The following is a 61684-nucleotide window of genomic DNA, read 5'->3' as shown; positions in this document are numbered from 1 at the left end:
TCCAGCTACATCCATAATTCTATTACAACATCAAATGACTAACAAAACTAGAGAGACAAAACCTCATAGGGTTACAACATACTAATGGCACTATGGTGACTACATACAAACGGATCTAGTCTAGACATTCTTGGAGCTTTTGTCCAACTGCATCAACCATATATCAAGCTGCCTTGATCAGTGGGTATTCACTGTGATCGTATCAAGTACAATGAAATTAAAATATAAATCACTCAATAGACACAAAGAAGTGTGCGTTCACGCCGGATGTCTGCTTGTTGCCTTTGAATATCAAGTTGGTCGTTGTGGACTCCCAACTCCCTCTTTACAATCTCTGTTCTGTTTGAGTACATGACCACCAATTACACAATATCTGAACACAATTAAAACACAACATTACTTTGCAAAACTTTGAATATTAGCACAATTCTATATTACCAAAACTTTGCAAGTTACCAATCTACATGCACACGACAAAACAGTCACTCTCACAAGCAAAATAATAGAGACAATCAAGTAAGGCTTCTAGCCCCATATATGCATGCAACATCTATTCTACTTTTAAGTCCTCGATCCATTAATACTCCTTGATCTCGATCGTCTATAAATTACAGATAATTAATTTAATTGTCCCCAACTACAAGTAGTTTATAACCACTTCTAAAATTTTCAGACGTACAGCTAGCTAGCTAATCAGTGTATCTTAGCAACAAGAAATCATGAGATGGGTGCTGATGAGCAGGCCATTGATCAAACTCCTCATAGTCATATGTAAACACGAAGCAAGTTTTTGTCCACAAATTAGTTTGGTTGATAAAATGATCAACAAGTTGGATTTCAAATATCACATACATATATATTGTAAGCCTAGCTAACAAGCATTAAATTGGATCCTCAATCAACCTATAATTTATAATCTAGCTACAACAATTTTTCGTGTTTTGTTTTTCTTGGAATTAAGCGCCCCCTACCTCATTTGACTGGCAACTAGTTTGACATTAGATGCTTTCTTTGTGAGACAACAAATTCATTTAGTGAATAAGAAAAAGATGAATCAGTAGTACTGGATACCAGAATATTTCCTAACTTTTTTTTTTTTTTTGGTAGCTAGGGCATGTCTTTTCAAACACAAATCACCCTGTAATTACTATCTTCATCCTAATCATGATAGACCCTAAAGAAATAACATGTTTATAGATCGAGTTAATTAGTAATTTTCTAAATAGTGATGATCTGTATGAAATTAGTAATTTCCTGACATGAAAAGCATCCTCTATTGTACAAGAAGTACGCGTATATATATATATATATATATATATATATATATACATATATATATAATATTTGAGATGCTTAAAAGTCCAAAATCTATAAGTACTTGGTCCAGCTTTTCAACGTAATTAGTTGCATTATTCTGATCAATCTTCAAAAAGACAAAGGAGAGATTTGATTGTAGTCTGACTACCCAGCAAAAATCGCTACAATTGGAATAGCTCTTCATACAGTGCGCATACAAATTACAGTGCATACTTATCTGGTTCAGGGCATGGAGGATAGTAGTTCATCCTCATAGACTGAACTCCATCACTAAACAGCTCCCACATTTCCTCAGATCAAGCAAAAAATACGAAAAGCAAAGAGAGAGAAGCAGAGAGAGAGAGAGAGAGAGATACCTGTACGTTGAATTGCATCGACGGAGAAGAGGGATTTGTATGGATTAGGGCTCGGAACCGAAAATGGAATTTGATTAGGGTTAGGGTTTGGAACCAAAGAGGGAAGAGGACATCTGCTTAGGGTAGGGTTCATAACAATCTCAAAGAAAAAAATGGAATTTGACAGAGGAGAGACCGAGAATCGACAGTGCTGAAGGGAAGAGAAATAGAGAATGGAAAGAGAGAAAAGAGAGAGCCTTACCGTTTCGGCGAGAATGGAGGAGCCTTCAGGTTTCTGTGATGGGCGAGACAGCACGGAGAAGGTGTGGGATGGAGGAGAAGGTGTGGGATGGGCGAAACGGTGTGTTGCGTTTTTTTCCCTTTAGATTCAAATTCGATCCAAATTTCTTTCCCACCCCAAACGACTAAAATGAAACACACCGTTTCATTAAACAGTTCTTCTAGGTACAAGCAATCCGTGTACTGATTGCGCACCGTTCCGCTGACGTGGCTTTTCATATTATAAAAAAAAAAAAAAAACACGAAATACAGAGAATGAAGAAGGCATACACAAAATGCAGAGAAAGAAGACATCGTCTATCAAATCCCCTTCGTCTAGGTACAAGCAATCTCCCATTCGTTTGTCTCTTCTCCCCCAGATCTCACCCCAAATCTCGTCATCTAATCTTCAGTTGGTCTCTTCTGCGCGCGACCCACCTCCGTAAGAGAACTCCCCTGCATGCGACCCACCTCCGCCACTCAAGGGAACTCCTCTGCTTGCGACCCACCTTTGTCAAGGTCAGTCCTCTCCTATGCTCCGTGATGATTATCAGCCAAGGTGATTCAACTTTAAATGCTGAAATGGAACCCGTATGTTTACTATGAACCCGAAGGAATCACTGAACTGAAACTCTTCTCCTACGTTTACAATATTTTCTGTTAAAATATGATGGTAGGCTAAAAGTAGCACAGTTTTATTTGCTTTGTACATGGCTTTTGTACGGGAAAATTTGGGACAAATGGAAGTTTCTGTTTTCTTTTTGTTCAGAAGACCGTTTTAAGTGGTCTAAAAGGCATACTTTCTTGTAATTGTTGGGGTTTGCAATAAAGAACTAAGAACCCCATTTCTTACTGCACATGCCATAATGTCATTGAGTTCTGCTTCAAATCTTCTTGTATGTTCTCTTCATTTTCAATTTTCTTTTCCCGGTTCTAATTGAGAGGAAATGATGATATTTGTTGAGTCAAGTCTGCCCAACTGAGATGTTCATGATAAAAAAAAAATGTGTTACTTTGATTTCATCACCCATTGTGATGTGGCATGAAGTGGTTAGAATTGATCAAACAGAAATCCTGACCTTTTCACTCATTCTTAATAGTTACACTTTACCCACACTTCTTGAGTCCTGAGCATACATGGGGCCATCATGTTCATCTGCAGAAGCATTTATTTAAGGAAGATGATCATTGAAGTGCGAGGTCCACATCAATAAAATCAATTTGAATGAACACTTATTCTTTTGACTTGATAATGCAGGAGATGTACATGACAAGGGTAGAGATTGCAAGGGCACATGTTTATTAGCATGAGGTAGGAAAGCAATTTAGGCATATCCTCCTCCATAACTGGTCGAGCTTTAACTGATTGTACGAGCGTGAAAAGAGCTCTACCATATTAACATTTTTTTTTGTCATTTTCATTGTAATTAATTTTACCCATATCAATATTTCATAATTTGTTTTGTATTTCATCATGATCTTACCCATATATGTATTCCATAATTTTTTTTTTTCATTTTCATTGAAATTTGTTCAAGCCATGCATGCATTCCATGCAAACCAAGGTGCACAGCCTGTAGCAAAAACAGAGGAGTCCACCCAGTGCATCAGCATTTTTGCAAAAAGTTAATTTCATTGGAGAATGGTGAACTGTCAGCTCCTGCAGACAACAACCATATTTCAGTGGATATGAACTACTGCGATGTGGTGGATGTGCATTTGATCATTGAGGGTGAAAGCCTGCAGGACCATTGGACATTCTGCAGCCATGAAATCTTTGCAGAGAGTCTCATATGATACAACTTTTTTTTTTTTTTTTTTTGTATAAACTTGGTTTAGGCAAGTAATAGATGTAGCTGTTGTTGTAATATGTATATATTGTTGTTGTTCCTTGTTGAACATTTTCTTTCTGGTAAAGAGTGTTAAAGTTTTGTCCTCATGTGAATAACAGTCCCCTTGTTGAATTTAGCTTCACGATCTCCTTATGAATAACATATTCTAGGTTCCCCTATTGTCTGTCATAACCAATCTGGGTTTTATGGGTACAAGTTTTCAAGTTTTTTTTTTTTTTTTTTTCCAAACTGGGTAGTTCCAAACACAGTAACACTAACTAGGAGACGCACAACCAACCCGAAATTTATGTACAGTAAGACTTCCCAACAATATTTTTGTAGCAAATATCATTACTTGGATTATCTAGTACAAAAAGCAGAGTTCCATTAGCATACAACAAGTGTTCTTAATTAGTGCCAATAATGTGCTAAAGAGATAAGGATAACATAACAATTGGTCATGATCATTGTGCTTATTTTTAAAATAAATTTCCATTAGATTTCCACCAGCAAACAACACAACTTACATAACCTAACAATTTTTTTCGATAACCTTACCCATCCATTACATAACCTGTCCGGTTGGTAGAGTTTTATTTACAAAAGCAAACCAACATTGGGAATTCACTTAGATCCTATTAAATAACATGAAATAACTATGGCAAATCCCCAATACACATGAAGTAGTGTGCGTGAACACTACACTTCTACTTGTTTCATCAGAAGATCGATTTGATCATCGTGGATAGCCAACTCCCTCTTCTCAATCTCATCATTTCTCTTGTGAAGCACCATCTCCCTCTTCTTGATCTAATCCTCTCTTTCTCAGATTTGAATCAAACAAATCACAGATGCACTGTATCTGCAGCTTGTGACACCAACAACACAAGTTATTGAATTTTAAAAGATAAATAAACCTGAGAAAGAGTATAGTAATTGTTGCAGAACAAGTGGGTTTAGTAGATGGGCTTTTCAGCTTGTAATTAGCGATAGATGGTACAAAATGATTTTAAATCAAAAAAACTAACTGGAATAAGAAACAGATAAACTCTCAAACTAATAGTGTGCTAGGAAAACAAGTGCATCCAAAAATAAGTTATCAAACTAGAACGAATCTGAAGATATAAAATAGATGTTGAAAATCGAACTTGTGTTAGCCTACAAAGCAAGAAAACTTCTTAGACTGAGCACAAATGGACATGCATTACTTGACTGCATACAAAGTTTTTCTAGAGAAAAAAGGGCCTTGCGGTGGAGAAAAAAAAAAAAAAACTCAACTTTATGACTTCCAATTGAAGGATTGGAAGCAAACTCTGGAAACTAAGCTAAACTAAAACTACTAGAGCAATTTATCAGTGAACTAACTATTTTTTAGAAAATCTAGTCATGACTTATTTCTAATCATAAAACTAGAAAATCAAAAAAATACTCAACGCGTCTTTGAATCCAGATCAATGTGAGATCAGCAATCCCTCAAGCCTATTTTGAAAGCACAACGAAGATAATAGTAGAGAAATAATGTATGGCAAAAGGGCTGTATATTGGGAAATTTTTATTGAAAATCTCTAAACAAATCAACCTAAATTTACTGAAAATCACAGAGAGAGAGAGATTGAGATATATACCGGTGCTTGAGAAAATTAGCCTTGGCTTCGACGACAAATCAGGGAGACAACAGGGTTAGGGCTCGGAAGCTTTAATGGGGGTTAAACGTTTGGAATCATATGGGGGTTCCAAAGCTTTAATGGGCTTCTAAGCACGAGACGACGGGGAGAAGAAGAGAATGGAGGAGAGAATGTCATTGTCTGAGAATAGAGGAGAGAATGAGTTTCAAGTTGCAGAGAATAGAGCTAGAGAGAGAGACAAGGAAAACGGAGAGGAAAAGTCCTGAGTTTCATTTAATTAAAACTCACCGTTTTACTAACTGACGTGGAGATTGGTGCGCAATTGGTACACGAAATCAGCTTGCATTCAGACTTTTCCTTCATTAAATTCATTCCATGTCAGCACTTCGGTGCACATCGGTGCGCATAACCGCCTGCCTTAACATGTGCTGAGAAAGGACCACAACCCACAAACAAACAATTGTACCTTCGTAATAATGCATGTCAACTAAGAAGTTATTGAAATAATGAGGTAAGGTGGTACGAGTTTGAGTTGATTAAAATATTATTTTTTAATAAATAATATTATATATAATCTTTAAATAGAGATTATATTGTAAATTTAATTAATTTTATCTTTAATTTTTTTTAAAATTATAATAATATCCTTATTAAAATAGTATTTTTTTTTATTTAATGAAAGATTTGTATATATAATCTTTATTTAGAGACTGTAAATATAATTTTTTTAAATATTATTATTATTTTAAGATTTAAGAAAATTGAAATATTTATTTTATTTTATTTTATATAAAAATTTAAAAAAATTATAATAATAAGATAAAATGAAATATATTGAAGTCGAAGGTTTTTCTTTTAACCTTTTGGCATACTCTATTTCCTCCTCAATTGTTATTAATTGTCTTTGGGTTTTAGAGAGAGAGAGAGATATATAGATAGATAGATGGCTGCTGCGGACGAAGAGAGAATATTCCTCTTGGAAGATGATGCTCTTCAGCAGGTTCCAACCCATGATCTCCCCATCTCCTTTTATTCTGTTTATGCATCTCATAATTCTACTATGTGATCTCTTTAACTTCTTTTCCAAGCTTTATTTAGCGTGAGTGAGTGCGTTTGTTTCTTCCATTCTTTTATCGTCTGAGCTCCACCATCTTGAGCTCGATCGGGCCGTAAATCTCCAATTTGTGGCCTTGGATTCTTGCCTCTTCTTAAAAATCAAGGCTCTGTTGGGGGGTATCCCAGATTAGAAGACATGGCTCTACAAATTTTCCAAGCAACACAGATTCCTTTTTACTTTCCCGGGCAAATGGTACTTCTCGTTGAAAATATTAGCATTTCTCTGGATGTTCACCAATTACTGTTTGAACCCGTAGAACTCGCAAAAGAAAAGAGGAGGACAAAAACAAAAAAAAAAAGTCGCTGGAAGATGTGACTGACACGTGGCTAAAAGCTTGACGATAAAGGTTGACAGGGTACCAAATCTGCCTACCCTTCCATTTAGCCCCCTACATCATTCTTTTCATTGATTGGATTGGAACTACTTTTGACCGTTTGGTGATGACCGTATAACCAAAAAAATAGACGATATTTATGGTGGTTTTCTAATTTGAATATACTATTTAAAAATAATAATTTTGGTTCAAATAAATATATATTTATTTTAAGGAAAATGCTAGTATTGTCGCTGGATTTTTTATTTTATTTTATTTTTATTTTTTTACTTAATGATTAAATTTGTATTTTTTTAATGATGTTATAATTTTTTTTTAAAAAAATATTTGAAAATAATACAAATGAAATGCACCGAGAGTTTCGAGAGCTCAGTGGCGGTTGTAGATCCACCCATTTTTTAATTTTATTATTTTCCATTGAATTCAACACAATTTCACAGCCACACACTTATAAGGGTTGTTTGGATTCATAGTTGATGTCAACTCATCTCATCTAATCATTACAACTTTTCTAAACTTTCAAACAAAATATAATAAACAATTCAACGTTTTCAAATTTTAAAACAAAAATAATATTAAAAAATTATACTCTAACAATATTTTATATAATTTTTAACTTTCAACTCTCATCTCAACTTAACTCACTATCTAAACTTCCCTAATATAGTTTATTGAGTTTTGAGAAAAGAGAGAAGATAAATTTGAATAAAAATATTATAAAGTTAAAAGATTATTAAATTTTTTTTTAATATTATTATTGTTTTGAAATTTGAAAAAACTTATATCGTTTTTGTGTTTTGTTTAAAAATTTAGAAAAATTATAATGATTAAGTAATGATTAGATAAAAAAATTAAATATTTAAAATTGAAAAGTGTTTGTGATTGGGTGATGCTTGTGAATGAAATTTTGAGAAATTTTGAGATGAGATCATCTCACTTCCCAAACAACCCCTTATTTTATTAGGAAAATATTTTAGCCACAAAAAGATCTCACAAAAGTAAATCTACAAGCTGACGTAACTTGATGTGGTATGTTAAATTGTAATTAACGCTATTTTTATTGTAAAGTAAATTTAACATATCATGCAAAATCATGTTCAGTTAATGGTTTATTTTTATAGAATCTAGTTGTAATACTTCTCATTCAATTAATACTTTTCCATAACTTCGTTGAATCTAATTTTAAATAAACACACAAATTACATAAAATTGATAGAATTTAAGAATGGTCGAACTCGAATTATCAAAGAAGAGATTTTCTACCATAGGACAACAGGTGATTTAACAAAAATTTAGATTTTTTTTTCATAAATAATTTACAAAAGTACCTCCTCCGATTAGTTCTTCCAAAGATTTGATTCTTTACTAGGTGTAATGTTAGTATACTTATGTGTATTTGGGTTATGCCTATTTTAATATCAATAAAATATAAAAAAGACTTCTCGAAGTGATATGCGGAATCTACCTTGAGTGCACACATTTTTTTTTGAGTCGTTGACCGTTAGTTGCTTTTGCAACTTTTTTTTTTTCATTTTTCTATTCACATTTTTTTAATATATTTAAATATTTTTAAAAAATAAAAAAATATACCAATACACTTAAAATCATTTCTTTAATCACTAAGTAATACCCAAGCGGTCAAGTATAGCGGTACAACTTGGGAGGCGAAGTAGTTTTTTTCCTTTTTTTTTTTTAGGTTTTATAGCATATATGCTACTTATTATCGATTTATTATTTAATAATCAGTAAACTATTTCTCTTTCTAATCTAGATAATGTATACGAGAAATTATTGATCTACATAGATTTTAATATTTTATAAGAGTGAACTTATAAACTAAGGTCCATTAACGTGAGATGCATATAGAATTTAATAGTTTTTTTTTTTTTACAATCATCTCTTCTTCCATTTTTTTACCCCCATTTCTCTCATCTCTTTGCTCTTCCCATTTTTGACTCAAAATAAATAAGAAAAATCTAGCAGAGTAAAATTAATTAGGCATAAGGCAACGGTCATAGGTTCATTTTTTTCCTAAAAAGAAAAAAAAACTGAATCGCAAACCCCATTTTTAGTCGTTATAATGTCAAACTAAGTAATTATTAACCGACATCAGTTGAACAACAAAGCTGAAACTTTTTTAGAGAAGCCAAAATTAGTTAGCAAAACGATTATTTTTAAGCTCAATCTCTGTACTAGTGCTCTTGCTCCGGGTAGAGGGTGTTCTAGGAGCTGTAATCAGTTTAATTTTTATAAACTTTGAAACTACATTAAAGGGTTGGCCCCAAGCATGAGTTGACCAATGTTCATATATTTTTTTCTTTAAGAAAATTTGCATTAAAATTTAAATTGAAAATACAAGAGTAAGGGGGAGATTCCCAACAACAAAAACTCATTCCATAATAAACAAGGAAAAAAAAAAAAAAACATACAGAACTGGGTAGGAGATCCTTTACCTACATTTTCTTCACCCCCTCCCTTAGCTACATATGATGATTGATATTATTTGATATCTCTTCAGAATGATGAGGTCACTGGAGATGGCTCAGTTGACATTAAAGGGAGGCCTGTCCTGAAGAATAGTACTGGAAAGTGGAAAGCATGCCCCTTCATTCTAGGTAACGATTCTTCTCTATCCATTTTTGTGCTGTTATTATTTGCCATTAACAGTTGTAAAACACAGTACAGGCAGTGGAGGTTGTGAACGTTTGGCCTTCTATGGGATTTCCTCTAATCTTGTTACCTATCTTAAAAGCAAACTACATGAAGGAAATGTCTCTGCTGCTAGAAATGTTACCACTTGGCAAGGCACTTGTTATTTTATACCCCTTATTGGAGGCGTCTTAGCTGATGCTTACTGGGGAAGATATTGGACAATGGCAGTTTTCTTCACTTTTTACCTTATTGTAAGCAGATGCTTGAGTTACCATTAACTGTATACATTTTCTATGCAGAGAATTATTTCAATTTTAGGCACTTGATCAGCACATCGCCTCTTCAACATCCTACATGTTTCGAATCAGAAGAGCTATAGCCTTATGCTCTTGTTTTCCTTTTCATATAGTTAGTTAAACGACTATATGGCTCTCATTGCGTCATTTGGACTACAACATTCATTCTATTAGATTTGGAGGGAATTCTACTATATGGCTGGATATGTAGTTTTGTTGAGCTGTATTAGATTAGGTCAATGCATGTTAGAAAGGTTAAGGAAATTTCAATGAAGTAAACAGTGACTGTAAAAAAAGCTCTTAGGACGCCAATGCTGTCTGTCTGTCACAGTTGTTTCTTCTTTATAGTCACCATTGGTTGCCTCTATTTACATTTGGTTTGAATAGGTAACTCTAAGCTCTTGGTTCATTGTTTTTTGCACAGGGTTTGTGTACATTGACTCTCTGTGCATCAATTCCTGCATTACAGCCTGCTGAATGTGTGGGTACAGTATGTCCTTCAGCTACTACAGCTCAGTATGCAATATTCTTTATTGGACTCTACTTAGTTGCGCTTGGGACCGGTGGGATCAAACCGTGTATTTGGCCTCTTGGGGCAGATCAGTTTGATGATACTGATCCTAGGGAAAGAGGAAAAAAGGGATCCTTCTTCAACTGGTTTTACTTCTTCAATAACATTGGTGCTTTTCTATCAAGTAGTCTAGTGGTTTTGGTTCAAGAAGATATAGGGTGGGGTCTTGGATACGCCATTCCTACATTGGTTATGGTTATTGGCATTGTAATCTTTGTTGCAGGCACGCCCTTCTATAGATTACACAGACCAGGGGGAAGTCCTCTTACAAGAATTTCCCAGGTCTTGGTTGCATCGTTTCATAAGAGAAATTTGGTGGTCCCAGAGGACAGTAGTCTCCTTTATGAAACACAAGACTTGAGATCCACCAGTAAAGGAATTCGTAAGCTGGACCACAGCAATGAGCTCAAGTACTCGTTTTCGTCATTATAGTGAGCTCAAATAATATGGTTATCATCGATCATCATAAAACTTGTCCATTTGGACAGGAATAAAAACCCCGCACATTTACAAGTCACTGTTCCTGCTATTAGTATTTGGAATGCTGATGTGAATGACTATTACATTCCAGACAAGAATGTAATGAATGACTGCTGCTAGATTCAGTTTACTTCTACATAAACATGATAGCTATTTTCAATTTTGCAAAAAATAAAAAAAGGATGGGTATGATTTTTGCAGAAGAGATATGCTAGGAGTATGTTATGTACTTATTTTGTCCTGTATTGCAGCATCCTATCTATTGTTCGTCTTAGAGAGCTATGAATTGTATGTTATTATTTCCTGAACTAAAAGCTGAACGACTTGCATGGAAGTTAATATCTTGGTTTTTTGGACCTCCTAAACTGCAAAACAATTTCTGCTTTGTTAAAGCTTTCACTCCATCTTTTTTGTAGGTGCCTTGATAAGGCTGCTGTGGTCTCAGATTCTGTCTTCAAAAGTGGAGATTTCTCCAATCATTGGAGGCTTTGCACTGTGACACAGGTGGAGGAATTGAAGATTTTGATTCGTATGTTTCCAATCTGGGCGTCTGGAATTATCTTTTCCGCAGTCTATGCGCAAATGTCTTCATTATTTGTGGAACAAGGGAAGATGATGGATAGAACAGTAGTTTCTTTCACCATTCCTGCAGCCACTCTCTCGAGTTTTAACCTCATCAGTGTTATTATTTGGGTCCCAATCTATGATAGGATAATTGTTCCAATTGCAAGGAAATTTACAAGGAAGGAAAAGGGATTCTCAGAGTTGCAAAGAATGGGAATTGGCCTTTTTGTGTCAGTCGTTTGCATGTTGGTAGCTGCTTTGGTAGAGGTTAAGCGATTGCAGCTTGCTAAAGAGCTTGGTTTAATTGATGAAGATGTTGCAGTACCAATTAGCATATTCTGGCAAATTCCCCAATACTTCATGTTGGGTGCTGCAGAGGTATTTACATTCATTGGACAGCATGAGTTCTTCTATGAACAAGCACCAGATGCCATGCGTAGTTTATGCAGTGCATTGTCACTTCTGACAAACTCATTGGGGAATTACTTGAGCTCTTTGATTTTGACTATTGTAACTTACACCACAACCAAAGGTGGGAATGTTGGATGGATACCAGATAACTTGAATGAGGGCCATCTTGATTATTTCTTCCTGCTTTTGGCTGGTCTCAGCTTCTTGAATATGTTGTTGTATATTGTTTTTGCGAGAAAGTACAAAGAAAAGAAGGCTTCTTAAGGTTTCTTCAAGAAGCTACAGCTTTATGAAAACTCTTACCAAAAAAAGCGCTTGAAGGGTTGCAGAAGGAACATCTTGAATATGTTGGTGTATAAGAATCAAGTTGTTTCATGAGGTCCTTGGTTCAAGTCTTGTTGACACCTCCATTGCTGTGGTATCCCACAAGTCATAAAAGATTAAAATACCACTATCTTTTTACGCCAGCTGATGTGGAGGCTTCCTTATCTGGGGTATGTTTGGTGTCTCAATAAGCAGGCTTACAAATAGAATTTCTCAGATGCTAAATTTGCTACAAATTTTATAACATAAGTGTTACAAACTCAGTTGACAGTTCATATGACTATCGATAGATCATCAATAGAATAAATATTTGATTTGACTTGACTTTTGATCAACTTTGATTGCTAGCAAATCAATATGTGAAACTTATATATATATATAGCAAGTCTTTTAGTACTTCTAGCACCACTCAATGATAATTATGGGTTGCTTAGATTGGCATAGATCTAAGAGAAGGTCGTTGCTCCCTGGAAGCAACCCTAAAGTTTCTATGGATGCCATGCAGCTCTACTAAAGCCAAGACATGAAGGCGTCGCTCGTTGTCGAACTTAGCATATCTCAAGTCATAGGATCAATATATAAGTTGGGTTCGGGACTGTCCGATGTAGTCACCGTAGTAAATCCTTAACATTCAGATCTCTTTTTCTAATTTGTAGTTGGTATTAGCATAGAATTTACTGATTTACATTAGCTTTAGTATATTCTAGAATAAGTTTTACATTTTTGTTATTTTATTCTTTACTTCATTCTCTTGTAATTGAATTGATTCTCTTGTAAAGTGTATAAATACACACTGCCTCAATACAATGAATACAACTTAGAATTTAGGAAAATTGTCCCTCTAACATGGTATCAGAGCTGCTCGACTAGCAGTCTCCTTGATCCATGGCTATGCCTGTCTCCTCCTCTCTTCCACAGCCAACTTCTTCCAATATTTCTTCCTTCTCACACGTTGTTACCATCAAGCTAACAACAGAAAATTATCTACTATGAAAAGTTCAAATATCGGCATACCTTAGAGGACAAAATCTCTATTGCTATGTTGATGGAACCCTCCATTGTCCAGATCAATTTCTACCTCCCATCTCAGATGGCTTACCAAAAACCAACCCAGATTTTCTTTCCTAGATGCGCACAGATCAGCTGGTACTCAGTGTTCTATTTTCATCCCTTTCCGATTTTGTCATTAGCCATGTTCTCTCTGCTAACATTGCTAGAGAACTATGGCTTTCTCTTACCTCCATGTTTCCTTCACATTCTCAAGAAAAAGAATTCCAGATACGATTTCAACTTACCAGCCTTTCCCGAGGAGATCAATCTATCTCTGAATATTTTGGAAAAGTTTGGACTCATGCTGATACATTGGCTGCTATGGGTAACCCACTTCCATATAATGAATTCGTCACTTATTTGCTAACTGGTTTAGGTCTGGTTTATGAATCTTTTGTGACATCTGTCACTACAAGATCCGAAACTCTTTCATCTCATGAACTATATTAGTTATTGTTAATTCATGAAAGTAAACTTACTCACACTGCAAAAAATGTCTTTGAACCCTCAGTTAATTACGGTGCACATGGTTGTAAAGATCAATGTGGCAGAGGTTTCTTTCGTGTGGTCGACAAGGCATAGGCTGAGGTAGATTCAATGGCCGTGGTGGTCGATACTCTTCTTCTTCTTCAAGCAACTATCATCAAACACCTGGTGGACAACGTCCCACATGTCAAGTATGCAACAAACCAGGGCATGTTGCCCTCCAATGTCGGCACATATTTGATCATGCCTATCAAATAGAAGCACCTAGATCCTTCTCTGCAAATTACACCATGCCTAGCTCCCTTTTCAACACCACTTGGTACCCAGATTCGGCTGCTACCCACCATATTATCAATGATTTGAGCAATCTCAACCTACCCACTGAATAATACTCTGGTAATGAGACAATCAGAGTTGGTGATGGATCGTGCCTTCTGATTCAACACATTGGTGACTCCTTTCTTCCTTCAAGCTCTTCATCTTTCATTTTACATAACTTACTTCATGTTCCAAATATCACCAAAAACCTCATCTCAGTTCTTCAATTTTGTGTTCATAACTTTAGCTTTCGAATTTCAAGCTACTCATTTCTCCGTGAAGGACAATTGGACGGGGAAGTCCCTCCTCACTGGACCCACACGTAATGGACTGCATGTCTTCCCTTCAACAATAAATCAACCAACTGCTTCAGCTCATCTTGGTGAACGAACGTCTCTCCCTCAATGGCACTGATGGTTGGGTCACTCGTCCCTTGAACTTGTCTCTAAGATTTTGCAGACCAATTGTTTGCCCATTTCTCCCACTCCCTCTGCGTTCAAGTGTTTCGAATGTCCTCTAGCAAAAAGCCATCAGTTGGCTTACTCATCCAGTTGGGCCACATACACAAAGCCTTTAGAACTTGTTAGTGAGACCTTTGTGGCCCATCTCCTGTAGTTTCCAGAAATGGATTTAAATACTACATTTATTTTGTAGATCACTTTACTCTCTTTATTTGGTTTTTTCCATTGAAATTAAAGTCTAATGTTCAACAAGTATTCTCAACTTTCTTACCTTTTATTGAGCATTTGTTTAATACTAAATTAATTATGCTTCAAACCGATGGTGGTGGTGAATTCAAACCCCTCACCCCACTGTGTCACAAACTTGGCATCACACATCGTTTCTCATGCCCTCATATTCATCAACAAAATGAGTTAGTAGAACGCAAACATTGACATATTGTCAAAACTGGGCTTGCTCTATTAGCCCATGCCTCTCTTCCAACCAAATATTGGGTTGAAGCATTCGAAACTACTGTGTACTTAATCAATTTGCTCCCTTAAAAAATACTAAAAAATAATCCCCATATTCTCTTGTCTATAATAGGGATTCGGATTACAATTTTTTAAAGGTGTTTGGCTGTGAATGCTGGCCCAATTTACGTCCTATAACCAACACAAATTAAATTTTCGTTCCATATCTTGTGTTTTTTTGGACTATAGCACCACTCACAAAGGATATAAGTGCCTAGAACCCAAATCAAATAGACTTTACATATCAAGAGATGCAAGTTTCACAATGAGGTCTCCTTTCCTCTTTCTCGTTCGAAGCCCACTCCCCAACACTTATCCAATCCATCCAACACGGCCCAAACTCATACTTCACTCCCTTTCTTTACAACCTCCATCCTCAGTCTAGGCCCAAGCCTAGGTTCTCGTCTCCTTCCTTTATTCCTTCCGTAAGCCCTAATTCCTCCTTGAGCCCTAATTCCCCGTCCTCTATTCCTTCAATTTCTGAAAACCCTCCTGGTCTCGATTCTCCTTCTTCTTGTTCAACCACTCTCATTCCGTCCAGAAATGATTCATCTCCTTTCATTCCACTAAGATCTCCAATCATTAGTCGAAGTCATACCAACTCCTCGCGACCACGAGTTGTCACAGATGGCATGATCCCTTATCCACAATGGCACTGTCTCAGCACCATGGTAGCTGTTCTAGATGAACCCTCCAGTTTTTCAGCTACCTCCAAGTTCTCTGAATGGCGTGATGCTATGACTCAAGAGTACACTACCTTGCTTCAAAATCAAATATGGAGTTTGGTACCCCTTCTCCATTCTTTTAATATTCTTGGTTGCCGATGGGTGTATCACACCAAATTAAACTCTGATGGCTTTTTTGAATGTAGGAAGGCCAGATTGGTAGCCAACGACTATCATCAACAATAAGGATTAGATTATCATGAGACTTTTAGTCCAGTAGTGAAATTGACCACCATCTGTTTGATAATATCTTTTGTTGTTAGTCGGGGATGGCCCCTGCGCCAAATAGATATTCAAAATACTTTTTTACATGGTTCATTACTTGGCACAGTTTACATGTAGCGGCCTCAAGAGTTCATTGATCCGAATTACCCTAATTACATGTGGAAACTAACAAGACTATTTATGGCTTAAAGCAGGCTCCACGAGCCTGGTTTGCACAACTCAGCTCTTGGTTGGTTGGTTATGGTTTTTTTGCCTCTCGTGCAGACCCCTCTCTGTTTATTTTAAATCATGGTGGTCTACGCATTTTTGTTTTAATATATGTTGATGATATGGTTATCACCTCTTCACAACCGAATGCTATTGATTCTCTTATTCGTGATTTGGCTACTGTCTTTCCTGTTAAGGATCCTGGTTGACTATCATACTTTCTTGGGCTTGAGATTGAGTATTCTGCTTCTAGTTTATTTTTGTCTCAAGGAAAATATATCAAGGATTTGTTAATTAGGAGTAATATGCTTCATGCCAAATCCATGACTTTTCCTATGCCAACTTTCCTTAAGCTCTCTCAGTTTGATTCTCCTCAATTTGATGATTGTACTTTGTTCAGAAGTATTATAGGAGGATTACAATACTTATCTCTAACAAGGCCTGACATAGCCTTTGCTGTAAACAAAGTATGTCAATTTATGCACTGCCCTAAGTTGTCTCATTGGTCTACTGTTAAAAGGATACTTCGGTACCTTAAGGCCACAATTAGTCATGGTCTGTTTTCTAAATCATCTTCAAGTCTTACTCTTCAAGCCAACATAGATGCAGACTGGGCAAGCTGTCCAGATGATAGATGATGCACTGGTGGCTGGCTTCTGTGTATTTTTGGGGCAGCACCTTCTCTCGTGGAGTTCTAAGAAGCAAAAGACTGTTGCTAGATAAAGCATAGAAGCTAAGTACAAGTCTCTTGCATCTACTGATGTTGAGTTAATTTGGTTACAAACCATGCTTCGGGAACACGGCATCTCATTGTCTCAGCCTCCCACATTATGGTGTGACAACATCGGGGCTACTTACCTCTCTGCTAATCTAGTTTATCACTCCAGAACCAAACACATAGACATGACTATCATTTTGTACAAGATAGAGTTGTTGCAAAAAATTTGAAAGTCTCTTTTTGTAGTTCAAAAGATCAACTGGCTGATGTCTTCACCAAGTCTTTAGTCTTAGAAAAATTTCTTAATTTTCGCATGAGTCTCACTGTTGTTGACACCCCAATGGACTCGAAGGGGTGTATTAGCATACAATCCACTGATTTACATTAGCTCTAGTATATTCTAAAATAATTTCTGTTATTTTATTCTTTACTTTATTCTCTTCTAACTGAATTGATTCCCTTATAAAGTGTATAAATACACACTGCCTCAATACAATGAATACAACATGGAATTCAGGAAAACTGTGCCTCTAACAATATACTTGAGGTAATGTAAATCAATAGATTCTATGCTAATAGTTAGTATTATATATAAACCAATCACTGCATGCACATTCTTATACATTCATATGGTAATATTCAATAGAAGCACGAAAATATGTACATCACATAACAATCCTTCCATTTTGTCTTGAATTTTCAATCTTCCACACCTTTTCTAAGACACAAACTTTGGCTTCCTTTTCCTTTTTTGATGAAAATTAAGGCATAAGACAAAAATTTAAAATAAGACAGCTAGCTCAGTTTGGATTGAGAAACACTCTCAACCCATCTCATCTCATCTCATCATTACAATGTTTTTAAATTTTTACACAAAATATAATAAACAATTTAATTTTTTCAAATCTCAAAAAAATAATAATATTAAAAAAATAATATTCTAATAATATTTTATTCTCATCTCATCTCAACTCACTATCCAAACATAACCTAAAACATGACATCTTCTAATATAATTTATTTTTTGAAAGAATTGTAGGTTTTTTTCACTCATCAATGCATCGATTTACTATCATCATCATTATAATAAACTTATAACATTTATTCTATTTTGGACCTTATTACAGTTTTTTTTAAATATACTAAAATATTTATAACTTTTTTGGGGCCTTGAGCAACTGCCATTGAACCATCATCGGGAAAGTGTTACTTTGGCATGCTATATAAATTGCTCTTGATCTTTCTCTTAATGGAAAGACCATTAAATTTTGAAAATTAAGATAAGATGTGATAGTTTTAGATGAACTGAATAAAATATTATTAGAATATTATTTTTTAATATTATTATTGTTTTGAAATTTGAAAGAATTAAATTGTTTATTATATTTTGTGTGAAAATTTAAAAACATTGTAATGATGAGATGAGATGAGATGAGATGAGATGAGATGCATGGGTTGAGAGTGTTTCTCAATCCAAACAACTCCTAATGTTGATATCCTCTTAAAGAAGAGCTCGAGGCAGGGTAAAGTAATTAATATTTGATCACTTAAATAACTTTAACTAGTGATTAGCATGTCTGCATCTAGTATTTTTAAACACCAAGTAGCAATGAATTCATTATAAATCTAATAATAATCTCATGTAATATTTGAAATGGATCCATTAAAAAATGTGTATGATTTTGAAGAGACCAGAGTGATGAGAAGGAAGTTGACACGACATGAGTCCAAATGACCTAAATCAAATATAATGACTTGACACGAATTCGAATGATAGAGCTTGGCTTACAGGTTGATTATATAAGTCGAGTTAGGGTTAAAAGAGCCTTGTTTATTTTCGCAGATGAGATGAGACGAGATGAGGTAAGATTAAATTTAAAAAGTTGAATAAAATATTGTTAGAATATATTTTTTTAATTTTATTTTTGTTTTGAGATTTGAAAAAGTTGAATTGTTTATTTTATTTTGTATGAAAATTTGAAAAAATTTAATGATTAGATGAGATGAGATGAGATGAGTTGACAACTTTCCTGAAAACAAATGAGGCCTAAATAACCAAACTCAATTGACTGGATAAGAATTTGGATGACTTGAAACAAATGGCCACCTACTAAAACATGAGTGATTGTCTAAGCGCTGAGCATTTTTTTTTTTGAAAAAAAGTAGGGTTTACTATTAAAAATTAATTTTTCATGAATCCTATATTTATTTATTTTATTTTAAAAAGATGCGTAACGCTTGCACAATCTATAATTGCAAAGAGAAGTTCTTATTGCAGTCCCCATTTGGGGACTGCTTTGCAGGCTTAATGAGACGCGTGTTTCATTAAAAGTAATTTGAATCTAGCCCCCTCTCCCTCGAGCTTCATCACTATCCCTCCCCCTTTTGAGTTTTGAAATCCGAATCCCTCCCCTGAAGATCCGTCCCCTCCTCAGTCGAAGTGTCCCAAGTTTGTCTCCACCAATCTGCTGTCGTTGTCACTGTTGTCCTGTAGTCAGATTGAGTTTGGAGGCCGGCAAGTCTAACCTGTTGTCCCTAGAGTCCAACGGTTTCTTTTGCCCTAGGATTCATCCCCTGCTTGCTCGATTCCATCGTCCACTTCATCCCCTTCTTCAGCCTTAAGGTAAAACACCACTCTCACATTTTATGGTTTCTTTGTTAGCCTTGCTTGAGAAATGATTTTGGTTTCCTTATCTTCTCTATTTTTTGATTCATGAAAATAAAATAATTGAAAGACAAATGATGGTTTCCATAATTTAGTTGCTGGCTTAAAGTTTTAGAGACTCTAAAAGCTTCCTATCTAGGCCAATGGCATTGGAAGGTTCTGCCTTACTGGTCGGGAATTTGCAGTTTGTGAATAAGTTGCAGTACTCTTTCTGATTTTGAATCTCCCTTTATTTTTAATGATCATAATTCCATTTTATCTTTTGGCATTTTGTAATTCAGTATGCATATATATGTGTAATGTTACTATAGACATGCCATGAATTTGGAGCCATTGCAATTTTGAGTAAATACTTATCTTTTCCTGAAGTCTTTCACCTTGTATGCGCACAAAGTTATTGTTCTATAACTAACTATTAATTATGGCTTGTTTAACTTAAGTTTTAAATCCTAATAGGCCATATTTGTTTATCAAGTAAGAAATTCTTGTGATGTAGAAAGGTATAGAGAAACTGGTGAATGGGGGGCGTCAAGAAGAAATGAGTTTGCAGTTGTCCTATCATGGATGTCATGGTGAAAAGTTATAGGAAAGCAAGATTTGAACTTAAAAAAAAAGATGCGACAGGATTATTTATAATATATAGATGAAGTAGGTCTACATGGATTGAGTATGACCCAGTTTTCCCTTATTTAGGTGGGATTGTAGAAAAAGACATTTGGGGGTCTGGAAAGATTTTCTGAGCCATAGGAAACTGTATTTTGAAACATTCGATCCGTTAATTTATAGTGAAATTAAAGAATTTTCATTTAGATGACCAAACTTAGTGTTGGTGCTTGTGTGTGTGTATTGACACACACATTGAGACACACACACACACACACACACATATATATATATATATATATATATTCTACTATATATAGGCTGATATATTTTATTGTTAGTTCATATGAACTTGTTAGAACTGGAAATTATGTGAGTTGGAAGGGAGAACAAGTAATTCTCCTCATTGTCAGGGAATTTATGGATTCATTGCTTTTTTATTGTATGTTTAGTATCTTGTATTTGTTGTTAAAGCATGTGAAAAACGTCAAAAAAGAGAGAGCACATAAGTAAGCCAACCTACAAGTATTTGTTTTAGGCTCTTATCCTAACCAGTCTTCATTTGATCATGTCATATCTTGAGCAAATGGGCATCAAGGGTGATGCAGTCCCACTCTTAACTTGATTGTCTCTAGCCTGTCACCAAACACAGTTTGCCATAACATGACACAAAGCAGTACTGTCGAAATCTTTCCTTTTTTTCAATAGTCCAAATTACATCTATTTCATGAGAACTATCCTATAATATGTAGGATAAAAATACAATATGGTACTCTTTGGCTCACAAAACACATGCAAAAACTGTCTGCATAGATGAGAAGATGCCAAAATACAACCAAATGTATTACAACTACACAAAGGGAACAATGCCATATGCATGCACATGGTTAAGACAGATTGAGGTACCTTGACCAGACATGCATGCAATATGCATGATGCTACTTATAATCTACCCACACTATCTGCATTTATCTGGTTTGATAAATCTGGGTTCCATATGGTAATTCCAGTGTATGTATTTGAATACATTTGTGAACGAGTTATCAACATCACTAGTTTTTGGTTGCTTGGTATGAATTGCACCATGATTTGTCCTGTCCATATGGAACCCATTTGTGAATCAGTTAGCAACATCACTCTACTTGTTTGTAAAACATGTGTAAAAACTGTTTTTAATATTTAGTACAGGATGCATGCATTACTATTAAATTGTTTCTCAATATTATTTACTGTAGGCATAACACAGTTCCAGCATAACACAATGCTGAAAATTGTTTCTATTTTGAATATGCAATGTTTCATTACATTCTTCATTTTGTTTGGTTGATTGGAATCCAAAATGTTTATGCAGAGAGATGGCACGTCTAAAATTCTCGAACAAGGTGACCTTTTTATTCCTTTCCATTTTACAATAGAAAGGTAAACACTAATTACTCTTGTTTGTGCAACCTTTTTTCAGACATTAAACTTGGCATTGTAATTTTTCCAAATGATTTATACAAGTTATTTGCTGCAGGGAAGGCCATACTGTGAGTTCTTTTTATGGGCAGATATTGAAGTAGAAAATGGAAGAGAAGTTATCTACGAAAGAAAACGTCACCTTCAAAAGAGAAAGGAAGAACTCCAAAAGTGAGAGGAAGAACTCCAAAAATCAGAGGAGGATATCCAAAATGATCGGGATGAGCTTCATGGTCTAATGAAAGATATTAACTATGCACACATGCGACCCTGCGTGTATTGGAGACTTACAATTATAATATTTTGTTGTTGGATAGGATCAAGAACAATTATAGATTAAGTAAATGTGTATCAAATTATGTAATGTTGTTAAGTAGGTTGCAGTAATATATTGGTTTACCACCTTTATCAATATTGTACAAGGGACAAACCCATCAGTTGTGTATGAAACTCTTAGAATCTATGATATCTTTTGTTATATTATAACTATTTGTTGTTATGCTTTCAGACAATTTGGATTGCTATGTTTTCAATACTAAAAATATCAATGATAGCAAACTCAACATGATGAAAATTGCAATAACCAATTTAATCTCCACCAATCTCATTACAAAACAGAGTTATACAACAGATGAGAGTTTGAAGTTGTGAACATAGTTAACATGTACAATCTACAATGTCTTCAAATCTCATTAAATAATCAAAATGCAACGGTCTACAATTTCTTCTGCAGCAGTCTACAATGTCTTTCATCAATCATCGAGAGGGCCATGATATTCAAAGTTCACTTGCAAGTAGTTTGAAATATTTTGTAAAAATATGCAAACTACTTTGCATTGTTCAGAAGAATATAAACATATAGATGCAAAAGGGAATATTATTTAACGTAGACTTGAGAGACAACGCTTTGTTGTGTACCAGACAGTTGCGATACAATACTTTGTGGTGTACTTTGCAGTATTACTGAATCTCTGGGATTTAATACATCTTCTGTACGTGATGTTGCTTGCGCCTAAAAAATAAAATAACTTAGGCATAAATTCGTTAACATTATATCAAAATCACATTATTTAAATCTTCTCACATCTTTTCTCTATCACTTGCCACCACTCTTTTTGTTTTTGGTTTGTAACTTTTCTATTGTAGGTTGTCTCCTCTTTGATGGGGGCCTCCCTTTGCCTCTGACAACATGGGGACTCAACACTTTTTTCGAACTTCCAGTTTCGATATCAATAGAGGTATGAGTGCTTGCAACTGTGGCCTGTAGCTTTGATTTAGTGTAAATCAAATTCATTTCCTTGAGCTTCTGTGTCATGTCCAGGGAATTATTTTTGCTTTCACATGCATTTGTAGCTATTTCATAACATAATTTTATAAAACCAGAGTACCGACTAGCAGTTGGTTTACCACTTAAGTCATCGTAACTGCTTCGAATGAGAGCATATCTACATGTAATGTCCTTCCTCTACCTCTCCATAATGTATTTTTTCGGCAACACTCGGACATCCCTTGTAGCGAAAATAGAAAGAATGTGCCTACAAATGATTCCTCTCATCTCAAATAGTCCACACATGCATTTCACCTCACACTCATCTTCATTGAAGTACGTTTGCAAAGTTGACTTCTTGATGCCATTTTCAACTTCCCTTTGGTCATTAACTTGATACGTGGTAATTGTCCCTTCTGTTTTTATAGTAACACAGTGAGAATAGATAAGCCCCATTACTTCTGACTGGACTTCCTTAAATTTAGAAGTCGTGTACACTTCTTGAAATTTTTTCTTCACAAGTAAATGAGATATACAAGGAACTGTGCAATTGAATGAGTGGAAATCTACTTCCATCTCATTCTCTAATTTATTCCTCAGTGCATTGTCGAATTGATCGACGAATTCTTTCAATGTAGTTCCTGAATGTACATATCCATCAAAAAAGGCATTCATGCTCTCACTCCTTTGAGTTATGCTCATCCCAGCCCAAATCTATCTTTTAAGTATACAGGAACCCATAACATTCGCTCATTATAGAGACTCTGAAACCATGCATTTTCAAGCAAATTGTAAGTGTCAATAAACACCTCCCAAGACTTTTCAAACTCGTCAGAAGTATGAGAATCATAAACACATCTCTGCAGTGCACTTTTCAAACCATACTTAAATCCAGCATGTGTTCCCAACTTCTCTGGCATTTTTCTCATTATGTGCCACAAACAATATTTATGCCGAGTGTTTGGAAAGACTATTGCAAGAACATTTTTCATGGCTCTATCTTGATTAGTGATAATAGCTTTTGGCACGCTCCCATCCATACATTTCAACCAAGTGTCAAATAACCAAACAAATGTTTCAGTATTTTCACTTGATATCAAGCCTGCTCTCAAAAGTATTGACTGTCCATGGTGGTTAACACCAACAAATAGGGCAAATGGCATGCCATATCTATTTGTTAGGTATGTTGTATCGAATGTCACAACATCCCAAAAATACCCATATGCCGCTTTACTGTGTGCATCGGCCCAAAAGACATTTTTTAATCGACCATCATCATCCAAATCCATCAATGAGTAAAACCCATAATTCTTATACTGCATCCTCTCAAAATAACCACGAAGTGTATTAGTACCACATTTGCCAAGCCTAAGGTATCAAGCCTTGTCAATATAATTCCTTGCTTCTTTCTCAATAAATGGAAGTTTCTCAAAGCCACTAGCCTCGACAATCAATGCGTTAAAACTTTTGGTCATACCTATGCTTGCCTTGTCGTTTATATCTAACTGTCTCTTTATGGAATCATCAATTGCGCGATTACATCTAAAAAATCTTGCCTTTTGTGGACTTAACCTATGGTTGTGTGCATTATAGACAGTAGTTATGCTTAAGACACCATCAACCAAAATTGCATTAATCTTTGCCTTACAATCAGTCTTCGTTGTCGGGCAGGGTTTAGAAAGGTTGGTAATACGTTTCCTTGCCTTACCACCACGGGCACAACCATGCGTTACATATCTAATGCTCCCATCATCTTTCCTTTTACTTCTTTGAGTCATTATGTCGAATCCAGTCTATCTCCCATATTCCTTTTAGTAGTAAATTAGTTCTTGCTCAGTTTTAAAAAAGATCTCCGGTGTTGGCTCTGACACCCCATCATCATCATTTTCCGGTGTTGGCTCTCACCCTATCATCATCATTTTTCGATGTTGGCTCTGAAACCCCATCATCATCATTTCCCGGCGTTGGCTCTGAAACCACATCATCATCATTCCCCAGTACTACATCATGATCATTAGTTACTTCCTCATCATCTCTAACATTTGGAGTACTGCTTTTTGAAAAAAACAACGGTCACCTAGTAGTAGATGTGTTTTCTTCCCTTTTGTCCATCAAGAACAATATTGATATATTTAAGCACAACATGAAAGTAAAAAAAAAAAAAAAATTAAATAAATACTCATAATATATTTAAGCAGTTTGATATGCAAACCAGTTTACAAATTAAAAGATAAAAAAATTGTTCCAAGTGACTTTTTTTCCTTATGATAGTTATGTTTTCTCACTAACCAAATATGAGATAATCTCACTAACCAAAATATTTGAGCACAGCGCACAACATTTGAAAATACTTTTATGCGTAAGACACTAAAAATGGGAAAGAAAACAAATTGTCATAAGGAAAAAAAGGCAAAGGTAATACTAATTAAGGATCATGATATCCAATTTTATTTTATTTTTCGAAGAAAATCAGCAAAAATTAATGTGGAAATATATATTTATCCTGTAGGTGATCTTCATTGGAAGATTGTCTTTGGTTATAATCATCGAATGGGCGAGGTTAGTCTACTCATAAGAGTAACTCGTTGCTTTCTTTTGATAAGCTTTTCCACTCTGTTTATTTCAATAATAAGACATATTAATTTATAATGGGTTGATAGCAGATTAGCTAAAAATTACACCAAAGATGTGTAAGACACCAAACCTTCGGAAAGAAAACAACAATGCGTAAGACACCAAAGGTGCGAAAAAAAGACACTTTTATGCTTAAGACACCAAATATGTGTAAGACAACAACATCTTAACCAAAATATGTGTAAGGAAGGCGAAAAAAGGCACTTTTATGCTTAAAACACCCAAAATCGGAAAGAAAACAAATCTTGAGTATGTGACTCCGTCGATGGTGGAGGTGGTTGTTCCGTCGATGGTGGAAGAGATTGGGTTGTGGTGGTTGATGATGGTGGAGATTTGGTCGGGGGCGTGAGGCGTATTGCAGAAGAGATTCAAATGTTTTCTTGTTTTGCTTTAGGTTGAAAAGAAGGGTAATGTAGCCATTTCCTGCTGTAAAATGGGGACAATTTAGTCATTTTACACATTGGGACTGCAATACGGCTAGATTAAGGCTCAGTTTGGATTGAGAAACACCATCAACTTATCTTATCTCATCTCATTTCATCATTACAACTTTCACAATTTTCTATATAAAATACAATAAACAATTCAACTTTTTCAAATTTCAAAACAATAATAATATTAAAAAATAATATTATAACAATATATTATTCAATTTTCAACTTTTATCTCAACTCATCTCATTTCATTTCAACTCACTATTCAAATATAACCTAAAACATGACATCTTTTAATATAATTTATTTTTTGAAAGAATTGTAGGTTTTTTTCACTCATCAATGCATCGATTTACTATCATCATCATTATAATAAACTTATAACATTTATTCTATTTTGGACCTTATTATAGTTTTTTTAAATATACTAAAATATTTATAACTTTTTTGGGGCCTTGAGCAACTATCATCGGAGAAAGTGTTACTTTTGACATGCTATATAAATTGCTCTTGGTCTCTCTTTTAATAGAAAGACCATTAAATTTTGAAATTAAGATCAGATGTGATAGTTTTAGATGAGTTGAATAAAATATTATTAGAATATTATTTTTTAATATTATTATTGTTTTGAGATTTTAAAAAATTAAATTGTTTATTATATTTTGTGTGAAAATTTGAAAAAATTGTAATTATGAGATGAGATGCATGGATTGAGAGTGTTTCTCAATCCAAACGACTCCTAGTGTTGATACCCTCTTAAAGAAGAGCTTGAGGCAGGTTAAAGTAATTAATATTTTATCTTTCACTTAAATAACTTTAACTAGTGCTTAGCATGTTTGCATCTAGTATTTTTAAACACCAAGTAGCAAGGAATTCATTATAAATCTAATAATAATCTCATGTAATATTTGAAGTGGATCCATTAAAAAATGTGTATGATTTTGCAGAGACCGGAGTGATGAAAGGAAGTTGACCCGACATGAGTCCAAATGACCTAAATCGAATATAATAACTTGACATGAATTCGAATGAAAGAGATTGGCTTATAGATTGATTGTATGAGTCGAGTTAGGGTTAAAAGCCTCGTTTGTTTTCGCAGATGAGATGAGATGAGATGAATTAAGATTAAAGTTAAAAAAGTTGAATAAAATATTGTTAGAATATATTTTTTTAATATTATTTTTATTTTGAGATTTGAAAAAGTTGAATTGTTTATTTTATTTTGTATGAAAATTTGGAAAAGTTATAATAATTAGATGATATGAGATGAGATGAGTTAATAAGTTTCCTAAAAACAAACGAGGCCTAAATAACCAAACTCGATTGACTAGATAAGAATTTGAATGACTTGAAACAAATGGCCACTTACTAAAACATGAGTGATTGTCTAAGCAGTATGTAGTCTTTTTGAAAAAAAGTAGGATTTACTATTAAAAAATTAATTTTTTCATGAATATTATATTTATTCACTTTATTTAAAAAAAATACGTATTGCTTGCACAATCTATAATTGCAAATATCATTTACATACTAGTTGAGTTAACTGATTATTGAGATAAGGCTTGTGAGAGAGGCTAGGCTTGATTAATGAGCTATATGATAGTTAAAATTGTCAGTCCCATTTGCTACTTGGTTTTCTCCATACACTATGATTGTAGTAAGACAGGAAGAAGATTGTAGATCATATCTTTGTTTTTTCAAAATGTCTACTTGCACTTCAGCGTGGGAACCCCCCACATATCCGTCCCTGCACGTGAAAAAATTGAAACGGTACGTTTTGTGTTTAACCCAAACGACAGGTTCATCTTCTTCGTCTACCCACGAACAGAGCACCCCATCTTGTTGGACTGAACTTTGATCTTGCTTTGGGATGAGTCCTAGCTTTGAATTGGTTTGAATTTGTAGACGAATCTTCCAACTTGAGGACTAGACCATTTGCTAGAATAGCATGGAAATGAGCTCCACACGAAAAAGAAAAGGGCTGGGTCTTCTTCTCATCTTCTTTGTCTACCAACGAAGACGAATACATGTTAGGTTGTTCTCATCTTCTTCTTCTCATACTCGATGACTTTGGGTGATTTTGTTGTGTTATTTCTCAGCCTTTTTTTTTTTTTTTTTTTTAGGTAAGTTTGAATATATGAGTTTTTTTTTTTTTTCCTAAACGAGCATCCACTGGGCATAAGCTTGCAACTCGAGTGGAGAAGAAACATGAACAAGAACATGAACAATAACACATTCAAAATATTCAAACAAGAACAGGATTCCCAAAAAAAAAAATCACTCCTAAAAGAGCTACCCAAAAAATTATTTTCAAAACAATAATTTTTTTTTCCTCCTGGGATGGGTTTGATGTTCTTCTCAGACTAATTTTGGCGTTAGCTTTGGGATGAGTTTGATTTTCTGAAATCACTATTTTTTTTTATAATAATATTGGCTGATGTGGCTAATAAAAAAGGTACCCAACGCCGTGTAACTATAGCAGAGTTGTTTTTCTGTTCTTCCAGGTGTGTATATATATATATAATATATATATATATATATAATTCAAATGTATAAAGTATTATAAAAAATATTCTAAATTAATAAGTTGTTCTGAACAGGAGAATAAAATGTCGAATCATGGAAAGAGGAATATCCGAATAAATTAGGAGATCTGAAAGAGTCACTCAAAACAGATAATTCATGTCACTGTATTATATATATATATATATATATATATATATACGTGGAATACACCCAGATAGTGATAAAGAGTTTTCGATTGGCGGCCTTGGCCTCCCCCATTGGCCACGCTGGAGCTTCCGTATAGAAACAGAATTTTCATGTCTAGAAAAAAGCAGAGATAAAAGTAAACAGCGAAGAAGTTAGTCCGTTTCAAAAATGAGATGAGATGAATTTAAATAAAATATTATTATTATTTTAAAATTTTAAAAAATTAAATTTAAATTTTAAAAATTAAATTATTTATTATATTTTATATAAAAATCTAAAAAAATTATAATAATAAAATAAGACGATATAAAATAAGATAAGTTAATATGGTTTCTCAACCCAAACCGGGTATAAAACAGACCAACCATAAGGTATAAACAAAAGAAAACGAATTTTGCATACACACCAAACATTTCTAGAAGGGGATCGAGCACCAAGTGAACATCACATTAATGCTGACACGTACAATCATGCATGTACGTCTGTCTATACCATATATATTCATCTTCATCGTAAAACAGTTATTATAAGTTTAAAATGTTGTGTTAAAGTATGATATTCTAGATATATTATTTTTCTATTTAAAAGAAAACCCCTTATATATATCTCTTTGGAAATGGTAGGATACATTGAAAGTGAATATTGGAATTATGATTGTGAAAATGTTGAGGTCCAATTAAAGCATAAGATTTTTAATTTTTAATTTTTTGGAAAATAAAAAGCATTTAACAGTCGAGACATATTGTTCGTCTTGAAAGATGATGAAAATGGAAAAACTCTTTTTATTGACAAGCATATTCCTAAATAATATACTAGTGACATTCAATCAGTTTGGTATTTATACCATATACCATAGGCAAATGGCTTTCACCACCACCACCACCACCACCTTCGATCATGCCCTAGGCGCTCTACCTACAAAGTATCATAAAGATTGGAAAGCAATAATATTCCCTCAGATTAGGCTTATACACACACACATATGTTCCTAGACATATATTATATGCAACTCCCATTAGCTAGTACTCTCGGTATCTTATATTTAGTTATAAGAGTAACTGGGATTGCTTTGATCATCTCTTTTGTTTTTGCGTTGGAATATTGCCTGTATATATAGAGCTAGCTATAGATAGTGGAGATATAGTCCAAAGACAAACATATAATTCATGCAAGCTGTGAAATAGCTAGGCGCACAGAGAGAGAGAGAGAGAGAGAGATGGAATGGAGGAAATGTTATCTGGATATGGTGCTTGTGCCTTCAGGTGTGCTGATAAACATTGCCTATCACGCATGGCTTTGGTATAGAGTCCGTATGCATCCGCTCACCACCCTCATTGGAACATATTCAAAGGCACAGCGCTTCTGGGTCCCCGCGATGATGAAGGTACCATAAATTAATCATTTTTTTCCAGATTTTTCATGTAGTTCACACACTCATAGCACCTACTTATACTGTCATGCACCCACATAAGCACAATCGTAGTAAATTATGACCGGTCCTTGGTCCAATGTGGTCGATCTCGCTGCGTCAAATGGTCTTACAATATTTATTGAATAGTGAATATTTTTCAAGAAGTTTACGCGGATATGAATAAATATTGTAAGATACACTTCATGTATTTATCTTAATTTTCTCATTTAGAATTTCTAAATTCGGCAATAACTTCAAAAGTATTTTTTTCTGATCAGTTATTGTGCTTTAGGTATGATACAAACAGTAAAGTTAGCAACAAGATCAATTAAAAGAGAGAGTAAAAATAGATTCTAATCACTCTACTTTGGACTCATGATGCTAGTGTACTATAAGCCATGTATGCATTGAATCATTTGTGCCAATTTCTATTTGAAACAAAAAAAACCTTTGAATTGTTGGCAGGACATTGACAAAAGGAGCATCCTGGCAGTCCAAACCCTGAGGAACATGATCATGGGATCAACCTTAATGGCCACCACCTCCATCCTTCTATGCGCAGGCCTCGCAGCAATCATAAGTAGCACATACAGTGTTAAGAAGCCACTTAGTGACGCTGTTTATGGGGCTCAAGGGGAATTCATGCTATCTTTAAAATATGCCACCCTTCTAATTATCTTCCTATTCTCCTTTTTCAGTCTCTCCATGTCTATTACTTTTCTAAACAAAGTAAACATCCTTGTTAGCATCCTCGAGGACCCTATGTCCGTAACGACCCCACAGTATGTTTCTGATGTTTTAGAGAAGGGCTACCTTTTAAGCGTTGTGGGCAATAGGATTTTCTATGTGGCACTTCCTTTGCTACTTTGGATCTTCGGGCCAGTACTGGTTTTCTTGTGTTCTGTGACAATGGTGGCAGTTCTTTACAACCTTGATTTCCTGGACCAGTGTGGAAATGGGAAGGTGTTTCAGTGTGGAAATTTGGACTCAGCATAATTGTAGACTAATTTATCTATAGTATGAATTGGATTTCCTTTTCATTGATTTGTTTTGTATTTTTTATGGGAGGTGGCGTTCCAAGAGTTGTCACCGATTAAGCAATAAATGGAGTCATCTGCTATGGGAGGTGGCGTTCCAACAGGAAGGAAGTGAAGTGCTATAAACCAACAGCAAGAAGGAAAAAGAAGAAGAAGAGGAAGAAAATCACAGAACTCATAATTTATCAGGAAGGAGAGAGAGAGAGAGAGAGAGAGAGAGAGAGAGAGAGATGTATGAAGAACAAGATCCTGATATTTGGGGGAACGGGGTACATAGGGAAGTGTTGGAAATTTGGACCTCCAAAATTCACCCTCCAGGATCCACCATTTGTAGGAATATTAAGAAAAACAGAGAAATAATAACAACACAAGAATTTACGTGGAAAACTCTCAAAACATTCAAAAAATATCAGACCCAGAAAAGAAAATTCATTGTATGAAAAATTGTTACAATCACACAATTTTTCTCCTCATCCCAAGGACACCTACAAAGCTTCCCTACTAGCAAAACTTCAACTCTCACATCTTCTTATTTTACAAGAAAAAATGACAACAGATGAATTTTACTAGAGTCACAAGTTACTAACTAAGCTTATGACTTAGTGCACTTAAACAAGGAGGCTAAGCCTCTTTATATAGGCTATGAGCCTTGCCCCTCTTCTCTAATCCCATCGATGCGGGACTCCAAAAAGGAGCAAACTAAATAATTTCCACCTTACGACTTTGGCTAGTCCCACAACCATGCTCCACCTGGATGAAGATCTTCATAGCTTCCACTATCATGCTCCATCATAAAAGTATACCCACTCAGAATAAACCAATTCCAAGCATTTCAATTTCGGTCCATGTCGAAAATAACCTTGTTGAAAATTATGGTGCAACTTCTACGTTTGGCTTTCCTGGAAGTTCATTAGCCATCGATATAAATTTCCACCACACACCCTGCATCAATGCCAAACCAATGCCTGTGTGCAAACTTGTGGACCCTCTAACATTAACACATCCTCTATCATAGCAATTTTGAGATTTAGCAGCATGTCATAAGGATGCACATGTCCATCTTCAAAGGAAATCGTCTTCCATGGAGAGAGACAAAAAGTTTTCTTGACATGCCCATATTGTCCACACCCCTAGTAGACTGCTTTCTTCTTCATGAAGTTCTTCTTTTTCTCATTTTCAGCTGCTACCATTGCTAAGTTTTCGGGTGGACCATTTCTTCCACCACATAGTCTTCTCTCTTCAGAAAAGAGTTTACTAGTAACCTCTGAAAAAATTATTTTCTCATTCCCATGTATCAGAATAGGCTTCATATGCTCATAGGAAGGTGAAAGAGACTAGATGAGCCTCAAGGCTTAATCCTCATCATCAATTTTAACTTCAATAGATTTTAGCTTAGAGACAATGCCATTGAGACAACTTAAATGATCTGAAATAGTCGTACCTTTACTCATCCGAAGTGTATGAAACTGCTCATTCAGGTACACCCGATTCGAGACGCCCTTCGTCTGATACAACTCTTCGAGTTTTTTCCAGAGTTTCTTTGCCGTAGATATTCCATGCACATTTGCAAGAACATTCTTGGCCAGGCACAGACGTATCGCATTTGCTGCTCTCAAATCTAGATTCTCCTAATCTTCATTGCTCATTCCAGGTATGCTCTTTGTTTCACCAGTCACGCTGACTTCAAGGGTTGGTCTGCCCTTTAGCTCTTTGTGTAATCCTGATTGAATAAAAACATTCTTGACTTGAACTTGTCACAAGCCAAAATTGATTCTCCTATCAAATTTCACCACCTCAAATTTGATAGAATTTGAAGCCAAACTTTCTGACATCACCTCGATGAATTTTACCGTAGAAAAAATAGTACTTACTAAGTAAGTTTCTAGGAAAGATTCTCATTTTCTAGACAGAACTTCAAAGTATCCAGGAAAGATTGGAGGGTCACAATGGTCCCGCTTAAATTCCAATCTCTTAGACATAACCTCCTTATACTGTACGTATCCACACTATCATATCAAAATTCCACCGCCACCAAAAGGACCCCAGGCTCTGATACCATTTTTTGGAAATTTGGAGCTTCTAAATTCACCCCAGGATCTACCCTTTGCAGGAATATCAAGAAAAATAGAGAAATAAAAACAATACAAGAATTTAAGTGAAAAACTCCCAAAACATGCGAAAAATCACTAGACCCAGAGAAGAAAAAATTGTTACAATTGTACAATTTTTCTCCTCACCACAAGGACACTCACAAAGATTCCCCACTAGTAAAATTTTAACTATCACTTCTTCCCCTTTTACAAGAATATAAGACAACAAAGGAATTTTACTAGAGTCACAAGTTACTAGCAAAACTTATGACTTGATGCACTTAATCAAGGAGGCTAAGCCTCCTTATATAGGCCATGAGCCTTGTCCCTCTTCTCTAATCCCACCGATGTGGGACTCCAAAAAGGAGTAAACTCAACAAGAAGTACAACCAAAATTTCTTTCCACTTATAACATACCCCTGAGGTGTACATTGGTTGCAAGAATAATTCACTTCGAGGGTGAGAACCTCCTAAAAAAACACAGAGAGAAGGAATAAGAAAAAATAAATACTTTGTATTAGTTTTTTCTTGCCATTACAAGAGAGGCGTTTTCTACATATACTCACAGACCTCTTCTAACTCATAGGCCAAGGACCAACACGCTAAAACAAAAGGAAGACAACATAAGTCTAACATGTCTATATCAAAGTAAGAAGTGGGTCATGGCCTAATCAACAATAACATGGAAATGAAAGAAATGGCCACAAGCCGACACTTAACCCACGGGCTAAGCCCCTAACTATTAAGCTCTTATTACCCAACCTAAGCCCATTATGGCTTTGGCCCTGTCACTATGACTCCCACAAATTTCGTTGGAGACTTGATGAAACTTTGAAGTGTTGAGACATGCAACATAAGGTTACATACCCCTCGTTTATGACAGTTAAGGATGCAATGCATCTAACATGCATATAGTATTATGCAATAAACACTGCGGATACATTTTTTTCTTTGAGTAATACACAATATAGCAGATATACTATATCCCAAAACATAATCATGATGTCATAGTTTTCACATATTCCAAAAGTTATAACAACAAGTCTGTGTCAAAATAGGTACTGGAGACAGTGCTCAGTAATATAGACATGAAATATAAACTATTGAACTAAATCACTAAGCCGCTCACGTAGCTCGACTTTAATATCCGAAATTATATCTAGAAAATGAGTATTTTTGTTGTCAGAGTATTATTGCTATCAACTCCTCGTCATCGCTCCATGGTCTATTTGACTGCGTCTAGTTGGTGGTGCACGGATTCTCCAAGTCTTGGCACATCGTTTACCATTCCAATAGTTAGAAATACCACAATGAGATTATAAAATCTCAACAAGTAAGGCTCCTAAACTACTAACAACATGAATAGGCATGCATGACAGTAAATGACATGTATACTTCACGATATGAGCATGCACATGCATGATATGACTTGATAATTAGCATGACTATTACATGAACAAAATGTGACTTGATATAAATATGACCTGATTTGACATGAATATGACTTTCTTATAAATACATGTTTAATTAATGTGAAATCACAGATGCTCCACGACTACCAATAGTCGTGTGCTCCTGCTTGTATCGCATCACATCACAAATATTTACGTCAGCTGTGAGTATGTCATAATAATTAAACGAATAAACTGTTAAACTCGCATTTGGCACCACCGTCGTTGGGTGCCTGAATTTGCTCTGGTAACCAGTTACTTAAGTCTTATTTGAAGTCTGTTGACTGTACTTTGTCAACTTAGGAGATTTCACATCCAATTTAAATACTCTAGTGTGGACAGAAGAGTTTCACTAAGATAATTTATCATCCTAGCACTTGGGATTGTGATAAAATAAAAGACTCATGCATTACTTTGACGTAACTCATGTAACAAATGACATGTCATTCATGGCTTGTAACAGATATATATGTAACAGATGACATGACATTCATGATTTGTGATGGTGACATGACATTTATTGAATAGATAAACATATAGCAGATAATCGTGTAATAGTAGTAGATGACATAAAATTTTCGTGTAACAAATAAATATGTAACAGATAACTAATGACATGACATGATATATTATAAAATTTGCAATAAGCATGAAAAATATGAATAAAAACAATATAACTCTTACTACCACACATACATAAATAGACCGAGAGTAAGTTATAAGCTAACTTATAGTGATATAACATAATGTAAAGCAAACGTAAAAAAGTGAAAGAACCAAAATGAGATATTTTCTAGTGTTAGAAACTCCCACTAAATTTTTATAAACATAAAATTTATTAATTTAGTGCTAAATTTGCAAAGTTACCCTTCTACTTATGAAAAATTATAATTTTGACCATAAAATAAGGATTTTGCAAATAAATTCTAAAACTTACCAAAATTTACATGAGAAATTTAAATTTTTTCCTAAATCTAATTATGAACTTAGAAAAATTTAAAACTAATTACAACTATGAGAAACATACTTAAAAACATGATTTTGTTGCTACTTGACGATTCAACATAATAACATGGTTAAACCGATTTTAGCAACTCTAAAAAATCATATCCTAAGTTCTAAAATCATGATAAGACACCAATTTATACATTTCATGAAAACTTAAACTTGTTACACCATAGAAAATGCCAAAACATCAAGATAAGGCTAAATAGAAAAAAAAAACTCATGATGTTCTTGGTCTAACACTTTCAACTCAACTCCAAGGACTCCAAAAGTCCATAAATACTCTCTTAACATGTTCATCATTCAAACCTAAGTGATAGCATGCTTGAACGAATAACCAAAATCACAAAATACAACTTAGAACAATCAGTTTGCATAAAAACCATGAAGCCGAGTATAAAATGCTTTGGACTTGAAACAGAGTAACTAGATCCATGATTTTTATGCAATAAATCTTCAAATAACATAACCATATACCTCAATTCAAATTCTAACTTGATCTAAGTATTAAATCTTGCATGTCATGGAACATTTCATCAAAACATATGATCAATCCTGAGAGCCTCTAGATTGAGTTTTAAACAAACTCTATCTAGACCATAACTCTTCAAAATAAACTCTTAACACAGATTAACGGTTCAAGAACAATATATATGAAAATTAAAGCCATAGGATCAAGTTCATAGAACTAAAATCACAACCTAAGCCAAAATATAAACTATTCTGAGCCAATTGGTTTCTAAAACTTTGTATTCATGCAAAACTCTTTATAAAAATACTAATATGCTTTGAATCAACTCATAACTTGCATATAAACATGTTAGCACTTCACCATATCAGATATACCCACTTTTATGATAAATAATATCACCAAAATTTCAAAGTTTCACACAAACATCAACACTGTCAACATCGAAACCTTTCCATTATCAAACCTAACTTTCATCCATCAAGACTCCAAGAAAAATTCACCAATATACACCTATGTAAACTATACTCAATAATAAAAAAAAATAATAGAGAATTGAGCCAATACAATAACTTACCAATGATTGAAATGCTAGAACACAAGCTGCCAAAAAAACTCTCTCAACTCTCTCTCGGTTTCTCTCTTGGAAGACAAGTGAAAAAAAATACAAAGTGTGGGAAGCAAATGGGGTGGACTTGGGTCATAGGTTAAGGGCAGACATGGTGGATGTTTGAATGACCCTTGGATGGGAGGGTGGCTGCTAAAATAGAGGAGGAAAAAGGGCTGCATAGCAGCTGAGTTTCTATTGTTGTTCTGGCCGAATGGGTGGGGGTTGATGTGAGGTGGTTTGACTTGCCATATAGCCACTATTTAAGACCAATCATGAGGTGGCATGACAGCCATGGTATGGTCTTATAAGGAGGAGAAAACTTGCTCAAGAAGCTTGGGCCAAAAGGTGGTTTTGGTTGAGCCAAAAATGGGCTTAACTGAATGGACTCGATTTGGGATTTCAATGGGGGTTTAGTTAGGGTTTCGGCTAGGGTTAAGTCTAAATGCAATTTTTTCTTCATAAAATGTAATTAAAAAGATGTAAGAGAGTGATTAAGGGTGTAAGAGTGTGAAATTAGTTATGTGTGAAAGTGATTCAACCAAGAGAGAAATCACTTAATCAAAATGAGTGATTTAGGGTTTGGAACTCGAATTAGGGTTTTGGTTTCCTCAAAGGATTTAGGATTTTGGTTGGTTTCCAATGATTTGGGGTTTTATTGGGGTTAAAACCCTCTTTTGGTTAACCAAATAGTGTTTAGAGTAAGAGACATGATCACATGACTTGATTTACACTCTGACACTTGCACATTTGTCCTCCACTTGACATGTGTCCTAGGGTTTCCAAGTAGATGGTTAGGATTGTGTTATATTTCCAACTAGAAAGTATTCCTATTGATCCTAAGTGGTGATTTGACAACTATTTGACAGCTATTTGAATCAGTTGCCGTGTGGCGCTCTTTTGAACAGTTATTATTCATTCAAGAAACTCGAAACTTTTTATTACACCATAAAATCCTAAATATTCTTATGAGTCTAATGGTACAATTCGTCTTGTAAAATATTGCTCCTAAGTACCTTGATTAAAAAGAAAGGCACTCTCATCCACTATTCATAAAAAAAAAACTCAAAACTTTTTATTGCATCGTAATATCCTAAATATTCATCCAAGTCCACTGGTGGAATTAGTTTCGTAAACTTATACTCCTAAATGCCTTAATTAAATAGAAAGGCAACTCCGTCAGCATAATGGATTGGGATCCAACTACACTGATGGACAAAAACCCGAAATCCTTTTAGGAGTTCATTACGTTTCTAGGGTATAAAGAAATTCACCTATCAAATTTATTTTAGGTCGTTACAGTCACTGTTACAGAAGTGTGACAAACCCTCCCCATTCAAGGACCTTTCCCACAAGACGTTGTTATACTTAACTTGCTTTGTAGCTAAGACAAGTTTCTTGCTTTCATTTCTTGAACTGACCAACAACATTATCATTGATGGCATCACACTTGTTGATCAAATTCTTGTAGATAACCTTGAAGACTTTGTCTTCCTATAACATTTCCTAGAGATTTTCAAGGGAAGGTCCGCACAATTCACAATACCCTTGACATAATTTCAAGTAGCCACACTGGCTTTAGCATTTGGAGGTGTCAAACTTGAACAAAAAGATAAAGAGAAATTATTAACTTCAAGCTCATTATCAGTGATCCAGTCAAAATTTCCATCCTCTACACCATTTATTGCAAAGCCCATAATCATAGGATTGAAGGAGACAACATATTGGGAGAACATTTGGTCAAAAACCTCTTTTGTAGACTCATCCTAGCCAGCTTTCTCAAACCCCAACAAAAGGGTGGTGTATGTACATACATCAGACTTAACCCCTTTATGAAAGGATGAAGTCATTTTACTACTCAACCTCTTATTTTTTTCTTGCACGAGCAATTGTCTCCTCGAGAGTACTTGTCAAAGACAACTGAAAATGTGGGTATACTAGATTCAAGCACTGGTTCACAAGATGAACTTGAGAGGCAAAGATGATATCCTCCCTATATTGCTCTAAAATCCCTTGCTCCTCAAAGTGGCTTAGAGTTCTCCATATATTAGAAAAGAAAATCCGGTCCCTTTGTCCAAAAACAACATAAGACCAAGCAATATTCTCAAGCTAATTCCTATTAATATTGAGCATAGAAGATCATAAAACTTGACCGGAGTTAAGATTCTTACCGCTTCCTTCAATACCATATACAGTTCTTTTACTCAAGTAGTCTTTAGATTGGCTAGAGTCCTTGAAGACGCTATCCAGAGACTCAAGCAAAAGGTCAACATGCTCCTCATTAGTGATCTCATAGATTTTGTCAAACCAGTTGTAGTGTTTTGGCTTCTTCGGACCTCTACATTAGCTCGATCTACCATACCTTCACTTTTGCTTGCTTTCTTCATCCAGTAATTATTCGCAGCTTCTACTACTTCACTCCCACCTAGACCCAAACAAAGACTAGCAGTTGCCTTTTTATCTAGAAAATCATCAAGAGACAATAATAAGCCTTCTCAAATGTATCCATCCTTAAATCAAAAGCACCCTCAGAAACATGACGATGAATATCATTCCCGGTAAAATACTCATTATTGAATTTTTCCAGCCACTTCTCGTCTTCAGAATCGATGTTGTAATTTGGAGTGCTCTGTCATTACTCTAGAGACCTCATCATCCTTTATAGAGATGTATGACCCAGGTCTGCAAAAAGTAAGATTGTTATCTCCATAGTCTAATACTTCAAGAATCTCTATCACCATGACGTTCTTCACATTAGAAGCCAGAATATTTTGGTTTGAACATTTCTTGTAAAAATCCTTAAAAAGTGAACCAGTCCATTTTATTGGGAAACTCTAGCTTCCAACCATTACCCAAATTCCACAGCATAGCATTTGTTAGTATGTTGCAAGAACACAAACTCATAATTTTTTGCGCTGTTAGAGAAAATTCTAGCCCAAAAGCAACAAAATGAAAGACAACACCAAATTGTGCAAAGTGTTCTTCCGCTTTCCATTTCGCTAATGAGTTTGAAGCCCTCACAAAATCGCAATTTCAAGCTTCAAGTTGCCTATAGTACTTTCCAATAGTATCTAAGCTTGGATCTCCAACGTAACAATCATGTAAATCTAGAGACTTCAACGATCTACGCTTCTGATCTATAGATATTAAACCCATATTTGACACATTATGGCACCAACCAAAGCTCAACTTCTCAAGCATTTCATCAACATCTTCCTCGTTTAGCTTACATGAATTCCAAGACTCAGCCAATTTTGCTAGAGAGGTATCCTGTGCCTTTAGACCTTCACCTCTATCTGTAGAGAAGTCGTGTACACCTGTGGTCTTTCACAAAATTTCATTGCGTGTAGAACGTAGTGGAGCTCAAATGGGGTGCTGTAAGAGTCAAAATGAACCAGTTGCATATCCTCATTCATTCCTCCTTTGAAGTACTTCTTGGAAGCAGTAGATGCATCATGAGGGCCCAATGAACCTTTTGTCTGCTCGGTACAGCTCTTACTAGGCATTTCCACCAATACTTCCGAAGCATCACAACTATATGTTTTAGACAACGAAACATGAACAATCCAAAGTTTATGGGTTTTCTCTTCACCATCCTGGTTTTTTTGAAGCTCATTTGCAGCCAACTCATCCGAATGATCAATTTATGAGAACTAGTTTTATTGCTTGGTGTGCAAAGGAACAACTATCCTCCTCATCTTCATTTCTTGCCGAATTTCTGTGAAAATGACAACAGACCCTTCGTATCACTGTTATTTAGCTTCTCTTTGGATATACTTGGAAGCAACTTGTGCTTCTCGCAATTAATGTACTCTCCCGCCACGTACACCTTGAAAATCACCCAGCCGTGGTTTACGAACTCTTGCAGCATGATTGGTGTTTTCAGCCTCTTCAACATGTTCAGATTTAACACCAAGCACATCTCGTGAGAATTCAAGCTGCCGTCCTCAGGCACCTGCCTCACTATCACCGAAAACCTTCTGCTGTATGTATGTTTGAAGCTACCAAAATATAAGAACTCTGGCAAGATATCCGATGGAAATGCACCGAAAACCCCCACCACGAATGCTTCAACCACCGGAGGAGTCAAGAAGCCCCAAAGATTTGGGACGGACTTTCATGGAGGATGCCATACAAGACGTGGCCCTTTGTTTGGGATTCCTTCCATGGGGGAGGTTTTCTCAGTAGCAGTCGACACCTAAGTGAGATTAATACCTAATGGTGTGTTGATTTCAATGCGATCGTGTTACTATACACTCACGGAAGAGTATGTAGTGACGAGATCCTTCCCGATTGTTGGGCCCTTAGCTTTTATAGTCATTGTATGATTGTTTCTAGGTACGTCCGATGAAATGGACAGAAACGGAAGAAGGAGAGGGCGATCTGATAGTTGAACAAAACTGGCTCCTTTGTTTCATTTTGGCTTGCAACTATAACCGTGGTAGACGACGTAAAACTCGTTTCAACCTCGGTTGATTCTTGAATAATATTTTTGATTGCCGTAGAAATCTCATCCATAGCTACATCCATGGTTGCACTGGTTTCTTTTTTCATGGAAGCAATCTTATCTCCAAACCTTTACAGTTGTTGCCGATACACTTCATAGTTTTATTTCATTTGAAGAATTAAATCTATGGTTAATGATAATACAAAGACCGATATCTCTCTAATATCAATTTATAACACACCCCTAGTAGTTGCACGAATAATCACACTTAGAGGGTGAGAACCTTCTAGAAAAATACAGAGAGAAGGAAGAAGAAAGATAAAAATACTTGGTATTAGTTTTTGTTTGCCATTTCAAGAGAGGCGTTCTTTACATATACTAACAGGCCTCTTCTAGGCAAAGACCAACTCACTACAACTAAAGGAAGATAACATAAGTTTAAAATGTCTATGGAAGTAAGAAGTGGGCCATGAACAATAACATGCAAAAGAAAGAGATGGTCATAGGCCAACACTTAACCCACATGTTGAGCCCAACTATTAAACTCTTATTGCCCAACCTAAACCCACGGCTTTTCCTCTACTGTCACTCACTGTTATAGAAGTGTGACACCTCAACAAAGGTAATTTTTAACCCAGCTAGACCAAATGGATTGTGCGTACAGTTTCGAATTCTAAATTTCACATATAGTACCACTGGTGTGCGATAAGAATCGGGTTAATTAAAAAAATTGCCAAAAAGGATACAAGTTAATAGCTATGAAATGAAAAGATAATAAGCCTTTTTCCCATATGGTACAACAACTTCTGAATTAATTTGAGTTTCTACCAACACAAAATCTACAGAAGTTGCGTGATTTCTTATCAGAAGTGACCATAACAAGAACCCAGCTTGAGAAATACCAGCAAGCGTAAAGCTGCAATAAGGGGAATAAACCAATTTGGTCACTCCTGCAAGACATTGATCACTTTAGCTTCAAAGTAATTTCTTGTTCCTTCATGAAAATGAAATTAAGACCTTAATAACAATGCGGCAGCAAGCTCGACGCATTCGATCCTGTGTACGTAGTCAATAGATCTTCAGTTCACAAAAGGCACCCCAGAAGGAACTCCTTGGGAATATTCCACATACTGGGACCCAAAGAATTGCCTCAAGAAATACTCTTCATATGGAATTCTTTGCGCAAAGAAGCGCCAAACAACAATTGCAAATGCAATTGTTGATATGGGATTACAAAGCATTATCTGAGTACCAACAGACCAGATGAAGAATCCACAGTATCCAGGATGTCGGATAAACCTATAGATTCCATGAGTAATCAGTTTGTGATGCTCCTCATGATAAACCTTGATAAGATGTGTGAATGCCTGACCAGCTGTAATGATCGCTGCTTTCCGTATGACTTCGCCAATTATAACTATTCCCAGGCCCAAGTTGCTTAGCCACCAGTGTTCTTTCAACCCAGGAAATAATACAATTTCAATTAAGTACTCCAGCAATGAAACTGACATTGCCAAAAGGTAGGCTTTGCTGATCAGAAGAGACTTAAGGGTGATGTTTGATCTCCCATGCATGGCAACTGCTAAAATGTATTCAGAACTGTGAAAGAAGAGTATTGCAAGGAACATCTGAGATAACTGTCTGTAAGCCGTGTAACTGAAGATTTCTGTCATTTTTTTGGAAATCAAATGGAATTAATTTGTTTCAGATCCAATGTAGTGAGACCTCTAGCATTTAGCTATCTCAGCAACAGGCTAGATCATGAAAATTTCCTGGGATTCACTTCAGACATGATAAAGATGCTGAATGACAAAACATTGGTACTGAAAAATGAATCTCCAAATCATCCAGATGCTTTAATTAGGAGATCGCCTGCAAACTGGAACTAAGATCACAACAAGAGTTTAGAGACCTGTGTATAAACTGTACAGATGCAGTACTTCAAAATTGCCTATTACCATCCTTCAACATGGCATCTGCAAGAAAGCACAACACTTTCAAGGTAAAATGGAAAAAAGGTAAGCTAGCGTAGCCATGAAGACATCTGATGGAATGAGGAGGGGCCCTTACATAATTCATACCACTCACCATAAAAAATAATAGAATTGAACTGATATGAAACCATGAACAAACTGCTCAGAACCTTATCAAAGGCAAGAGGGGGACTACTACACTAAGAGTGAAAGAATCATAGACACAACCTCAGAAGTAGTTTTGGGAATGGATCTATATGATTGAGATGTACTTCGGGTAAAACATAAGAGTTGAAAACATGGGATTAGTAGACATTGATCTCCTTGTGGAACCTAAAAGCACAATGATTTTGCTATCTTGGATCATCTATCAGTAATATTAGAAAGGAAATGTTTCTCACTGAATGGGAAAAAAAGTAGATTTTTCTGACAGTTTGTAAAAGGCTAAAGATATATATTTACTTATATTCCAAGAAAATAACAAAAGAGAAACAAGAGGACCTCAGTTATTTACGAATAATTCTGGTTTAAAAAGAAAAAAAATTTAAAAAATGAAATCATGCAACAATTGACTCCATAGAAAGATCCTAGATTCTTTCTATGTGCCTTCTCCATAATATCTACGATTGTGTACATGAAGGTGGTGAATGGTAACCCACATTGCTTGGGAGGGAGAAGTTCAAGCCTTTTATAATGATTCCAAGAAATTTCATATATAACCTTGACTAGTCATTTTGGAGTATGGGCCTAGATGTGGCTTGGGCTTTCCTAGGGTCATTACAAATGATGGTAGAGCCAAATCTAACAAGAATTGTGGGACTTGAGCGGTGCCACCAATGATGGAATGGACCGGCGAGGACGTTGGACATTTAAGGGTGTAAGATTGTAATACCTCGAACTATGTCCAAGAAGATGCTAGATGAGATCCCACATTGCTTGGGAGGGAGATGTTTAAGCCCTTTATAATGATTCTAAGGGGCTCATTATAACCTTGACTAGTCCTTTTGGAGAATTAGCCCAAATGTAACTTGAGCTTTCCTTGGGTCGTTACAGTCTCCATATTTCTTTTATGGGAAACCAAAACAGCATAAAACATAAAAAGTCAGTTTTAGTTTCTTGAACGCCATAAAATAGACACATCAAGGCCTTTTCCATTATTTACAGTCAAAGGCAATTTTATAAAACTCAACTGCAGGAAACTCGAATAGCAAATTTTATTTTTTTTGAAAAGTAAAATCGAATAGCAAATTAGATGAGGAAGATTATTCTTAATAGTTTTCATTTAGAGATGTCAGTGAAGGTGTAAGTGAATTTTACCCGTTAGTCTTAGCTTTCACCCATTAATAAAATAAATCATCCCGAACCATTCACTGATCTTTCTGGAAGCTGATCCCTATCTATCATCAAAGAACCTAGTCTTGAGGACAAATTATGGTTCTCGGTTATCCAGTCAGTTAATGGCTATTCTACTTAGGTCCATTTTCTATGAAATCCAAACAGTTTTGGAGGCTTCCATTTATGCCATGCACACTTCTAGATCTTCATGACACCTCCACCACCACGGCATGAGCTGGGGGCAGCTCTGAATTGAGGCCTACTTAAAACTTCACTTTCAACCTTGTCAACAACACTGAATTTTTTTTTTTTGGGATGTAAAGTTTGGTTACCCAATTATCTGATTAGTGGTTGAAATTAGGTCCCTTCACTCAACAATGCTCTTGGAAACCACAACCGAGGCTCCCTTAGCATCCAAGCAAGTAGTGAGGTAAAAAACCTAGATAACAAATTCCTAGAGAGCTTATCATCGCACATGACCATTCTAATACTAGAGTAGCATGTTTAGAATTTCTAGTGATCTTTTAGTCACATATGAACACAGTACACATCCCCACATGCTTATTCTAATACCAGAGTACGTTCCTAAAATTCCCAGTGATTTTATTGTCATATATGAAGACACCATGCCATACCTGAGCTCTAAGGACTTAATATGTTATATTTTTCTTTCATTATGCTTGATTTTTCTTAAAATTTTGATATTAATATTGTGTTAGTACGGATTGATTGTGTTTAATGCTGATAGGCACCAATAGGCATCATGTTAATTTCAGTTTTATTGTGTTTTATATGCGGATTTGTATTTAGGTGTCAGTTAATATAGTATTAAATGCCGACAGATTTCATTTATGGTAAAAAAAATTGCTATAGAAGGCTTAGTATTAAAAAATTGCCAAATTGGGACAATATATAGACCTGTACAGAGCAGGAAGGGCTGCCTGGAAGCACATATAACGCTTTAGGTTGAATTTATGGGTTCAAAAAGAATGCCTTGACTGAAATCAAGGGAAAGAGCTTCTAGAATCCAAAAATCAAAAAATTTGACCTACAGCTTTCTATCCAATTCCAGGCAGCTCCTCCTGCTCTATACAAGTCTAAATATAGTCCCACTTTGGAAAGTTTTTTATATTTGCCTTCTCTAGCAGATTTGAGACCATAAACGAAATCTGTCAGTATTTAACACTACACTAACTAAAACTTAAATACATATCGGGTTAAGATCCCCTCAAGTTATTGCCGGAACGTAAGGTTCTGAAGTGGAAGAGTGTATAGACGCATAAAGCGAGTCCTCAAGAAATTATTGAGCATTTACTGCTGTCCAAAAAATCCTCTCAGGCAGCAATAAATGTCATCCTACTTAATCTGTCTCTTTCCCTCCCACTGAGGCCTTCATTCGGAATAGGATTTTCTCCATTTCACTTGAAATGGATGGTATCTATTTAGTGTAAAGCACTAGGTATTCTAGTCGTTTCGCATCATGTGACAAGTGAAATGACTAAAATACCCCATATTTTGCATTAAATGGATACTATCATTTCATTTGAAATGGAGAGGATCTTTCTCCCTCACCAAGAATCTGAGGGGATCTTTTCCATACAAATCATCACTTAGAAACACAATAAACAGCAATTAACATGGTATCCATTGGTGCCTTCCAACATTTAAAACACAATCAATCGGCATTAAAATGATATCAAGATCAACTTTTAAGAAAAAATAAAAGCATAATTAAAGAAAATATACTAAATTAAGTCCTTGGAGTTTAGTATGACACCGTCCAAAGCCTACAAACATATAATCTTCAGCCTTTTCAATTATTTTTTTCCCTAACAAAAAAGAACAGAAGGAGGAGAACATTTCTCTACCAAACAAAAGAACTAATAATAGAAATGACAGTGAGCAAAAACAAGGAGAAAAGAACCTGAGCATTAGTTTTTTCACGTCTTCAAATGAACTAATTCTCGCAGCTGTTTCACTCTCACTTGAGGAGAGAATTCATTTTCTCAATGCCCACAAGGCAAAACCTGAGCCCAAATTTCCAAATAACTTTTTTTTTTTTGGATAAGTAAGAATGAAGTTTTATTGAATCAAGTAAATAGGCTTAGCCCAAGTATACAGGAAGCATACAAAAGTGAACACCTAGTTACAATTTAGGCACTAGAAAAATAATTTCCAAATAACTTTCTATTACAATCAGCATACAAAAGAACAGATATGATTATTCTCTTCGAAAGCAGAATACAAAATCACAACCCAGAATTCATCAAATGAACCAAATCAAATGAAAATTAATGTACACAGAAACATACAAATTATTTGAATCTTATGATCTCGTTATGGTCATTTCAATTAAACCCAAATAGTCGTACTAAACCCAGTCAAAATGAAGAATTCACATTTATAAGCTTCACAATCGGCAATCACAAAATATATCATACTCAATAATTCAACTTTTCTGCCGAAAAAACCTAAGGTTTTCTCCGGAACCAAACAGTAGCGTTCTCATTTCTCTCAACCGCACACTAAATATATCACAACCCAACGAGTGCGCCAACCAGATGCTGGGAATGGGGTTTGAGAGAAACAAAATGCACCAACGAGAGTTGCAGGCAGCGCCGGGCCAAACTTTTTTTCTAAGAAATGCTTAGATAAAAGAATTTTGTAATACAGAAATGCCCAAAATGTCCCGAATGAGAATTTTTTATTTTTTTTTTGTACTTAATGATTAAAAATGTGTTTTTTAATAATGTTGTCAATTTTTTATTTTTTTAAAAAATATTTATGATGATTAAAAAAATATATAAAAAAAACAAACAAAAATAAAAAAAAGAAACACTATTCGGTAAAGTGATTCGGGCACCTTTTCGGTAGCCGTAGAAGAACTTTTTTGTAATAATGTTCTTTTATTATAAAATAAATTTAATATATTATATGAAGTAATATATATATTTTTAAAATTTTTTTTGTGATATTATTTTTTAATATATTATTTTATTACTTTTTGTGATATACTTAATTTTTTTTTTACATTTCAGATCTATGAAGATGACTTGAAATGAATATGGAGGTTGAGATGAGTTGAGTTATGAATTATAGTATTTTGTAAATCTTATTAAGATATATTTAACTTTTTTAGGTTGTGATAGATTTAACTATTTAGGTTGAAATGTATGAAGTAAGTTAGTTGAATTTAATTTTTTTATGGGAAGTTAAAAAAAAGTGAGTCCCTTCAATTATTGATTTAAAATAAGTTAAAATAAGTTGAGTTTGGTTCAATAATCAAATACAAGATAATATTTCTTGGAACATTCATTAGTTAGAAACTTCTATAAACCATTGTGGTTGGCTGTCATTTATTCAATCTATCAGAGAAAACATGGTCCGGATGAATTTTTTTGACTCCCATGATCCCTTTTTGTGTTTTTAATTAGAGAGTTCAGTTACATACAATCATTTTTGTGTACTTCTTGTGCATTCCACTAATGTGATTGGTCAAAACAGTTATTTTACATTAAAAAAAGTGATGCAGCCAATTATAGTAGTGAAATGTACAAAGATTACGCAAAAATAATTACACATAAAATTTTTGTTAATTAGATACATTGTTGTATTGGTGCATATTTTCGATACCTTTTCTTCGAGGGTGGTTCTTTATTTCTTATTGATTTTTTAATAGGATTTTATTAGGGAAATGGGTGTGGAGATATCAATTAGAGAGGGGAACTCTATGGACAATAGTTATTGACACAAAATCGATACAAAATCTGGGGATACTTGGTAATGTTTTGAATATCATACCGGTCAAGGCACTGAAACGAAATATTTCGGTATCAGTATCGTTTCATGTACCGTTTCGGGATAATCGATATATGAATAAATTATTTTCCAAAATAATAGTTTATATATAAATAAATTATATATAAATACATATATATAAATTATAAATAGCCTAACCTGAATTGGGGGTCAAAAAATAAACTTGTAATTTGAAAATAAAAAAATTAAAGGCCGAAATACAGGCCGGTACGACCGGTATTTGAGCCGGTACGAAATGTATATGATATTTGTACCGACCCAATGGCTGGTACAGCAAATACCGGTCGTACCAGCCGGTACGATACGAGATTAAAAACACTGATACTTGGGGTGGATGGGTTTCGAATGAGGTGGGTGGAGCACATGGGGTTGAACTTTGAAAACACATAAAAAAAGGACGGAGAACTCTATCGAGACACTTTTGGTTTGAGGTGAGCGAAAGAAATCAAATTCTAGCATGACATTTGGTACGATGATAGGGCCATCAAGGAAGCCTATCCAAGTATATTTGGAATAGAGCGGTTGCAGTACGCTTCCACTACATATCTCTTAGACCTATCCAGTGGAGTTCCCTAATGGAAGGCCATATTCTTCAAAGCTGCGCAAGATTGGGCGATCCATTCATTCATTGAGTTCTTCAACCTTGTCTATTCCACAAGAATGAGAGTGGGAGAGACAAATTGTTGAGTATATTGTGTCTGGTTCACACCGGTCAAGCGGAGTGTCTAACCGCTCGAGCGAATACAAGTCAGAGAGCTTCACTCAAAGACAGATCGACAGACCGCTCGAGCAAAGGCAAGTTAGAGAGTTTCCCTTGACACCGCTCGACACACAGCTCAAGTGAAGGGAAGTCAGAGAGTTTTGCTTGAAGAGCCGCTCGACATATGGCTCGAGCAATTGTGGGAAACAAATTTGCTCGATGCGGGCTCGACACACTGCTCGAGTGAACATCACTATTTCTGATGTTTTTTAGGGTTTTTGCTGCATGATGTATTAAAGTGATTTGTTCTTGACTTGTGACTGTTCTAGCGTGAACAGTAGCCGCCCCATACTATTGTATTGTGATTCTTCAAGAAATAAAAAATCCTCTGCAGCTCCCGTGGACGTAGGCAATTTGTCAAACCACGTAAATATTGTATCGTGTATGATTGCTTGTTTTTCTCGTGTTTGCTTTTATTTTGTTGTCATTTTTTTTTCACAACAATTGGTATCAAGAGCCAATGTTCGGGTATGAGGAAAAATGATGGCTGGAGAGGAAGTGAAAGTATCGAGGATCGGGAAGTTTGATGGCATGGATTATGGATACTGGAGGATGTAGATAGAGGATTACCTCTAAGGGAAGAGACTTCATCTTCCATTGTTGGAGAAGAAGCCGGACAGCATGTCAGTTGCTGATTGGACCCTGTTGGATTGACAGGTTCTGGGGGTTATTCGGTTAACCCTGTCGAGATCCGTTGCACACAACGTCATCAAGGAGAAGATGATTGCGAATCTCATAGCGGCTTTGTCAGGTATGTATGAAAAGCCTTCAGCGAATAACATGGTACATCTGATGAAAAAGTTATTTAAGAAGATGGCAGGTGGTACGTTTGTTGCACAACATCTGAATGATTTTAATACTATCACAAATCAATTGTCGTCTATTGAAATTAAATTTGATGATGAGATACGTGCACTGATATGCACTGATACTATTGGCATCACTGCCAAATAGTTGGGAAGCCATGAGAATGGCTATCAGTAATTCTGCTGGTAAGTCAAAGTTGAAATATGATGATATTCGTGATTTGATTTTGGCTGAGGAGGTGAACATGAGAGATTCAGGCGAGATCTCAGGTTCGAGTTCAGCACTGAATCTTGACTCTCGGGGGAGAGCACAAGACAAGAACTTAAACAGAGGCATATCAAAATAAAAAAACAAGAGCAAGAGCAAGTCAAGGCCTGGTCAGCAGGCAACTTGCTGGAATTGTGGCAAAACTGGTCATATAAAGAAGAATTGCAAAAATCTCAAGAAGACCGAGAATGATAGTGCTAATGTGGTAACTGAAGAAGTACATGATGCACTATTGCTTGCAGTTTATTGTCCAGTTGATGACTGGATACTTGATTCAGGGGCTTCCTTCCATACATCTTCCCATCGGGAGATAATGCAGAACTATGTTGCAGATGATTTTGGGAAGGTGTATCTGGCTGATAGAGAGGTTTTGAATGTAGTGGGGATGAGAGACATTGACATTGCACTCCCTAACAAGAACAAATGGACCTTACAGAAGGTCAGACACATTCATGAGTTGAAGAAGAATCTCATTTCTGTTGGGTAGCTTGATGATTGTGGCCATTCAGTGGTGTTTTCAATAGCACCTGGAAGATCACCAAAGGGGCATTAGTACTGGCTCGGGGTAAGAAAACTGGTACACTCTATATGATTACTAGTTTGAATAACACTATTGCTACTACCGTTATAGGGAGCACAACAGATTTGTGGCATTGCAGGCTTGGCCATATGAGTCAGAAGGGCATGAAAGAACTTCTGTCTAGAGGCAAACTATCAGAACTAAAGTCAATTGATCTCAGTATGTGTGAGAGTTGCATTATGGGGAAACAAAAGAAGGTTAGTTTCTTGAAGAGTGGCAGAATACTAAAGAAAGGGAAGCTTGATCTTGTGCACACTAATGTGTGGGGACCTTCCCCAATGGCATCCCTTGGAGGTTCTCGTTACTATGTCACATTCATTGATGACCACAACAGCAAGTTATGGGTCTATTTTTTGAAGCATAAATCTATCGTATTTAATGTGTTCAAAATTTGGAAGGCCATGGTTGAGACAGAGATAGACTTAAAGCTTAAATGCTTGAGGTCTAATAATAGTGGTGAGTATATTGATGGTGGGTTTAAGGATTATTGTGCAACTCAGGGTATCAGAATGGAGAAGACCATTCATGGGACACCACAACAAAATAGAGTTGCTAAACGCATGAACAAAACAGAGGACCATCAATTTCACTGGATTGTGGATTGGCTAAGGAGGCTTGGAGTGGGAAAGAGGTCAAATTTTCTTATCTTAAAACTTTTGGCTATTTTTCTTATGTTCTTATTCATTCTGATGCTCATAGTAAACTTGAGACTAAATCAAGGAAATGTTATTTCATTGGCTATGGAGACGAGGCATTTGGCTATCGTTTTTGGGATGATAAGGGTCAGAAGATTATAAGAAGCAGGAATGTGATTTTCAATGAGAAAATTGTGTACAAGGACAAGTCTAGTACAGTTGCTGAAGCAGCTCCTGAGGAGTTTGAGTTTGTGAGTTTGGCTGACCTACCAGAGGCCATAGTGCAGTGTAGATAAATGAGTGACGGGGAGAGTGGGTCCAGTACGCCCATTCCTATTATTCTGTAGTCAGATCTAGAGCCGTCCACTCCTACAGCTGCAGTTTGCTGGTCAGTTAGGACTATTCGTCCTCCATAATGTTTCTCACCTACTTTGAATTATATTCTGTTGACAGATGGTGGAGAACCTCAGAGTTACCAAGAAACCTTGCAAGATGAAAATTCTAGCAAGTGAGAGTTGGCCATGAAGGATGAGATGGATTCCTTGCTAGGGAATCATACATGGGAGTTGACAGAACTTCCATCAGGAAAGAAGGTATTATACAACAAGTGGGTGTACCAAGTGAAAACTGAGCATGATGACAGTAAGAGGTACAAGGGCAGACTTGTTGTAAAAGGCTTTTAGTAGAAACATGGTATTGATTACTCTGAGATCTTTTCGCCTGTGGTAAAGATCACAACCATCAGGTTAGTTTTACCTATAGTTGCTATTGAAGATCTATTTCTTGAGCAGTTAGATGTGAAGACAACTTTTCATCATGGAGATCTTGAAGAAGACATTTGAATGCACCAACCTGAGGGATTTATGGTACAGGGAAATGAAGGTTCAGTTTGCAGACTAAAGAAGAGCTTCTATGGCCTGAAACAAGCTCCTAGGTGGACATTCCTCTCATGGGGGAACATTCACATGGTCCAATAATCAGACATGGTTTACATTGGACAGATTTTTAGTCTCATCAGAATGGAAAATTCATTATCCAGATGTATGTCAAAAAAGGTTGCCTCATCTTTATTCAATTCATTTTCCTATATTTTGGATTGTGATGGTATCTAAGAAGGGCATCGTTACTTCAAGTTTAAAAATATGTGGCTGAAAATTGAAGGTTTTGTGGATAGGGTCAAGCAATGGTTGTCCTCATATTAGATTCATGGCACCCCTAACTTTAGCTTTGCATGTAAACTGAAAGTTTTAAAAAATGATCTAAATTTTTGGGACATTCTGTCCTTGGTGACATAGGTCAATGGAAGAAATCCGTGTTGAAGGAGCTACATGAGTTAGAGAGGATACAAGAGGGCCAGGTTCTTATCTCAAAAGAGTTATCTTGGAAGGCAAAGTTGGTATCATAATTAGAAATGGTTACCTTATTGGAGGAAATTTCTTGCCTCAAAAAATCAAGAGCTTTGTTGTTGAAAGAATGGGATCAAAGTACAAAGTTCTTTTATAGAGTAGCTAACTCTCATAGGAAAACCAATAACATTGAGATGCTAAATATAGATGGTGGGGCTTGTACGAAGGTCCTTGTGATTCAAGAACATGTTGCTGATTTTTTTTTTTTTTTTTTTAACATTTGCTTATTGAGCAAGAGGGGTGGTGGCTAAAGCTGGATGGACTAGGTTTTGAGTCAATTGAGCTGCATAATGTCTATTGGTTGGAAAGGCCTTTTGAGGAGATGAAGGTTCATGGAGTGGTGAAGAAAATGGTAAAAGACAAAGCACTAGGTCCATATGGTTTTTCTATGGGATTCTTCCAATGATGTTGAGATGTTGTGAATGAGGATCTAATCAAGGTGTTCCAGGAACTGTTCTCGGTTGGAAAATTTGAAAAAAGCCTTGATGACACTTCTTTTGCACTTATTCCTAAGAAGATCAGGGCATCGGAGGTTAAGGATTTTAGGCCCATTAGTTTTGTGAATAGGGTATATAAGATCATTTCCAATATGCTTGCAAATTGTCTAGGGAAGGTATCGGGGAAAATCATCACAAAATCCCAAAATGCATTTGTAAAGGGTAGGCAAATTCTGAACTCAGTTCTCATTGTCAATGAATGCATAGATAGTAGACTCAAATTTGCCAATATAGGTATCCTATGCAAGTTGGATATGGAGAAGGCATATAATCATGTTAATTGATATTTTCTACTTTACCTACTTGGGAGGTGTGGTTTTGGGGAGAGGTGATGTTCGTGGATCAGATGTTGCATACCAATGGCGAAATTTTCAATTTTGGTGAATGGTAGCCCAGTTGGTTTATTCAACATTTCCCGAAGCCTAAGACAAGGAAATCCGTTATCCCCACTCCTCTTCGTTATTGTCATGGAGGCAATTAGCAGAATGATCTCAGCTTTGGTTATTAATGGCTTCATGACTGGATTCTTGGTTGGTTACCCCAATAGGTGTACTCTTAACATTTCTCACTTCTTGTTTGCAGATAACACACTAACATTTTGTGAGGCAAACCAAAACCAGATTCGGGCAATGAGGGAACTTCTACTATGTTTTGAAGCAGCATCATGTTTGAAAGTGAAATTTGACAAATCAGAGTTGGTGCCAGTTGGCAATGTTCGTAACATCTAGTACTTGGCTAACACTCTTGGATGTAAGGTCTTCTCTTTTCCTATGAATTACCTTGGTCTTCCGTTGGGATTGCCCTCAAGGGCTAAATCAATCTGGGATACAGTGACTGAGAAGATAGAACGTAGATTGACAAGTTGGAAGAGACTGTACTTGTCGAAAGGTGATAGGATCACTTTAATCAAGAGTACCTTGTCTAATTTACCAACGTATTTCCTATCTCTATTCTTAATTTGAGCTTCTATTCCCAATTCTAGCAAGTGTGGCAACCCGGATTGAGAAATTTCATCGTGATTTCCTATGGAGTAGGGGATGAATTCAAATTCTATCTAGTCAATTGGGATAAGATATGCTCCCCAATCTCATCTGGTGGCTTGAGAATAAGAAATATAAGGATTTTCAACAGGGTCTTAATTGGAAAATGGTTGTGGCGATATAATATGGAATTGAAAGCCCTATGGAAGTTGGTGATTGACAGCAAATATAGAGGTGGGTGTGTGTGGAGGGGGGTTGGGGTACTATAGAGGTAAGTGGAGCTTATAGGGTGGGAATTTGGAAGCCCATTAGATGAGGGTGGGGGGTTTTCACTCGTCACACTAGACTCGTGTTGGGAGATGGCTATAGAATAAAATTCTGGAGTGACCTTTGGTGTGAGAATAATGCCTAAAAGAAATCATTCCCTCCAGTTTTCCTATTGCAAGTGAGAAAGAAGTTTCAGTGGCTGATTTTATTGTGATATCTGGGGATCAAGTCCAATGGAACATCAACTTCAATAAGGGGCCCAAGATTGAGAAGTTGGCAGCTTTGAGGAATTTTTTAGTCTCTTGTATTCCGTGACACTGAGCACTCAAGGTGTTGACTTGCTATGGTGGGTACCCACAAGTAAAGGCACATTCTTGGTTCACTTTTTCTAGAAGTCTTTCACACAATCGCAGAACATTCAGTTTCTATAGCGATTTGGCAAAACAAGGCATCTCCCAAAGTTGCATTTTTTACTTGGACAGATTATCTGGATAAGATTTTGATGACGGATAACTTGCGTAAACATAGGGTAATCATAGTAGATTGATGTTGCGTGTAAGAAAACTGACGAGACTATGGATTATCTTTTACTACATTGTGAGCTTACTAGAGCACTATGAGACGAAGTCTTTTGCAAATTAGACTTAGCTTTGGTTATGCCCGCCTCAGTGACAACGCTATTGGCCAGTTGGACAAATCTAGGAGGTATCCCACTAACCAAAACCGTGTGGAAGATGATTCCTATTTGTATTCTGTAGTACTTGTGAAAGGAGCGAAATGATCGGATGTTTGAAGATAAGGAATAAGATAAGGAATGCACAATAGAGGAATGTAGATCTTTTTATTAGAACTCTATTTTTATGGGCCATAGCTATAGATTTTAATGTCCTTGATGTTCACGACTTTCTTGTATCTTTTGTTTCTTTCTAAATAGGTGTTACCTCTTGTTGTCTTATGTACTTGGACTATGCTTATTCTTATTAATACAATCGTTTACTTATAAAAAAAAAATTTATGTTCTTTTTAGGAACACATGACAAAATCACTGCATCAAAAAGCGTGTTCTACTACCATTGTGCACTTCCTCCAAGCAGACCATTGAGTGCCTTGGTTATATGCATCTCATACATTGCAGTCAGCGGGGACATTCTACAGATATCATCTGGGCAACCACTCAATGGTATTCCAAAAGTATCTCGGAAAACAATACCAAACTAGCTCTGCCACTGTCAAATTCCAAACCTCTAACCTAAAATAACTTGGAAAGCATAATGAAACCGTTCAGTTGCAGATTCATGGCTGGAAACATCTCAAGCAATAGGAATTTTAGGTTCGCCTAAATTCACAAATGCCTCAGCACGGGCCATGCGTCCCGTTGCCACATTCCAAGACACAAGGTGGTTCATAAACACATTCACATATTTGCCTTTATCGTTCTGTATAGAAAAAGCACGGGGATCATTATGGAAGGGCCTCGTGGTAGTGAAAAAATGGTAATGAAGTAATGCTTGCTTACCTTGTAATCCAGATAATAAGCATGCTGCAAGAAAGAAAGCAAGCAGCAGCATTATCAGCATCTTGCGGCTAAATAACAAAACTACTGTAGAACTCCCCCTCAGAGAGAGAGAGAGAGAGAGAGATCATTTACATACCTCCCACATGTCTAAACTGATGATTGGCTGCACAAGAGAAGATTAATACAATTGGTAAGATAAGAGACTGGAGAATCTGATATAGGAAAAGAGGGATTTACTTACTATGTCATCCCAAACAAGTGGGCAAACGGCATTTGATGTTTTAATTACGGCAAGTCGTCTCTCTTCTCTCTTCACTTGTCAAACAAACAACAAATCTCAGCACAAACACTTTGGAAACATATTATATTTTTATTTTCTATGTAATCTCGAACCTAAAAAAGAAAATTTTACTTTCTAATATGAGCATAGATTCCAAACTGTGAATTTTAGTGCTTAATAATCTGAGACTTGAAATAGAAAAAGAAAATGGCGGAATATAGATGGAGATGTGAAACATTGATGATGAACAATTGTTAGTCTAACACTCTAATGCCCCTCCCTCTTGCCCGAAGTAAATTCTTATCCAATGTGGTCTTTAATCCTCAAATTGAGTACCACAGGTGTCAAAGTTTATTAAATTTCCAAGGCCTTTTCTCTCCTCCTCCCTCTTTTCCCAGTTATGGATGTTTCCCTCGAGAAAATAATCAAGAAATGTATCGTCTACATTTGCCACTCATAGCTATCATAAACATAGTGACGCATCTTCACCAAGAAGCGTGAGATCCAAAAGTTTTTGAAATTGGTCCAGTATTGGTACAGTGATGCATGTCCTCAACATGAGAATAAAAGATAACAAAAGAGCAAAGAACCACAGCAAAGATATACGGAAGAGTCTCGTCAATTCTTTGGTCAGGCATGATTCCATCAAAAACAACCCAAAGAAAAAACAGAAGTCCTAATTTCTAAAATTCGAAAATCTAAAGAAATCAAGCAGCAAATTAATCTAAACTTATATCGTGTCTTGACACATGATAAGGTTAAAGCTATAAAGTGGACCAGTCAGGTTAAAGCGGTAGAAAAATGAAAGGAAATTCTATGGCCCTGTTAAATAAAAGAAAGAACAAACAAAAATGGTAACAACAAATGGTAAAAAGTTCAGCAGCATTTAGTATGATACTAAATCTTGAATTTAACAAAGAATAAAACGTTTATCTTTTTACATAAGTTTATAGAAAGATGAATTACTTATTTAAAAATAAAAAGATGAAATAGAGAAACCAGCCCATTATAGCAGAACAAGTTAAGAGTCAAACTCACGTAGCAGAAGACTGAACAGGCCAGAAAGGCCTGGACGTAAGTTTAACAAGTTAAAGTCAGTGTGCCAATCTATCTGACAATACCTTTAGCCAGTGACACAATTTCCTTCACAAATTCCCATTTCTATAGTTAAATATAGGGAAAACCTAATTTTCATGTTTGTAAAATTATACAAGATTACAAAATCAGAACTCCAAAACACACCGTTGTTGCTTAACAAATCAACTATATTAAGGACTTACAAACAAGCCAAACCCAGCCAGAGCCGAATAGTGTGAGCGCTGCTTCTACAAACTTCTCCCTGAAATTTGTAAATGAACCAAAGTCCTTTTCAATCTGCTGAAGAACACCCAGTTTTGGCATGTCCCCTCCTCCAGGTTGCATGCTATCCCAAAAGAAGTCATGATTCCAAACCTGCAGATGAAAATAACTCAAAATTTTCCTTTTTATTTTCTTTATTCTCCGGGGGGGGGGGGGGGGGGGGGGGGGGGGGTGGTGGGGTGGGTCATGAATTGAATTCACAATTGAGTTTTCATAAATAGATGAATATGAGAGATTTACAATAACCAACCAAGCAGGCATTCGGGCGGGTTGACATATGTCCATAAAATAAGAAAAAAAAAAACTGCTGAAAGTTTTGTTTGAGAATATTAAAATAGATACAAATTTCATAGAAATAGGAGATTTCCCTCATTTATTTGGTAAGTACATAAAGTTTTATTCAATTTCAAAAAACGATGTAATCCAAGTACACATGGAGTATACGATTAATGCACCTAACATTAAAACGAATATCAATATCACAAATATTTTTTTTTTTATAAGTATATCAATATCACAAATATGAGTGGCCACACATAGATAAAAGGTTGTAAGAAAAAAGACTTTAAGCCCTTTCATTGATTTCTCATAATCCTCAAAATATTGATAATTGCTTCTCTCTTTAAACACCACATTGGGCAAGATGAAGTGAATTTGCACAAAGCTTCGCAATGATGGTGACCAAACTTTGCTTTCCAACAACCAAAGAGATCTGCTGCACTTCTTGGTATTACCCTATCCATTCCAAATAGATGGAATATATGATTCCACAAAGCATCACCCACTTCATAGGGAGGTAGAAGATCATCAATGGATTCCCCACTTCTTCGACACATACAATTCCAATCAATCACCAATACATCTTTCTTAAATTGTTCAAATAAAAATCTTCCCTAAGGCAGCAGTCCAAACGAAAGAAGCCATCCTCTGTGGAGCCTTAGCCCTCCAAACATTCTCCCAAGGAAAGGAAGTATAGCATGAGGAAATATGGCATAATAGACAGATCCGGCTTCGAAGACTCCATGGTTAGAAGGGGTAGGGGTCCACCTAATCTTGATTTCTCCCATTTATAACCAGAGACAGAAAGAGAACTTTTTTAGGGGTCACAAGAAAGAACAAAAAGGGAAAAAGAAAACGATGCTAGTGTATCAGTTTCAGAATCAGTTGCTATTACATTGCCTTGCAAAATGGATTGAATAGTATATAACACCACCATCACACTTCAATGAGTAGGTAAATAATACTAGGTTCAGTTTCTCACATTGAGTAATGCTTAGGTAATAATACCAAGCAGAGTGACTCCATACTCCAGAGACACCAGAGACAGAAAGACAACTTTTTTTGGGGTTACAAGACACAAAATTCTCATCTCATCTCATCATTACAACTTTTTCAAATTCCCACAAAAAATATAATAAACAATTCAACTTTTTCAAATCCCAATTCAGCTTTTTCAAATCTCAAAACAATAATAATATTAAAAAATAATATTTTAAACTTTCATCTAAAACCAAAAATTCTCATCTCACTCCCCAAACCTGCTCTTAAGTTACCGCTCCCTGCCCCCAACAAAACATAAAACAAAAATTATACATGACAATTAATTTCCTATATTTTCTGGTGTATTTGGAGTGAAATGAATGATAGATTCTTTGATGATCATGAATGCTCCTTGGAGGAGTTAAGGAGCTTTTTTTGGAAGACTTTATTTAAGTGGGCCATTGCTTTAGAGTTAAATGGTCTCTGCTTCCATGATTTCCTTGTAACAATTTCTAGTTCTTAATATGGTGTACTCATATGTATACATCTGGTGTACTTGGGCTATGCCTATCTTTATCAATACAATTGCTTCTTACTCATAAAAAAAAAGAAAAAAAAAATTTAATTTCCTATATTAACTTGTCTTCCAGCAGAGAACTTAAGTTTTCGTGAAAAACATTCTTAAAAAGTCTGATGTCAATATGCCAGAGCAACAAAACTTGATGCTATATCAAGTTTTGTGCATAAATTAAACAATAAAAATTTTGACTGAAAGATAATTTATCAATATCTCTAAATTGTTCAAATTACTAATCACTGGCTAATTCACTCAGATTATTTAGCAGTATACCAACGAGATGTCAATCTAGTGTGTACCTGGGCAGCATTATTGAATTCGGGTAAGGGGTTTCCGTTGTTATATGTTAATTTGACAAGCTCATCCATAGTGCAGCCATACAGTACTTCGTTTTTCTCCAACTGCTTGTTCAATCCTTCTACATAATTCCGATGATGTCCTCCCCAATGCTTTTCCAGTGTTCTCCTACTCATATACGGTTCTAAAGCATCCTTCAAATGGAAAAGAAGTGCACGAAGTCAACAAAAAAAAGAACCCTTAATCGAGGAGAGACACCTACAGGGAATTGCTACAAATTCGAGTTACTAGGTATTAAATCCTTATCATAACATAACTTCTTTCTTTTTTCTTTTTCTTTTTTAATTTCAATGGATATTTTTGAATTGTCATATTCTCCGAAACCTATTACCGGGAAATTCTGATTCACAGGTTAATATAATTTTACTTTCCATCTAAACTTATCAATATTTTTTTTAACAAAGAGAACAATAAATGAAACACTCAATGCTGCAATAATTTTATTTTTTTATATAAGTAAGCACTTAATGCTGAAACAATTAAACTAACGGATTAAATTTTGAAGAACCATCTCTTACAGATGAGGTACATCAAGTTTGATCTACCTGACAAATATGGTAGAACATATTAGAGTCAGTAATTCTGTTGCAATTTAGTTAGCTCAGTTATATAAAGTCAGAAAATTTAGTTAATTTGTTAGTTAGTTCATAGCTTTGACTCTCGTATATATGTAGCGCATTTGATGTACAGAAGCTACATGAAAATATAGAAAATTTTCTATTTTCAGCTTTCATTCTCTCCATCTCAATAGCTTCTTTTCTTCTTCCAGGTGTAATTTTAACAAAATGTAATTATAAATCTTGTCTTTTGATCATTTCAGATTTTTTATTTTTTGATGAAAAATTTATGACGGCACTTTGCATAAATTTGAAGCTTATGCCATCTGTAAACATATTGCAGTCAGAGATGGGTTTCATTTTACACAGAAAAAATTTGTAAAAACATTTACAGACGAGCTCGTGATTTTATAAGAAATAAAGTACATAAAAAAAAGACAAAAATCCGCTACAGTCAAACAAAAATTATTATGGATTAACAGAACTGAGTGTTTGACTCTTGATTGTCTTGAGTGCACCTGTAATTGATATGCTAGAAGTCACTAAGTGTAACTTATCATTATGGTTCTACAAAAGGAATATCAGCTGTGACGTATATATCAGTAGTTCCATGTTTATCCCTTTTTTCCCCACCGTTTCCTTTCCTTTTTCATTTTCTATCTTTTTTTTCCTAGGCAGTGCACTGTACACATAAGAAGTTAGGCATGATATTATGAAATAATTACTTACAAGTTTATAAGGAGGTGCCCTCAAGCCATAGTAAGCAAAAACTTTTGAAGCTCCTTGATATCTAGAAAACCATCTTTCTTGCTGATTAGACTGAGTGCACAGAAAATTATGAAACATGGTAAATAAAAGGAGTAAATAACCATTTGACTTAAGACATCTTTACCAGATGGTACCACATCTTCCATTAAATGATTGAAACAAAAAAACAAAATAAAAAAAATGCAGTACAATGCTACTTCTAGCGAAGAATTATAAATGTGTTCATTATAGTTGGGCTTTCAATAAGTAAACAAAGAGCCATGAGTGCTACTTACAAATTATATCAAACATATGATTTCAATTAGCAAGAGCTAACAATATAGGTGTAGCCACTCCAAGGAGTAATTATTCTGTTGCCAAGGGTGCCAATACCAAGGTATTCATATAAGAAGCTTTTACTAAGGGGAATTTATTAGTAACAGGTACTATGTTTCCACCTTGAAACAAACCTGAGAAGAAATAGCAACCAATAATACAAATAATACTTTATTAAGCACTTAAACCCCTCAAGTAAAATCCAATGAAAGTTTCTGTTTCTAAGAAAAAGATGGAAT

At 35.5% G+C, this 61684-nt stretch overlaps 6 protein-coding genes and 2 long non-coding RNA genes across 13 annotated transcripts in view; 4 read left to right on the top strand and 4 right to left on the bottom strand.

The window, feature by feature from the left end:
* The first annotated feature begins 2127 nt into the window (after window positions 1-2127).
* LOC121256461 lies at window positions 2128-3899 on the top strand. 4 transcript variants are annotated; one of them, XR_005938993.1, is made up of 3 exons: window positions 2128-2522; window positions 3190-3243; window positions 3470-3899. XR_005938993.1 is itself a non-coding variant. In XM_041157266.1 (3 exons), exons 1-3 carry the CDS (start codon window positions 2228-2230, stop codon window positions 3726-3728), a joined length of 405 nt encoding a protein of 134 aa, XP_041013200.1. In that variant the 5' UTR covers window positions 2128-2227; the 3' UTR covers window positions 3729-3899. The 4 variants fall into 4 exon arrangements, 2 of the variants coding, with proteins under 2 accessions (XP_041013200.1, XP_041013201.1); XM_041157266.1 differs by lacking the exon at window positions 3190-3243 and having other exon boundaries at window positions 2128-2271; window positions 2349-2450; XM_041157267.1 differs by having other exon boundaries at window positions 2130-2359; window positions 2412-2522; window positions 3190-3899.
* A 337-nt stretch (window positions 3900-4236) lies between these two features.
* Window positions 4237-5666, bottom strand: LOC121256462. Its single transcript, XR_005938994.1, has 2 exons — window positions 5389-5666; window positions 4237-4625 (listed from the first exon to the last, which is right to left on the bottom strand). It is a non-coding gene; the product is annotated as an uncharacterized LOC121256462 (long non-coding RNA).
* A 582-nt stretch (window positions 5667-6248) lies between these two features.
* Window positions 6249-12210, top strand: LOC121255810 (protein NRT1/ PTR FAMILY 8.3-like). Of its 2 annotated transcripts, XM_041156340.1 has the most exons (6): window positions 6332-6388; window positions 9358-9454; window positions 9525-9742; window positions 10212-10768; window positions 11255-11465; window positions 11570-11820. In XM_041156340.1, the coding sequence occupies exons 1-6, from the start codon at window positions 6332-6334 to the stop codon at window positions 11672-11674; spliced, it is 1245 nt and encodes a 414-aa protein (XP_041012274.1). In that variant the 3' UTR covers window positions 11675-11820. The 2 variants fall into 2 exon arrangements, with proteins under 2 accessions (XP_041012273.1, XP_041012274.1); XM_041156339.1 differs by having other exon boundaries at window positions 6249-6388; window positions 11255-12210.
* LOC121255812 lies at window positions 12095-31890 on the bottom strand. The gene is made up of 3 exons (XR_005938855.1): window positions 31880-31890; window positions 14431-14436; window positions 12095-12226 (listed from the first exon to the last, which is right to left on the bottom strand). It is a non-coding gene; the product is annotated as an uncharacterized LOC121255812 (long non-coding RNA).
* Window positions 29646-31068, top strand: LOC121255811. Its single transcript, XM_041156341.1, has 2 exons — window positions 29646-29997; window positions 30490-31068. Exons 1-2 carry the CDS (start codon window positions 29830-29832, stop codon window positions 31018-31020), a joined length of 699 nt encoding a protein of 232 aa, XP_041012275.1. The 5' UTR covers window positions 29646-29829; the 3' UTR covers window positions 31021-31068.
* Window positions 31891-42075: 10185 nt separating the features above from the next.
* On the bottom strand, window positions 42076-42806 carry LOC121256386 (protein-S-isoprenylcysteine O-methyltransferase A). Its single transcript, XM_041157168.1, has one exon. The coding sequence runs from the start codon at window positions 42801-42803 to the stop codon at window positions 42210-42212; it is 594 nt and encodes a 197-aa protein (XP_041013102.1). The 5' UTR covers window positions 42804-42806; the 3' UTR covers window positions 42076-42209.
* A 10762-nt stretch (window positions 42807-53568) lies between these two features.
* LOC121255136 (uncharacterized mitochondrial protein AtMg01250-like) lies at window positions 53569-53937 on the top strand. Its single transcript, XM_041155416.1, has one exon. The coding sequence runs from the start codon at window positions 53569-53571 to the stop codon at window positions 53935-53937; it is 369 nt and encodes a 122-aa protein (XP_041011350.1).
* Window positions 53938-55502: 1565 nt separating this feature from the next.
* Window positions 55503-61684, bottom strand: part of LOC121256385 (superoxide dismutase [Fe] 3, chloroplastic) — a 7927-nt gene continuing 1745 nt past the window's right edge. For both annotated transcript variants that reach the window (XM_041157166.1, XM_041157167.1), the window contains exons 3-9: window positions 61092-61181; window positions 59748-59939; window positions 57533-57704; window positions 56214-56287; window positions 56109-56135; window positions 55973-55996; window positions 55503-55892 (exon numbers count right to left, since the gene is read on the bottom strand). In XM_041157166.1, coding sequence (XP_041013100.1) covers window positions 55767-55892; window positions 55973-55996; window positions 56109-56135; window positions 56214-56287; window positions 57533-57704; window positions 59748-59939; window positions 61092-61181 — 705 coding nt within the window. In that variant the 3' untranslated portion in view covers window positions 55503-55766. The remainder of the gene's footprint in view (window positions 55893-55972; window positions 55997-56108; window positions 56136-56213; window positions 56288-57532; window positions 57705-59747; window positions 59940-61091; window positions 61182-61684) is intronic.

This window comes from Juglans microcarpa x Juglans regia, chromosome 3D, assembly GCF_004785595.1.
Source record: "Juglans microcarpa x Juglans regia isolate MS1-56 chromosome 3D, Jm3101_v1.0, whole genome shotgun sequence".
Classification (NCBI taxonomy): Eukaryota; Viridiplantae; Streptophyta; class Magnoliopsida; order Fagales; family Juglandaceae; genus Juglans; species Juglans microcarpa x Juglans regia.
The sequence above is the reverse complement of the archived record's forward strand: the minus strand, read 5'-3'. Positions and strand labels throughout refer to the sequence as shown.

Bases quoted from the DNA above. Each gene is read 5' to 3' on its own strand.
- LOC121256461 (XM_041157266.1), top strand. From the start codon at position 2,228: ATGCAGAGAAAGAAGACATCGTCTATCAAATCCCCTTCGTCTAG. The intron at 2,272-2,348 runs GTACAAGCAATC...ATCTTCAGTTGG, and splicing joins ATCAAATCCCCTTCGTCTAG to TCTCTTCTGCGCGCGACCCA. The intron at 2,451-3,469 runs GTCAGTCCTCTC...AATTTGTTCAAG, and splicing joins TGCGACCCACCTTTGTCAAG to CCATGCATGCATTCCATGCA.
- LOC121255810 (XM_041156339.1), top strand. From the start codon at position 6,332: ATGGCTGCTGCGGACGAAGAGAGAATATTCCTCTTGGAAGATGATGCT. The intron at 9,455-9,524 runs GTAACGATTCTT...AACACAGTACAG, and splicing joins AGCATGCCCCTTCATTCTAG to GCAGTGGAGGTTGTGAACGT. The intron at 10,769-11,254 runs GTACTCGTTTTC...TCTTTTTTGTAG, and splicing joins GACCACAGCAATGAGCTCAA to GTGCCTTGATAAGGCTGCTG.
- LOC121255811 (XM_041156341.1), top strand. From the start codon at position 29,830: ATGGAATGGAGGAAATGTTATCTGGATATGGTGCTTGTGCCTTCAGGT. The intron at 29,998-30,489 runs GTACCATAAATT...AATTGTTGGCAG, and splicing joins GGGTCCCCGCGATGATGAAG to GACATTGACAAAAGGAGCAT.
- LOC121256386 (XM_041157168.1), bottom strand. From the start codon at position 42,803: ATGACAGAAATCTTCAGTTACACGGCTTACAGACAGTTATCTCAGATG.
- LOC121255136 (XM_041155416.1), top strand. From the start codon at position 53,569: ATGGCGAAATTTTCAATTTTGGTGAATGGTAGCCCAGTTGGTTTATTC.